This window comes from Herpailurus yagouaroundi, unplaced genomic scaffold (assembly GCF_014898765.1).
Source record: "Herpailurus yagouaroundi ecotype Mexico unplaced genomic scaffold, PumYag 250, whole genome shotgun sequence".
Taxonomy (NCBI): Eukaryota; Metazoa; Chordata; class Mammalia; order Carnivora; family Felidae; genus Herpailurus; species Herpailurus yagouaroundi.
The window spans coordinates 18523481-18595156 of NW_024412467.1; the positions used below are offsets into that span (position 1 = coordinate 18523481).

General features: G+C 41.7%; 3 protein-coding genes, 1 non-coding gene and 1 pseudogene across 8 annotated transcripts in view; all 5 read right to left on the reverse strand.

The window, feature by feature from the left end:
• Positions 1–11956: 11956 nt before the first annotated feature.
• On the reverse strand, positions 11957–24417 carry LOC121020451 (uncharacterized). The gene is made up of 7 exons (XM_040460499.1): positions 24123–24417; positions 20198–20256; positions 18026–18338; positions 17676–17869; positions 16469–17026; positions 15062–15262; positions 11957–13555 (listed from the first exon to the last, which is right to left on the reverse strand). The coding sequence occupies exons 1-7, from the start codon at positions 24415–24417 to the stop codon at positions 13421–13423; spliced, it is 1755 nt and encodes a 584-aa protein (XP_040316433.1). The 3' UTR covers positions 11957–13420.
• SNRNP48 (small nuclear ribonucleoprotein U11/U12 subunit 48) lies at positions 23918–57087 on the reverse strand. Of its 4 annotated transcripts, none has more exons than XM_040460650.1 (10): positions 56612–57081; positions 52939–53052; positions 52627–52687; positions 51268–51342; positions 46003–46191; positions 45437–45558; positions 41896–41984; positions 40892–41056; positions 38360–38413; positions 23918–24299 (listed from the first exon to the last, which is right to left on the reverse strand). In XM_040460650.1, the coding sequence occupies exons 1-9, from the start codon at positions 56846–56848 to the stop codon at positions 38365–38367; spliced, it is 1101 nt and encodes a 366-aa protein (XP_040316584.1). In that variant the 5' UTR covers positions 56849–57081; the 3' UTR covers positions 23918–24299; positions 38360–38364. The 4 variants fall into 4 exon arrangements, with proteins under 4 accessions (XP_040316584.1, XP_040316583.1, XP_040316585.1 ...); XM_040460649.1 differs by having other exon boundaries at positions 23918–24579; XM_040460651.1 differs by lacking the exon at positions 23918–24299 and adding an exon at positions 35881–37047.
• LOC121020652 (uncharacterized) lies at positions 36391–36514 on the reverse strand (annotated as a pseudogene).
• A 4157-nt stretch (positions 57088–61244) lies between the features above and the next one.
• DSP (desmoplakin) overlaps positions 61245–71676 on the reverse strand; it is a 48666-nt gene continuing 38234 nt past the window's right edge. The window contains exons 20-24 of one of the 2 annotated variants that reach the window (XM_040460648.1): positions 71317–71400; positions 70655–70762; positions 69754–69852; positions 67973–68470; positions 61245–65179 (exon numbers count right to left, since the gene is read on the reverse strand). In XM_040460648.1, the coding sequence (XP_040316582.1) occupies positions 61931–65179; positions 67973–68470; positions 69754–69852; positions 70655–70762; positions 71317–71400 (4038 nt within the window). In that variant the 3' untranslated portion in view covers positions 61245–61930. Of the gene's footprint in view, positions 65180–66175; positions 68471–69753; positions 69853–70654; positions 70763–71316; positions 71401–71676 lie in introns of both variants that reach the window. The other variant, XM_040460647.1, reaches the window with a different exon arrangement.
• LOC121020647 (U6 spliceosomal RNA) lies at positions 71160–71266 on the reverse strand. The gene has a single exon (XR_005786247.1). It is a non-coding gene; the product is annotated as a U6 spliceosomal RNA (small nuclear RNA).

Below are 71676 nucleotides of genomic sequence, written 5' to 3' on the forward strand. Positions count from 1 at the left end.
CCACGGATGGGTACAAGAACTGTCCGCAGGCAACCCCAGGGATAGGCCATGGAAATGTAGGTCAGCCACCAACGGTGTCTGCTACAGGCACACCGCGTTCCAATAGCTCAAAATTCATGTTGCAGGACAAGCAGCTCTGTTGTTTCCTCACACAAGGGCAGCATAATGCTTTGGTGTCGATTCTTTAAAAATGCCTCTATTTGCCACTTCATTCGCAGTTAACAAATGACATCGTTATGTTTGGGAAAGGTTTCATTTTCATCCCCTAATTTCAAACTGCACCCTCTGAAAACATTTCCTTTTATAGATAAACATTTCCAAGCGGAGAATATTCAGTCTGAGGGTATTCCAAGTAATGTTGGAAGGATTGAAGAATACTCCTCTAAGCCAAACAAATTTGTTTCACTCTTATTAAGTTTGGTGATGTTTCAATTTGAAGGCTTCAGACAGAAAATGCCAGGAACTCCTTTGGAGAAAGAAGTGTGCATTTTTTTTTTATTGTGGCTAAATATACATAACTTAAAATTAAGCATTTTAACCATTTTTACGGGCAGTTCAATGGCATAAAGTACATTCACACTGTTACACAACCATCACTGCGACTGCGACCAGGACTTTCTCATCTGTCCAAACTGACACTCTGCATCCATTCAACGCTGACTCTCCATCCCCCACCCCATCCCCGCCCCCAGCCCAGGCAACTGCCCTTCTACTTTCTGTCTCTGTGAATTTGACTCCTTGGGGACCTCATGTAAGTGGAGTCCTACAGTGTTCGTCCTTTTGTGGCTGGCTTATTTCACTGAACAAAATGTCCTCAAGTTTCATGCATGTTGTAACATGTGTCAGAACCTTAAAGCTGAATAATATTGCGTTGTACGTAAGGCCACATTTTCTGTATCCATTTATCTGTCAGCAGGAGCTTGAGTTGCTTTCATGTTCTGGCTGTCGTGCTTTTTTAAAAAAGAAACGAAATTTTGTTTGGATCGACTGATAAGATAAATACCTCACATAGACTTACTGTTCTGTGCTTTCTTGCTCTCATCAATAAAATAAGAATGAGAATAGGGGTGCCTGGGTGGCTCAGTCAGTTAAGGGTCTCTTCATTTTTGCTCAGGTAGATCTCACCATTGTGGGATTGAGCCCCGCATGGGGCTCTGCACCAAGTGGGGAATCTGCTTGGGATTCTCTCTACCCCTCCCTCACTCTCTTTCTCAAAATAAATAAACACTAAAAAAAAAAAAAAAAAGAATGGGGGGCCCCTGGGTGGCTCAGTCGGTAAGCATCTGACTTCAGCTCAGGTCACACACTCACTTTCATGAGTTCAAGCCCTGCATCAGGCTCTGTGCTGACAGCTCAAAGTCTGGAGCCTGCTCTGAATTCTGGGTCTCCCTCTCTCTCTCTGCCCCTCCCCTGCTCGCATTCTGTCTGTCTGTCTCTCCCTCTCAAAAATAAGTAAAGATTAAAAAAAATTTTTTTAAAAGAATGAGAATAAGAGTGCCTTCCTCCTAGAGATTAGGACTGAAGAGGACTGGCTGAGTTAATACATGTAAAGCACTGGAACAGAACAAGGCACATAGTAATCACTTAGTAAATGGTAACTATTATTACCATTATGATGACTGTGATTGAGAATCTACTTTAAATCTACTTGTTCTTTTCCCAGTCTACTAGTCTCATGGGACCTTGAGAGTCCAATGCACACCTTCTCTTTGTCATCACAAATCCGTTCATGAGGCTGTGGCGTATCATGGTTACATATCAACATAATGACTAGCCATTTATAATGGTGCCTTGAAGAACATCAAATGACAAAGAAATGTGTTCATAATATGAATAGGAAGCTTAGTGGTGGATTAAAAGTTATACAAACAGCATAAGGTCATTCAAAAATACATTAAGTCTATACAAAGATGTTTTATAAAAGTATGTCCATTTTTGGGGCGCCTGGGTGGCTCAGTCAGTTAAGAGTCCGACTTCAGGTCAGGTCATGATCTCACAGTTGGTGGGTTCGAGCCCCATGTCAGGCTCTGTACTGACAGCTCAGAGCCTGGAGCCTGCTTTGGTTTCTGCGTCTCCCTCTCTCTCTTCCCCTCTCCCACTAGTTCTCTCTCTCTCAAAACTAAACATTAAAAAGTTTTTTTCAATAAAAATAAAAATAAATAAATGAATAAAAGTATGTCCATTTTTTCTTTCAAATACCAGAAGAACAGTGGTCCTTGCTTTCTCACCTGGGCTAATGCAATCCTCTCCTGATTTTCTCTGACCCCTCTCTGCCCTCCATTCATTCTCCATTCAGAGACCAGAATGTTTCAAATATCTAAATCCAGTCCCAACTCAGGGCCATAGCCTGTAAGGTCACGGTCTGCCTTTCAAGGTCTGGCCCCTCAGGACTGCTCAGCCTTCACCACTGGCTCCTTTTCCCCTCGCTCAGCAAACTCCTGCTGCATCAGCCTGGTCCCTGCCTTGGCGGGTCTCTGCCTGGAATGCGTCATCCGCACCTCATCTGCCCACAGCTAGCAGCCCCTTGTCAGTCAGGCCATGGCTCAAATGTCCCCTTCCTGGGGGAGGCCTTCCTCACTTCCCGACCACAGCCGTCACCCAGTCTGTCACTATCACGGCCCACCGATTGTCTGCACAGGATTGTGCATCTCTGAAAGTTTTCTTCTTTGTCCAGTCTGTGGACTGTGAGTTCCACGACAGCAGGGACCTTCTCTGGTTCACTGCGGTGTCCCCGGAATGGTGTGTGGAACAAGGCACAGACACAGTGGGTGCTCGCTGTGTGTGCTGGAGGAGGGAGAGGGGGAGCGACAAAGACCACACCACACACAGCAGTAGAATCTCTGAGACGCAGAGTTAGGCTACACGTGATTTCGGGGGGCCTTGCTTGTATTTCTCACCTTTCCTACAATATGTGGAAAAGGTGTTTGTGTAACATAAAACTCTTTTTGTATCAGGCAATCAGAAGGAGGTAGTTTGCACGAATAAGGGCTTCTGTGGCGTAATGAAACCAGCGCAAGAATAAAATTTGGAGGAAATCATGCAAAGAGGGTTCACCCACATGTCTGGTTCCCTTGCTTGGTATCTGTGTCTCCTCTCACATCCTCAGCCTCCTTGAGGCACAAACGGGGACTTCTCCCTCATTCCAGGGCTTGGAACATTGGCAGGTGCCATGTCAACAGTTACTCGTTCTTGCAGAAATCTGAACCGAGCATCATCAAGGAACAAGACACAGAGCCAGGCACTGACTCTGTCCGGGGGGACGACATCCCTGCCGTCATTCGACAAAGAGGCATCGACCGTGAGGATGAAGACTCATTCGGGGCATTTTGATTTCTGGCGAGTATAATACAAAGCAACACCGCCAGGAAATGGCTCTGGCCAAAAAGGTCGGGAGTCATTTGAGAAGACCCTTATGGGATGAGTTAAATTTCAATACTGGAGATGTTCCCTGATAGACAATTTTATCTAGCCAGATTCAGAGGGAGATCGGAGAATCATTTTCTTCTGGTCGTACTCAGCACATTCTGAATACAGAGAATGGTGGGTATGAAGGTGTTTTAGGGAAAGGACTAGAGGCAGAAGGAGAGAAGTGACACATTCAGTTGTCAGAGGAAGAACAGAAGTGTCTGTTCCCTCATCATGATGGCCCCGGTGCCTTACAGGAATCCAATCTGAACTCCCATCTGTAAGATTTTAATAAATCTGCCACAGCAGTGTATATGAGTGTGCATATGTGTGTATACATTCACACACACACACACACACACACACACACATTGACATGGTGCCCTTGTACTAAGTAGGAAGATGAACTCGGAAAGTAAGGGTGAAACATTTAATATTTAATACACACATTCATCTTGAGTAATTAACACACACATTAAGCGTATTGAGTCATAATACACACATTAATCTTGAGTAATGTGTGTATTAAATATTAAACGACACCAAGCAATTACAGAGGTGGAACCTATTCTGATTTTTAGGATAGTAACTCAGTAACCGTAAGACGTAAAGGCAGAGGACAAACCACAGCCCTGAGCCAGGAGGCAACTTGCAGTGTAAGTGAGGCTGCCTCAAGACCTGCATAATAACTCCAGGAAAGCAGGAAGAAGATGGCTTGTACACAGAAAAAGTTAAATTGTCAAAGTTACCACCACCTCTTGCATTTTTAAATTTGCGTGAAGAGTCAGAGTCTCTTTGGCTCGTGTTGTAGGATTGGCAATTCCAGAATTCACGGTGAGAAGATGTGGGGGTGCGTGAGTGTGGAGGTAACGGGAGTGGGAGTGTGGAGATAATAGAGGTGAGCGTGGGCGAAGTGGATGTGGAGACAACAGGGGTGAGTGTGGAGATAATAAGGGCGGTGTAAGACACAGACCAGACTTCCTCTCTTGTGCCTCACTTCTATGGCCAGCACCATGACTCCATCCCCCAAGAGACAAAGAATCTTTGGGATTATTGCCTCAGGAGAGAAAATCAATGCCTTTTTCATTAATCTCCCTCGCTCTTCTTTATCAAAGCAGTCCTTCTGGAGGAACCTAAGTGCCTTGCTACCAGGACAAGATTGACCTGGGTAACAACTATGTGCAAATAGATAAATACGTGTACAGAAAATCAACCCTGACAAGCTGTGTTAGGCATGACAGTGTCTGCTTTTAGTTCTGGATTTTCGTGCAGCCATCTGAGATCAGCACATGACAGTATTTTCCTAGCACGGGTCAGATACTTACTCAGGAACAAGATAAAGCTGGGATGAGGACCCAAGCACTCAGAGGCCCGCTGGGAGCGAGCGTTCACAGGACAGAGGGTGGAAAGCCCCTGCCCCGCTCACGGGCAGTATCATCTCTGAGAATAGAGAGGCCTTGGAAGAGCATCCACGTCTGAATGGAATTCAAACCACTGGCTGAAGGTGTTGTGAGGGGAAAGACATGCCTGTACCCTTTGCCCACGGCAAGAAAGGAAAGGGGTCCTGGCCACAGACTGACCTGTAGCTTTAGCTTTAGGAATGTGGATTTCACACACCTCAGAGGAGCAAATGTTACTGCAACATGGAATTGAGAGAGTTTTTAAATGACTACAAATCAAGACACAAAGGAAGTTCTAAAAGTGAAGTTGTCATAGCCCCTGCTGCTGGGATGTGGCTCTTGTGAAGGCTCCATGGGAAATTCTTCTGTCCCCTTCTGCCCCTTTCACTCCTCCTGGGGACACAACGGGCTGATGGGCGAGCTTGGGAGGAGGACCTGGGGATTCCCCGCCTGCACAAGGCCGGTGTCTGCTGCACAGGAACAGGGCCTGACGGAGGGGTGTGCATTTGCCCAGCTGTGCGGACAGCTGGGGGTGGGATGCCATCGGGGTCCCCCATACTTCAGCTGTGTTTTCTTAGAGTATCAGCATTAACAAAGCCAACATGACTGTTCCATCTGGCCCCTCTGTCCATCCTGTTCTGAATTTGGGTGGGGAGCAGCGGGATCCTAAAACAAACCAATTATGAAACAATGGATGGCCAGTGTTTCTATGGAAACAGAAAGCAAGTTAGTGGATGCCAGGGGTCGGGGGCAGGGAGAAAGGAATGCGGAGTACTACGTGGACTGAACAGTGTTCCCCCAAAATTCGTAGATGGAAGCTAACTCCCGGTGTGACTATATTTGAAGATTAGGACTGGGATGTGGGTAACTAAGATTAAATGGGGCCATGGGAGCGGGGCCCTGATACAATAGGATTAGGGCTCTCCTATGAAGAGATACCAGGGAGCTTGCTCTCTTTCTCTCTGAGCGTGCACAAACAGGTCACATGAGCACACAGGGAGAAAAAAGTATGCACAAACAGGTCACATGAGCACACAGGCAGTGCCTACAAGCCCAGAGAAGAAACCTCAGAATGAAATCTACTTTGCCAGCACCTTGATCTTGGGACTTCTCAGGCTCCAGAACTGTGAGAAATAAATTAATATTTTTTAAAATTTTTTTAATGTTTTTTATTTATTTTGAGACAGAGAGAGACAGAGCATGAGCAGGGGAGGGGCAGAGAGAAGGAGACACAGAATCCCAAGCAGGCTCCAGGCTCTGAGCTGTCAGCACAGAGTCCAACTGGGGGCTCGAACCCACGGACCATGAGATCATGACCTGAGCCAAAGTCAGACATTCAACCAACTGAGCCACCCAGGCGCCCCCCATAAATTTCTATTTTTAAGCCACTCAGTCTGTGGTATTTTTTTAGGACAGCCCAAGCTGTGAGTGACCACCAATGGGTACAGGGGTTTCTTTTCAGGGTAATAAAAATGTTCAAAAACTGATTGTGGTGACGGACGCACAGCTCTGTGAATATACCAAAAGCCATCAAACTCTAAATGGGAGAATTATATATGGTATGTAAATTGTAGCAATAAAGCTGTTTTTTTAAGCAGTGATAACATTAAAAAATTTTTTAATGTTTATATTTGAGAGAGAGAGAGAGAGAGAGCATGAGCAGGGGAGGGACAGAGAGAGGTGGAGACAGAATCTGAAGCAGGCTCAGGCTCTGAGCTATCAGCACAGAGCCCGACACGAGGCTCGAACCCACAAGCTGTGAGATCATGACTTGAGCTGAAGTCGGATGTTTAACGAACTGAGCCGCCCGAGAGCAGTGATAACATTTTATATACAGATTTCTTCTAGAACTTACAAATAGTGAAACAGAGTTAAAGTCCACACATAGCAGAATTCCACCTGTAAAATGTCAGGTGATGGGAGTAGGCACACCAGAGAGTAGGCTTGGGGATGCAAGTGACAATGACTTAAAAACAATGACACCACATCTCGATTACTGAGAAGTCCAGATGCGGGGCTCTTCCAGGACTGGTTCATTCTGAGTCTCAACACTGTCACCAAGAACCAAAGCTCTCACCACACTGCAGCCTTCAGTATGTGGGTTCATCTTCTTATGTCCCAAGCATCATGCTTCACACAGCCATGTGCTGAGGTACAAAAGTGAATGCTTTTTCTAACATATCACTTTTTAAGAGCAAGAAAAGCCTTCCCCAGGAGGCCCCCAGGAAACGGCCTCTTATGTGACACTGGCCAGAACAGAGTCACATGGCCACTCCTAAATCAATGGGGGAGGGTGTTAGGTCACATGACTAGCTTAGACCAAGGAGCCAGGGAGTCCCTTCCCTGAGCACATGGGCTCTGTAAGCAGGAAAGCAAGGGTGAGGAATGGACTTAGGGATGCAACCAGTGATGTCTGCTAGTGAGCTGAATGATCCCTAAGGGTCTTTGCAGCTCAAATATCTGGTCACTATGTGAAACACCAACATGTAACCCCGGCTAAATAGTGCCCCTTGTTTCTAACATGCACACGTCATAACATTTGCCTCTTTGTTCTTTTACATCAGCTCAGATCTTCCACCAAGAATCTCACGATTCATTCAAGAGCCCAACCCAGGACAGGTATTCAGAGCCATGCTAAAAAAGTACGTACCCAAAGCCACTACATTAGTTAGGATAACCTAGGGTGTGCTATGGTAACAAATTAATCCTGAACTATTAGTAGCTTCACATAACAAGGATTTATTTCTTCCTCATTTGCACATCCCACGTGTTGTAGTCACTCAGCAATCTGGGCTGCCAGACAATCTGCGTCTCATGATGCCACCATAGTAACATTGCTTCAGAGTCTGACGTGACATGGAGCATTCACACCTGCTCATTAAGTGCCTTCTGGTTCAAAGAGACACTTGTTCCTTCTGCTCATAACCCATTGGCCAAAACTACTCATATGGTCCTAACATCACCATTAAACATATGGGAAATCTTCTCACATGCCCAGGAAGTAGAGAAAAATCGAGTTTGATGAACACATCTAGTCTCTATCACAGACACTTTCCTTCTCAAATCATCAGAACCTGGACTCTTTCTCCAAACACTTCTATCTTCTAGTTCTACACTGACATCTACCATCTGAATTATCAATTAATAATTTTGCATTTATACCTGAGGACTTATGCATTATTTTTTAAGCCAAAAAAAATTTTTTAAAGCTCTCCCTCAGTTTTATTTGTTTATTCCTTTCTAAGTCATGAACATACTATGTAAGAAGATGACCAAAATAAATGAACATAAACTAAAGGCTGGGTATCCATGAACAGAGTCTAAGACTGTAATCAAATAATTTTATATTAAATATATAAATTATCATATGCAGTTACAAATACAGTCATTATTTGGCTCTACTGAAATAAAGCACAAAGGTGGAAAGTCCATATAAAATATTATAATTCATGTTAATTCTAGGCAAACTGACACCAACTGTCCAACACCAAGTGGGTGCCTTGCAACACAATTTTGATACTAACTACCTGCAGTTAATATCACACTAACACAGGTTTAAAGGCTCCATGCTCCACAAGACTGCCCTCACTTCAGATGCCAGCCACAAGGTGGGTTCGCAGGCCACATGCATTTCTGATTACAGTTTAGCATATAGGTTGCAACTCAAAAACAGCCAAATGAAGGGACGCATAGGGCAAGGTCTGGGGGCAGGAAGACAGAGAAGACAGGACAGGGCACAGAACTTCCATGCCTTCTCCTCATGGAATGTAGCCACGCCACTTTCCCAGGACACCAACATGTTCACCAACTGGGAAGCTCTACTGAATCTCAATGTCCAGAGTTTTTATAGGGGGCTTCATTATTATACGTGATTGATTAAATCATTGGCCACATGACTAAGCTCAATCTTCAGTTCCCTTCCTGTCCAGTGGAGGACAGGCTGGCCCAAAGTTCCAACTCTTAAGTGGTGGGTTTTTCGGGTGACCAGATCCTGTCCTGAAGCTACCTTGGGACCCACCAGGAACTGTCTCCTTAGCATAACAAAGACACTCCTGTCACTCTGGAAGTTCCCAGGGGTTTGAAGCTCTATGCCACGAAGTGGGGACAAAAACCAGATGTATTCTTTATTATACCTTGCAAACAAATCATGTTTTCAGTATTTCTTTTCATGCTCTGTTAATCCTACAGTATTTCTGATCAGTGATGATAATGGCCGTTTTCCTAATAGGATAATAGACCTAAACTAATATCATCAGGAAGGATCTTAGAGATTCCCCCCCTTTTTTTTTATTTTTTTTTAATTTTTTTTTCAATGTTTTTTTTTTTTAATTTATTTTTGGGACAGAGAGAAACAGAGCATGAACGGGGGAGGGGCAGAGAGAGAGGGAGACACAGCATCGGAAACAGGCTCCAGGCTCCGAGCCATCAGCCCAGAGCCTGACGCAGGGCTCGAACTCACGGACCGCAAGATGGTGACCTGGCTGAAGTCGGACGCTTAACCGACTGCGCCACCCAGGCGCCCCGAGATTCCCCTTTTAACAGATAAGGAAAGTAAGACTCATAGAAGTCATACTGCTAGCCTAAAGCCAAGCTAGTTGGTAAAAGAATTGGAATTAAATCCTAATCTGTTTGGCCTTCATACTTTATAGAAAACCACAGTATCTCTCTTTCTCTCTCTTTTTTTAATGTTTATTTTTGAGAGAGAGAGTGTGAGCAGGGGAGGGGCAGAGAGAGAGGGAGACACAGAATCCAAAGCGGGCTCCAGGCTCTGAGCTGTCAGCACAGAGCCAGACACGGGGCTTGAACCCACGAACTGTGAGATCATGACCTGAGCCAAAAGTCGTACGCTTAACTGACTGAGCCACTCAGGTGCCCCCAAAACTACAGTGTCTCTTAATGCCATGTGGCTAATACATATTTTTGGAGAGGCCCAACGCCTCCAATCCAGAGTTCCCTACGAACCTACCCCACAGCCAAAGGTAAATTGCTCTTGGTCACAGCTGGTACCAGCCTTAACTGGCTTCTACTTCCTGATGCTCCAGCAGCCAAGTCCGTCCCCTACTTCTACCCTGGTCCTTTCACAGAAGCAGAGAGATGACAGACAGAAGAAACCAGTTCCCCCTACATACCTCAGAATGACCAGAGCAGGCTTAGAGCCAGCCTAAGCAAGGGTAGTATGATTACTATACTATCAGAACCCACTCCAATACCATCATCTGCATTCTGAAACCTAAGACCTTTAAGGTAGGCAAATCCTTTCATTTTATGATGAGGGATATGTTCCAAAATTTCAAAACCCAGCAGAGAGAATACATTTATGCAAACTCTCTCTAGAGTGTGATTGGCTGCTATCTGATTATGAGTTTTGCTTTGCATTTCATTTTAAAGCCAGAGAGCATTAACAACCACAAAGACACTGGTTATATTAAGTGCATCCTGAAATTATACCCTAAGCTGAGCATAGCAACACTGAATGTGCTTGTATTTCATTTCTAATCCCTTGCCACTGCTTATGATGGAGATGTTGATGGGGGTGAAGTACGCTATGGGAGTAGAAGCAGGAAATGTATATCAACTACAAATTGACTAGTAAAATCTTGAACTGTCTAATAATGAAAAAGCATTGCCCAATTGCCCCGTAATCAAGAATCATTGCCCAATTGCTTAATAATCAAGAATAATCAAGAATCCTCATGAATTGTTGCCTTCTTCCCTGGAAGACCAATGAATAGAGAAAGATATGAGCTTCTAACATGAAAGTAAAACTCAAAATTATTAAAGAAAACTTTTTAAATGTTTATTTATTTTTGAGAGGCAGAGCACAAGTGGGAGAGGGGCAGAGAGAGGAGACACAAAATCCAAAGCAGCTCCGGGCTCTGAGCTGTCAGCACAAGAGCCCGATGTAGGGCTCAAACTCACAGACTGTGAGATCATGACCTGAGCCAAAGTCAGAGGCTTAACCAACTGAGCCACCCAGGCACACCAAAACTCAAAATTATTTAAAAATTCACTCATCTAAACATATGTTTGTTAAAAGCATAAACATACCATGTTTATTCATCTGGGTCCTTTATGAAGAGAAATCATCTCTACTTGTTATACATCCCTTCCCCTCTAAGGAATAATTGAAACAAGCTGTTTTTTTCTAGATAATTCTTTCTCCCTCTTCCCCCAACCTCTAATCAAACAATTGCCTCAAAGATCATAATTTTTTTTAAGATTTTATTTATTTTTTCAAATTATCTTTAAACGTTTACTCATTTTTGAGAGACAGAGACAGAGCACAAGCAGGGAAGAGCAGACAGAATGGGAGACACAGAATCTGAAACAGGCTCCACACTCTGAGCTATCAGCACAGAGCCCAGCGCGGGGCTCAAACTCACAAACTGTGAGATCATGACCTGAGCCGAAGTCGGACGCTTAACCAACTGAGCCACCCAGGCGCCCCTAAAGATTTTATTTTTTTAAGTAATCTCCACAGGCTATGTGGGGCTCAAACTCACAACCCTGAGATCAAGGGTTGCATGTTCCACTACCTGAGCCAGACAGGTGCCCCTCAAAGATCACAATTTTTAAGACCCCTGAAGAAGGATGAATTGTATTAAAACATGATCCCTTTAAGCCAATGGATCGATGAATCAGGCAGTGGTTCTCCAAGGCTGGCCAGTGAACAACTATCAGACCTTTTCATCAGAATTGCCTGGGAAGCTGTGTGACAATGAGATTCTGAGAGCTTATTATATGAATGTATAAATGTGCTATGCTCCTGCTGTAGGCACTTAGTTTGATCTCTAATATATCAAAGTTGTTATTAAAAAACAGTTGTCCTTCAAGTTATGCATAGTTCATTTCATCAAAAGTAACTTGTTTTTTAAAACTTCTGCATTCTTTTCTCAAAACAGTAAAGTCGTGTATCACTTGATCATTATTAAATGGAAAGACCATAAAAAGAAACATTTATTAATTATCTGTAATATGGCTAAACTCTGCACCAAGAGGAAAATTCATAACTTTTGATGATGTTAGTCTTTAATTCCCAAACGAATGCCTTGATTCATTGCCAAATAAATATTAAAGAATGTTAGTAAATCAAAAGAGTGATTATTTTAAAATGCTAATACTGGGAGTGGAAATAAAAGAGCAAAGACAAGTGTAATTTATCTCCCTTTTTATGTGCTATAACATTCTCTAATTTGGACAAATAGCTCTTTATATTCAATAAAACCACTAGGCTATGAGTCATAAGAACAGAGCAGCTACATAATTTTCAGGGCCATGGGAAAAATAAAAATGCAGAGCCCTTGTGCAAAAAGCAGGCAAACCAAAAAGATTTTTCCTGTCTTTCATGATCTCTTTCTTGACCCGTCATAATGGGTTTTATTTGTTTTCAGTCATGAGGATGGTCACTGGTCAACTGTTGACTCCCATAGGAACACTGGGGTGAAGGTGCCCAAGCTCTCATGGGGCCAGGATTGGGAATGAGGGGCTGTCTCAGTGAGGTGGGAGGTGAGAGTGAACCAGGGCTCTAAGCCCCAGTGCCCCATAGGACTACTCTAACAAGACACAAATTCAATGATAAAAGCTATTAAGAATTTCAGAACGACAATGGCAGAGCATTGAACCCCAAGCACAGATTGTCTTCCTGAGCACGGGGCTCAATGTAACATCTACGAGGTTAGGCCCACAAAAGCGTTGGGGTTATAGGGATATGCTACATGGACATCCAGAAAGGACACCCAGAAAATTGTCAGAATAAAAGCTGGAAGACGCTGTTACTTATTTTAAAACACACACACACACACACACACAAACACACACACAATTAGTCATTCTTTTAGAAACAAAACCCAACCTTTTTGATCAGAGGTGGGCAAACCTTCTCCAAAAAGGGGCAGATGATAAGTATTTTAGGCTTTGGAGGGCACACTATCTTGGTTGCAAGTACTCATCTCTGCTTTTACAGCTCCCATATGGCCATAGACAATATATAAACAGTTAGGTACAATGGTGTTCCAAGAAATAGTCATTATGGACACTGAAATTTGAATTTTATAGGATTTTCATGTCATGAAATATTATTTTTCTTTTGACTTTTTCCCCAACCATTTAAAAATGTAAAAACCATTATTAGCTCACAAACAGCAGGTGTCTAGTTGGATTTGGACTGTGGGGAGTGGCTTGCCAACCCCTGCTTTGCAACAAAGTAGATTCAGTATGGATGATTAAAGAAGCCTATACTAACTCCCCCAAATCTATAAGAGTGCCATTTCGATAGTGTGATCAAGAGAAGTAGTATTTATGAGTATTCAGAAGAGAGTGAGACTTCAAGTTAGGAAACTTGGATTGTAGGCCTGGTCCTGTTCCATACCAGCTGGATGCTAGGGACTGAATAATGTCTTCCAAAATCTAAATGTTGATGCCCTGACCCTCAATGTGACTACATGTGGAGTTAGGGCCTGTGAGGAGGTAATTACGGTTCAATGAGGTCATAAGAGTGGGGCCCTGATCTGATAGGATTCGTACACTTGTAGGAAGAGACACCAGAGTTCACTCCCTCTGACTTGTGAGGCCACAGTGAGAAGGCGCCTGTCAACAAGCCAGGAAGAGGGTTCCCATCAGGAACCGCATAGCCAAACCTTGATCTTGGACTCCCTGGCCTCCGGAACTGTGCAAACATAAATTTCTGTCGTTGAAGTCTGTGTGTCGGCATTAGGAGAGACTAATATGTGAGGCAACCTCAGTTTCCTCACCTATAAAATGAGGGGGAGAAATGATCAGATAAACTCCAAAGGCTTTTCTAGCCCTAAACATTCTAAGATATGAAAAAGTCTTTTAAAAAGTCTTTTAAGGGACGCCTGGGTGGCTCGGTCGGTTGGGCGTCTGACCTCGGCTCAGGTCATGATCTCGCAGTCTGTGAGTTCGAGCCCCGTGTGAGGCTTGGTGCTGACAGCTCAGAGCCTGGAGCCTGGTTCAGATTCTGTGTCTCCTTCTCTGTCTGTCTCTCCCCTGCTCACTCTCTCTCTCTCAAAAATAAATAAAGATTAAAAAAAAATTAAGTCTTTTAAAACTTTTTTCTTTTTAAGTACTCATTTCATCCATCCTTTCCAAGAAAAATACCTGAGGGTTAAGCCCAGGGCAAGGTTCTACGTTTCCACCTGCAAAAAGCAAACCCAAGACCTCTTCTTGTTCATCAGAAAGTTTTCCCTCCTTAAATTGTATTCATTTGGTACACATTCTATGTGAAGGGGGTAGGGAGGTGTGTGAACCACAGCTTTAGTAGGCAGTGCTTTTTTTTTTTTTTAATTTTTTTTCAACTTTTATTTATTTTTGGGACAGAGAGAGACAGAGCATGAACGGGGGAGGGGCAGAGAGAGAGGGAGACACAGAATCGGAAACAGGCTCCAGGCTCTGAGCCATCAGCCCAGAGCCTGACGCGGGGCTCGAACTCACAGACCGCGAGATCGTGACCTGGCTGAAGTCGGACGCTTAACCGACTGCACCACCCAGGCGCCCCTAGTAGGCAGTGCTTTTGAAAGATGGAGTCTATCTAAGAATTTGCATTCAGTCCCTTCAGAGTCACTGAACTTTAATTAAACAACACCAACAAAAGCACACAAGCAGTGTGGCTGACACCATAAAATTCTGCTTCTCTTTTTCCTTTGTCGGCAAACCTCTAACATAGAGTCAAGAAAAATCGTCATAATCTACAGACGCCCTCCTACCAATCTTTAATTAGCCACTTTTGTTCTCTGTGCTTTCTCAATCCAGTTAGTTGATAAGTTTAACTGACATCAGAAGTATCTGGGAAATTTGCTTAAGATATAGATTCCAAGGTCCTATCCCAGACTTTATGTAAATTGTGATCTTCAGAGATGGAGCCCCCAAATCTGTATTTTTTATTAGCCCCCATTATGATCTTGATATAGCCAGCCCAGTTCAGGTTCCCCGGCCAACGTTTGGAAAGTGGCACCAAATCACACAGGTCCAGTGTTCAGTGACCAGGACCCTAAGGCCACACGGCTTTCTTGTACACTGAAATCCTGGGTCACAAAAACATAATGACCAAAGGTCGTTCACCCAGTATTTACTAATGACCCACAGTAGGATCAGAACTATGATAGCCAGGCACTTCCAGCCCCTTGTAGGGAATTCTGGTTCTACCCAGAGATCTCAGACATGATGAGACATAGGCAGAATTGTGGCTCTTCACCTTGATTTTCTCATCAATGAAGTAGAGATTATAAATAGATGTGTACCCCATTCCTGCATGCATCCCCCGAGGGGCGAGGCCTGCCACCCCACCACCTTGCAGGTGATGGCCCTGCTCTGAAGAGGTTGTTGCCAGGGGTCGAGGAGAAAGGCTGTGTGGTGGGCAGGTCACAGAGGGCAGTGGCAGATGAGCACAGCCAGTCAGTGGATTGAGGTCCCAGAGGAAAATGAGTTAACTCTAACAGGCCCTGTGGGGAAATGAAAGCCAGATGCAGAATTGTCTCAATAGTCCTGAGCAACAGATGGATGTCCCTGCATCACACAGCCCCCAGCTGTGCAATGGACATGCTCAGCACCTCCCCGGGAACCCGCAGAGGCAGCCAGGCAGGGAAGACAGATGTATTCACGCATGCACCAACGTTTGACTGTGTTCAGACCAACAGGAGAGAAATGACTTTTGGGTGCGATAAATGGTGGCAGGGGCATCACATGACCAGCCCCACTGCCCACTACCTGACATCATGCTGCTGGCCCAACGAAGGAGCAGACGATAGGCCACAGGGCAGGGGCTCCACAACGACCTTAGCACTAACCAGCCTCCTTTCTTTGAGGTTTCTCAAGATCTCCATCCACAATCATGAGACAGCAGCTACACCTGAAGTCTGTCACTGGCTGTACCTTACCTGCAATAGTGTCCCTGCTTCAGACACCAGGGAAGACCTCACGGTCTATGGGGAAAGGTCATGCCAGGTCAAGGTCAGGTCTCACCTGGGACCACAGGGGAGGTGCATCAGGGCCAGGCCAGCCCAGCTGAGGACACAGTAGGCACGCCTGTTGGGGCAAAGAGTAAGCCGAGCTCAGCTGTAAGTCTGCAGGTGCAGGAGGATGGGAATGCGGCCAACAGCTGACGCTGTGAAGCCCCTGAGCCCTCTTGGGCCCACCAGGAAAAAGTATCGCATTTGAAAGGGCTCAGGGCCTAGAGTCACCCCTGGGGGACATGCCACACTGGAGAGTCCTAGGGGTTCTCCAGAGCATGACACGAAGCTGCATTTCCCAACGTTGTAATCCCCTCCACAACACCCTGGTCATCCGTGCACTTCTGGAACACTTCCTGCCCCGACGCATACGGTCTCAGCGGTTGTGAGACATTTTAACCAGGAGAAAGTCCTTGGTTTGTCTGAGCTGCAGTCTGTCTCCCCATGACTGCCCTACACTGCACACCAGCACAACGTGTGTGGGGGGGGGGGGGCACCTGTAACGTGTGCATGAGCACGCCCCCTGACCAGCAGTCTCACTTGTAGGAATCAGTTCTACAGACACGAGCACAATGTGCAAAACAGAACAGTGAACGATTTTCATGGGGAACTTTCACGCTCTCCTGCCGTCCAAGATTGCCCCTCGGGCCTGCCGCAGAAGGGAGCCCTCCCCAAACTCCCCAGGACAACGGACTCGACAGCCTCGAAGGGTCTTCCCTTATATGCTCTCCATCTGAGATGCTCTGGCCTCATTGTCTTCTCGACCTCATCTCTTTCTCCTCCTCTCAGGATAAGCCGAGGGCTCCATGGAGAGGAGACAGAGGTAAAGTTGAATTCCACATGCTCCCTGAGCTGTCCGAGGCCACCTCTTCTGGCTAGGTTGGAAGGGGACAGTTGGGAGAAGGGAGGGAATCCACGTGTCCCCACACAGACTCTGCTCATGGGACGCCCAGCGCGACCACCCCTTCCGCAGTCACCAAGTGCACAGCTGTGGCGGAGGGTCCGCTGTGAGGAGCAGCAGGAGCAGCCACAGGCCCCACAGCTAGGCCGTGAGCACAGAGGCCCCGCATCTGCAGGCCCAGGACGGAGCAGCCGCCCAGGCCCGGGAAGGGGGGAGGCAGAACGGCCGCGGGAGCAGCGGCACAGGCCCCTGGGGGTCCTAAAGGGCTGCAGGGGCGGCGCGACCCTCCACAGGGGCTGCACGATGGGCCTGCAAGAGGGGCAGAGACGCCAGCAGGTGGATGGCCAGATGGGAGCCTCATGTCACCCTCACAGAGGGAGGCGACAGGAGCAGCTGAGGGGGAAGCCAGGTCTCAGCGTGGAGTCCAGGCCAAGGAGGGAAGATGGGGGAGAAGGGGATCCCAGGAGTGGGAGCTCCCCTCACCCACGTGACCATCCTCCGGCTGCCCCACCAGCCACGACAAAGGGAGAGGCTGGAGCAGCCCAGGGGCAGCCCCCAGGGCTCTTCTGCTCACAGCGACCCCCCCCCCCCAGTCTGGCCCTTCCCTAGCTGGAGGGTGGGGGGTTGGGGGGGGGGGCCCTGACATCACCCATCCCGGCCCTCCTGGTGACAGGCCAGCGACACAGACTCCTCTTCCAGGAAGGTCAAAGCCAGCCGTGGGCAAAGGGGTCACGGGACAACCGTGGGCTTGAGGGCTGGGCGAGTGTCTAAGGCCGCGGGGGAGCACACAGGCCAGGGAGGTGACTGCAGAGGGTGGCCGGGGCTGACATCTGGGGACAGACATCCGACGACCTTGGACCCTGCAGCAGGAGCCAGAGCAGCACGCAGTAGCAGCCAGGCTTTGGACAACGCCCCCAGAGCCACACGGTTTTGCTTATTGCGTGCGGGTCCATGAAGGAACCAAGGCCAAAGGGCCTCTGAATGTAACATCCTCTAGTGTCCCACAGCCCAGCAGTGACCACGCAGTGGATTCTGTGATGTTGCCACGCTGCAGCCTGAGGCCCCGGTCTCCAGGTCCCCGGAGAGCAGGTGCCAGGGCACCGCCCTGCTAGGCTGTCCCTGCTTTGCCTCCCTGGGCTGCCGGCAGGAAGTACCGTCCACACCTCCTCTCCTCCTCCTCTCCTCCTCCCCCAGGGCACCTGACCACAGACATTCAGGTCACAAGCAAGGCCTCCTGTCCCCTCAGGATGGTCAGGGAGGGGGTGCAGATGCATCTGAATTGCCAGCAAACAGAACTGGGAAGAATCACGCAGACCCAGCGGTTCCAGAGGTCTGTGCTCCGGAGAAGTGCTCACCTGTGTTCCAGGAGATGAGCAGGGAATACTCGCAGGAAAGTGTTTGCAGCAGCAAGCACCAGGAGTGCCAAACGTCCCCAAACAGGAGGAAGTGTGGACGCACACACAGCGGGACACAGACCAGAGTGACGGTGAGCACACTCCGCACAGGAGCGAGGCTGCACCCCACATACCGTTGAGCGAAGAAGTAAGTGGTGGAAGAAGACACACAGAACAGCTCAAAGCCAAGACTGAAAATGTCTGAGGGCACACGTTTGGAACAACAGTAGAGAAACGAGGGCATGGAAACCACAGAAGGCAGGAGCGTGGATGTCTGCAGGGTGGGAGGAGGGAGACGTGATCAGGGAGGCTTCCGTAGGGTTGACACATGACAAAAACCCACTCACCCCTTCCAGTAAGACTCAAAATTCCAAGTGACAAGGTCACAAGACGACGTCCACTGTGCAGTGCTATGAGGAGGAGGAGAGGTCATGCCCATCAAGTGCTTGGCACAAATAGGTGCCCTACAGTGATGCTAATATTATTACTGTCATATTAGTGCAATTGTTCCTGTTTTCAAAGGGTTTATGATCTAGGAGAGAACCCTGAAAGTATACACTAAATGATTAATGAGATGATAGAGGTGCTGTTTTCATGTTTCAGTGAAGAGAGAGGGAAGCCTTCTGGGTGGGACTCAGGGAATGAGCCCGATTCTGTTAAAAGGAAAGACAAGAAAAGTAATTGCAGTCAGGAGGAAATGAGTATTATACATTTGTGGAGAAGCTTATAGCAGAAAACTAAGAAATTTCATTTCAAAGATACCTTTCGAATAACAACACAAAATGAAGTACTCTGCAGGGGGCGCCTGGGTGGCTCATTTGGTTAAGGGTCCGACTTCGGCTCAGGTCATGATCTCGTGGTCCGTGAGTTTGAGCCCTGCGTCTGGCTCTGTGCTGACAGCTCAGAGCCTGGAGCCTGCTTGGGATTCTGGGTCTCCCTCTCTCTCTGACCCTCCCCCATTCATGCTCTATCTCTCTCTGTCTCAAAAATAAACATTAAAAAAAAATTTTTTTTTTTAATGAAGTACTTTGGAAGATGAGTTTGCTGTCATTTTTCTCTCGCAAATACGTTATACCAGAAACAGAATAAGCAAATACCAGGTGACCACGTAGTCCGTGCAAGGCAGGATGGGGTGACACAGTAAGGAGGGAATGTACCCGGGCTTGCAACCGGCATTCCCACTGACAAGTCATTCCAGCCATGTGGGTTCTGTTTCTTCAGCTGTGAAACTGGGAGCAGCCAGTACCTGTCTCCTGGGGTAGTTATAAAGGTCAAATACAACCGTGCCTCAGCTGCTGTTCGGCACCCCACAGAAGAAACTCTGCTCCTAGGGAACCTAACCCAACACATCTATGCAAAGTGCCTCATTAGTAGAAAGCACTCAAGAAAGAGAAGCTACCATATTTCAAGTCTAAGAGGCATCAATTATAAGATGCATGCTAAAGACAACATTTGTGTCTGCCACAAAATGTGTATGTTGAAACCTTATCCCCAGTTTGTGGTAATTGCATTGGGGTCTTTGGGAGGTGATCAGGTCACAAGGGTGGAGCCCTCATGAACGGGGTTAGTGCCCTTATAAAAAAGACCCCAGAGAGTCCTTGCCCCTCCTACCATGTGAGGACACAGCGAGCCAGGTCTCACCAGACACTAAATGTGCTGACACTGTGATCTTGTTCCTCCCAGCCTCCAGAACTGTGAGAACTAAATGTTATTTCAGTCAGCCAGTCTATGGCATTCTGTTACAGCAACCTGAATGGCCTAAGACAGTGCATGCTATTAATTAAGGGGTTAGGTGCTTACAAAACTACTAAAAAAGGCTGGAGGAACAGGCCCCAGGCTGGCTTTTCAGGAATAAATCCCAGAACAACACCTGAGAACTGGCCCGCCAAGAGAATTGCCACCTCGGCCACAACCAGGAGCTGGGGAATCAGGAAGCTGCTGAGTGACAAAGATCCAGGATCACACAGCTTAGCAGAGATTCAATGATAAGGAAGCCACTGCTACTGTGGCTTTCTCCAGAGAGAAATGCCCTTGGTTCAAAAAACACCAGGAAATCTCCCCAAGAACCAAACCTGCAGAACACAGGCCCTGCTTCCTGCCTGGGATGCCAGCTTATGCTGCCTTCACTCCTACCTGCAGATGGCCCACAGGCCCATCTGACTGGAAGCCCGAAATCTCATCGTTAACCCTTGCTGCAAACCAGAGGCATGGCTTTTAGCCTCTACAGTGCAGGAAGACAAATGAGAAGGAGGGTAGAATGAGCCCCAATCCCCCACACCCAACCCAGGGAGCTTAGGTAAAGAACCCATCACTGGCCTGTAACCAGCTAGAGCAAACAATGAAAACTGATACCTGTTTTCCCTCTTGGCATAGGGAAGAATCAAATAAAAGGGAACAGCTAAACTGTTTCTTTTCTTCTAGGTGAATTTTGTCCCCAAACAGGAATGTCTCCCACTGTTATCTACCCAGCAATAACACAGATGGCTTTTTGAAGTAGCTGGTTTGCAAAGCAGCTGAGGAAGTGAAATTCCTACATAAAGTAAAAGAACGCTCCTTTCAACTAAAAGAGTTGTCTTTTATGGCTCTCACATCGGATTCATTGAAATTTTTTCCTCCCTGCAAATACACTGCTCCTTCTTAATGATTAAGCAAGCCAACAGAGCCCTAGAAATTTCAGAAATTCTCTGAAATGCTTTACTTCTTGCTTCCCATGGACAATTTCAAGACTGGTGACATTGGTTTCTCCAAGTGGGTGAGGAGACAAAAGTTTCATCTAACCATCATCTGCCCTGCTCACCTCAAAGGTGAAGGGGACAACATCTCACCCTCCCATTAAGAAGCCTCCACTGGTGGGGGTGCCTGGCTGGCTCAGTGGGTGGAGCATGACCTCAGGGTTGTAAATTCAAGTCCCACATTGGGTATAGAGATTACTTAAAAAAATCTTTCTTGGGTACCTGGGTGGTTCAGTCAGTTGAGCATCCAACTCTTGATTTCAGCTCAGGTCATGATCCCAGGGTGGTGGGATCAAGCCCTGTGTTGGGGTCTGCGCTGAGTGTGGGGCCTGCTTAGTGATTCAGTCTATCTCTCTGCCCCTCTCCCCTGCTCGCTCTTTCTCAAAAAAAATAAATATATAGAAAAAAATAGAATATTTGGGGGAAAAAAAAGAAGCCTCCACTGGGATACACATGGGGAGCACAGGGACAAGGTGACACATCTGTGCCCTTGTCATCAAGTCACCCCTTTGAATGATTCTGGGCAAACTACCATCTTCCCTGGCCTTAATGATTTCACTTCTAAAGTGTGGACTAAGCTACTTTCTCTAGCACCTTCCATGAATATGAGGGCAGGAGATAAAACATCGCCATAGACTGGGGCACCTGGGTGGCTCAGTAGGTTAAGCGTCCGACTTCGGCTCAGGTCATGATCTCGCAGTTTGTGAGTTCGAGCCCCTCTGAGCTGACAGCTCAGAGCCTGGAGCCTGCTTCGGATTCTGCGTCTCCCTCTCTCTCTGCCCCTCCCCCACTTGTGCTCTGTCTGTATCAGAAATAAATAAATGTAAAAAAAATTTAAAAAACATAGGCATAGACTGCATGGAGTGTAGAGCAATAAGCTAGTCTGGCTGCCCACCCACCCCCGCCCCCATTCATCACCATAGTGAGTCCCTGCTACCTCCTGTGCACTTCTGTGTAAAACCTAGCCTTACTGTTTTTTTCATTCCAACAGAGAAATTCTTACTATGGCCAGACATGCACATTTCCCTCCTTCTTTTCTACCAATGAATGTACTATGAGATGCCAAGAGTGCAGCCCTCAAGTTTCATGGTCAAGAGCTGAGTCTTAATGTCAGAACCGGATATGAATCTTCTGCAACTTACATTAGCTGCTCAATCTCTCCAAGCCTCAGTGTCCTCATCTGCATACTGGATATTGACGATGACAGTAATTCCCATAGGGTGAAGAGTGAATGAGATGATATATGTGCTGCTGGCTGTGGTGTGCCACCCAGATCTCCCCTATGAATGGAGGCAGTTTTCCCCAGCCACCAGATGATAGCCACTATCTGACATACTCCCCCAAATTGCCTTTGGTCCAAGGGAGACCGCGTCCAAAGTTACAGACCATCCAGGGTGTTGGGTAGAAGGTGGAGCTTGCACCCAGTGAATGGTGGATGTGGGAGTATAAAGGTCTGCTTGCTGCTTGCCCCAGCTAGAGACAGCTCTGAAGGATCACCCCAGTCTCAGAATCCCTACTCCCTCTAGGATCAGGTAAGGCCTTTGTCCTGACTGCATTGGAGTTAAATTTCCCCTTCTGGCCAGTCAGGCTTCCTTCCCCATCCCACAGGTGCAGATCCTGAGAGCACGCTCAGTATCAAATCTCAGTCTCAGACACTGTTCCCAAGGAACCTAAGACATGTATGCAAAGTGTCTCATGAATAGGAACAATTCAGTAAAGGGAAGCTCCATATGTCATCAAGTCTAAGAGTCATCAATCACAAGAGGCCCATTATTTTATGTACCGTAAGAAAGAAAAGTATCCCAAATGGCAAGTCTAATAATAGGTGACACCCACGTAGATAGAACTCAAACACCAACCAAAGAGTGTTCCTCCCGCAGAATAGGACAGCAAGGCTCAGCCACAGTACTGGATGAAGGAAGGGGGAAAAATCACCCTGACAGTCTGCATTGAGCTCTCTTCAAGCAAAGAATTGAATCTGAAGGACCTCAGGGTGATAGCACCTCTAGGGCACTGGCAGAAGCAGACACATACCCTCTCTAGAAAAACTCAATGTCTTTTCGTGACAAGTGATCGCAAACCTGTTCAGGCTTCAGAGATGTTAAACAAATTTTTTTTTAACGTTTGTTTATTTTTGAGAGAGATACAGAGACAGAGTGCAAGCAGGGGAGGGGTAGAGAGAGAGGGGGACACAGAATCCGAAGCAGGCTCCAGGCTCTGAGCTGTCAGCACAGAGCTCAACGTGGGGCACGAAGTCAGAAGCCACGAGATCATGACCTGAGCTGAAGTCAGACACTTAACTGACTGAGCCACCCAGACGCTCCAGGTTTCAGAGATGTTAAAATAAGCAAGAGAGGTATTTATATTAGAATCAATGAAGTACAGCACTATTCTGTTCAGAAAGACGTGAGCATGCCCAGCTGTCACTATGCCATGGTGGTCACTCTGAACATTGCCCATGTAGCTCACCACAATCAAAACTGGCCACAGGAAATGACCATGTTTCCTCTGAACCCTGGAGCCAGTAGACCCAAAGCAGAAATCACAGAAATAAAAGCATAACCCACTATGGGCAGAAATAACATATTCCAATGAGACTGATAATGATAGGAAAGAACTCAGAATAGGAAATGGGAAGCCAGGGCCCCAGTCTATTTCTCCTAATTAGCTATTGGAACCAAGATAATTCACTTAACTTTCCTAAGGCTCAATTTCCTCACACCTTCTCAACAATGCGAGGGGAACAAAAAAATTAAAAAAGAAAAAAAGAAACTATCCTTCCTACTCAAGTATTATAGTAGATGAACGAGTACTTTGAAGAGTTAGTAATTATTATTAAACGTATATGTATTGAACACTTCCTACATGTTTTAGATCCTGGAGATACAACTTTTTACAAATAAAATCCCTGCTCACATAGAGCTTGCATTCTAGCAGACTCTAGCATCATTACTGTAAATCGTTCTTCCTTCTGTAGCAGGATTTGCCGCACTCACAGATCACCAGAGAAGGCTCAGTTCCACACGGGCAAGGCTTTGAACAGGGTACAAGAAGCACAGTATGGTCATTGCCTACTTCCACACATACTATTTAAAAACGTGTAAATCAACTGCACTCTGAGTTCTGATAATGAGACATTAGACATTTATTTGCTTGCAGGTCATGCTGGGAAGATGGGAATTTGGGCGAGGCAGACACATCTGGAGATAAGAGAATACCTCTGATTTGTCACATCCAGCCCACATCCATGGTCAAGGGCATTGAATCCTTCCACACTCCTGAGCCCCTCTCTCTGGTCCAGTCCCCTTGGATCAGGCACGATCTACCTTGACTCCGGACCAAAGCAAAGCAAGCGATCACTTTCAGATGACTGCAACAGTAAGTACGGCGGTTAGGGGCAGATGTTCCAAAGGTAAACACTTCTGAGTTGGGGTAACTTCTCTGATTTGTGGTGGCTGCGCAGTCTTGGACATGTCCCTGGAGCTCTAAGTCTGGGTCCTTATCTGTTAAGTGGGAATGATAGCAGTTCCTATCTCGTATGGTGTTGTGGGGATTAAGTGAAGTAATGCATGTTAGGTGCACGGTACTCGGACGGAACAAGTACCCAAAGACAGCCGTCATCATTGCTGTTGTTGCTACTGCTGTTATTACCAGCCTCCACTTCCGGTCTAGATGTGTGTCTCAGTGATGTTCCTGACAGTTTCTGGAATGTTCCCATAGCTAGAGAATTTTCAGGGAACTGAAGAGGAGGCCAGAAGTCCCGACACTTTTCATTGCAGCTTCCTGGTAAAAGAACAATGGTTAACACTTCCATGACCCTCTAAGAGATGCCAAATCCAGAGGCCTGCCTGTCCCGCCTGAGCTCTGAGAGGCAGTTAGCTGATGTCTGCTCACCTGTGCCCCACTCCCTCCATCAATTCCCTCAGGCACCCGGATGATACCCAGTGCTGCTCAACCCCTCTCCTTACACAGACAGTACAGGGGCTGGGCCACAGGCCCTACACTGACGAGTGAGACAGGTAAGGAAGGGTGAGATGGCGGGAGAGCCTCCTGGGAGCAGCTATTCCCTTCATCAGAGACCAGCTCACCAGCTTTTCCTAACTCAGAAAGCCCAATGCTCTGAAATCAAGACTTGCTCTTTCATTTTGACTTTTAATGCGCTTCAATTAAAAGAAGTGGGTCTGGAGCCAGAAAAACATGGCACACTGTTCCTTTTCTGTTTATATATTACTCAGAAAACTGACCTCCAAGAAGTTTTTGAAAATTTCCAAACTCAATTCTTACCCTGTCAAACAAAGCCACATTTACAAATAATTGTTTTTAAAAATAGATTTTATTTTTTAGAACACTTTGGGTTCACAACAAAATTGAGCGAAGGTATAGAGCTCCCATACATCCTGACCCCCACATGCACAGCATCCCTCACTGTCAACATCCTCCCTAATCATTGTCTTTGATGATCACCTCTAATAAAACAATCTAAAGCTGCAGACCTTTTTTCATGAATCTCCTGGAATAACTTGCTTTGTATATACTAGTCACACTCTAACCTGGCAAAAAATAATGGGAAATGTATCTATTCTTGATAAAACCATGATTCAACAAAGCTATCAGTTTTGCCTCCTTGGCTCCAAATTCTACTTTTTCTCTGAAGAAATCAAACTCTTTACACCTGTAATATTTTTTAGGAGATGGGGCTATTTTCTCAAGTGGGTTGTCCACATATATCTCCTGTAACAGGGAGAAAATTCTTTCTTTTCCTTCCACCTCTTTAAGTCTCAGCATCCATCTCAAATTAGATCCCTTTCTCTTTGCGGCCTCAGAGTTAGTTTCTTTCTGCTTCAGGGTTATTACTAGAACCACTAAGTTTGGTACTTCATCTCCAGTAGACTGCTACTCGAAACCCATGACCCACAGGCATATGCCCACAAATACTCTTCATGTAGAATAACACCATTTTCCACATGTAGTCTGTGTCTTCACCTATACTGTTAACTTCCCAGTACTTCTCAACTGTTGGTTTCTATTCTCCCAGTGATTGTCCTAAAGTGTGTTTCTTTCAAATTCCCAGCACCAGGCTGGATACACTGTACATATTCCAGTTGAAGTACAGTTGCTTCAAGGTGCCTTACCCAGGGAAGAGTCCAGAGTCCTTCCAGATTGATAAAAGTAAGACAGGCTGACTTGTTAAGAAGAAAGTCTCTTAAATTCCTTCCTCGAAGGAAGCTGGACTTGCTTCCCTCATGGCATAACCGAGCATTACTGATAACCATCCCAGGGCATGGGGTTACAGCTACCAGTCCTAGGCGTGATAGAACATGTTTAACTGAACTATACCTGACTCCTAATCATTCGTTGTCTTAAGTTTCTTCCAGACTATCTTGACTCCCTACATAGACTGGGAGCTCCTGGAGGGGGGTATGCTATCATATTCTTTCTTTCCTTTTTTTCTTCTCTTCCCATTGCTGAGGCATAGCTTCAATAAAATAAAATTCACCAATTTTAAGTGTGTGATTTGGAAAGTTTTAACAAATGTATTCAGTCTTATAACCAACACAATAGTGACACAGAATATTTACATCATCCTAAAAGCTTCTTTGTGCTATTTTATAGTCTCCTCCTCCCGCCAACCCCTAGCAACCACTGATTTATCACTGTTTTACCTTTTCTAGAACTGTATATAAGGGGAATCATATAGTATATATACTCTTACGTGTGGCTTCTTTCACTTAACATGCTTCTGAGATTCATCCATTGCTGTATCAGTAGTTCACTCCTTTTTATGGCTGAGTAGTATTCTATTGAATGGACAGATAATTTGCCTATCCATTTGCCAGTGGATGGACATTTCAGTTGTTTCCACTTTGGAGCTACTGTGAATAAAGATGCTATGAATATCTGTGAACAAGTCTGAGTGTGGTATGTTTCATCCTTGGTAACACAGAAACACTCTAGGAGTAGTCTAGGAAAAAGACTGCCGGACTGTATGGTAAATGTACATTTAACTTTTAAAAAGAAGAAAAAAACACTCTAAGTTTTCTAAAATGACTGTACAATTATACAGTCCTGCCAGCATTAAACGAGAATTGTAGTTGTTCCACATTCTCAGCAACACTTGATATTATCAGTCTTTTAATTTCAGCCATTCTTGGGTGTGTAGTGTTATTTTATTGTGGTTTTAGTTTGCATTTCCCTTAGTAATGACGTTCAGCATCTTTTCATGTGCTTATTTTTCATGTATCTTCCTTTGTCAAGGGTCTACTCAAATCTTTTGTCCATTTTTGGGAGGTTGTTTCAAAAGAGTTCTTTACATAATTCTAGCTATGTCCTTTGTCTGCTACATGTTTTGTGAATGCTTAGTCCCATTCTATAGTTTGCCTTTTCAAGTGCAAATGTTTAATTTGATGAAATCCAACTTAATGGCTTTCTCTATCTTCTTTTATGTGTCCTATTTAAGAAATCTTTGCCTAACCCAAGGTCACAAATAACTTCTGCTATGTTTCCTTTTAGTTTTATATTTCAGCTCTTATATGTAAGTTTATGATAAACTTCAGGTTGATGTGGTATGAGATAAAAATTGAGGTTCATTACATTTCATATGGATATCATGTTGTTCCAGCATATTTTGGTGAAAGTATTATCCTTTCCTCACTGAATCTCAGTAGGTTATGAAAAATCAACTGGTCACATCTCTGTGCATCTAATTCTGGATTTGTTCTTCTGTTCTACTCATGTCTATCCTTATGCCAATACCACTCTGTCTTAGTTACTGTAACTTCATAATAAATCTTGAAACTGGGTAGTATAAGTCTTCCAACTTTATCCTTTTTCCTTCTAAAATGTTCTGATTCTTTTAGGTCCACTGCATTTCCATACACACACACACACACACACATTTGTTTTTTTTTTTTTTTAAGAGAGAGTGAACAGGGGGAGAGTCAGAGAGAGAGGGAGAGAGAATCCCAAGGAGGCTCCATGCTATCAGCACAGAGCCCAATGCAGGGCTCGATCTCACAAACTGTGAGATCATGACCTGGGCTGAAATCAAGAGCTGAATGCTTAATCGACTGAGTCACCCATGAACCCCTTCCATATAATTTTGAAATCAGTCTTTCAATGAAAGAATGGAAAGAACCCCTTCCATGTAATTTTTAAATCAGTCTTTCAATGAAAGAATGGAAAGAAAGAATGGAAAGAAAGAATGGAGGGAAAGGAAGAAAGGAAGAATGAGAAAAGGAAAGGAACAAAGAAACAAAGCAGGCCAGCCAGTCTGCTAGCATGCTACAACACAGATGAACATTCAGGGCATTATGCTAAGTGCAATAAGCCAAACACAAAAGGACAAATATTCCATGATTCTACATAAATGAGATTCCTAGAGTAGCAAAGTCAGAGATGTAAAGTGAAATGGTGGTTGCCAGAGGCTGGGGGAGGGGAATTAGGGAGCTATTTAATGGTACAAGAATTTTGGTGTGGGAAAATGAAAAAGTTCTGGAGACGTTTGGCGGTAATGGTGGCACAGCAATGTAAATGTACTTAATGCCACTGAACTGTATATTTAAAAGTGGTTTGGGGTGACTGGGTGGCTCAGTTGGTTATGTGTCTGACTCATGATTTCGGCTCAGGTCATGATCTCACAGGTTCCTGAGATGGAACCCCACTTTGGGCTTGGCGCTCACAGGGCGGAGCCTACTTGAGGTTCTCTCTCTCTCTCTGCCCCTCTCCTGCTTGCATGTGCATGTGCTCTCTCTCAAATAAACATATAAAAATGGCTAGAATGGTAAATGTTATGTATACTTTATAATAAAAAATACATTATGCTTTTTCTAAAAAGGGCCTGCTGGGAATTCATTGCACTTGCATTGAATCTATTGTTCAATCTAATGAGAATTGGTATGTAACATTTAGAGTGTTCTGATTTATGAGCATGGCATCTCTCTTCATTTATTTAAATTTTCTTTAATTTCTCTAAGCAAGATTTATAGTTTTCAGTGTACAGGTCTTACACACATTTTACCTCTCTACATATATTTTATGTTTTTTTATGCTATTTCTAATTTTCATTACTAGCATACAAAAATTATAAGATTTTTGTATATTGACTATATAGCCTTGCTAAATAAGATCTAGATTTTTTTTAATAAATTCCTTACCGGACTCTACATAGAGGATTATGTCACCTGTGAATAAATACAACATTACTTCATCTTTTCTAATCTATACACTTTCTTTTTACTGCATTATTGCACCAATTAGGACCTTGGTACAACATTGAGCAGAAAGGGCAGAGCAGATGCCTTTATCTCGCTCCCAATCTTAAGAGATTATTCATTCTTTAACCATTAATTATGATGTTAAATCCAGGGTTTTTGTAGATGTCCCTTATCAGGTTGAGGAGGTTCTCCTCTATTTCTAGTTTGCTGACAATGTTTTGTTTTTTAAAACCATGAATAGGTACTGAATTTTATCATCTGCTTTTCCTGCATCTAGAGAGGATAATAGGATTTTCCTTTTTTAGTCTGTCAATATAGTGAATTACCTTTATGTTCAATGATGTTCAATATACCATCCTTAAATTCCTGGAATAAAACTCACTTGATCATACACTGTTGTTGCTTTTATTTATTTATTTTTTTAATGTGTTGCTGCATTCATTTGTTTGCAAAACTTTGCCAACTTTTTGTTAAGGTGTCTAAGCTCATGAGATCTGTTGGTCGACAGTTTACCTGTAAGATTTTGTCTGATTTTGCTATCAGGGGGACAGCTGGGAGTTTCCTTCTTCAATTATCTGGGTTTGTGAAGAACTGATATTATTCCTCCTCAGATATTTGGTAGGATTTACCAGTGAAGCCACCTGGGACTGAAGTTTTCTTTGTTGGAAAGTTGGGACTAAAGTTTTCTTTGTTGGAAAGTTTTTAACTGAATTCAATGTAGTTACTGAATAGATATAAGATGATTTCAAATGATGTTTCTTCTCAAGTGGGCCTAAGTGATTTGTATATTTCAAGGAATTTATCCATTTCATCTAAGGTATTGAATTTATTAGCATATTATTCATAATACTTTTTTTTATCATTTTTTAAGTGTTTATTTTCAGAGAGAGTTCAAGTGGGGGAGAAGTAGAGAGAGAGGGAAGGAGAAAATCCCAAGCAGGCTCTGTGCTGTCAGAGCAAAGCACAACACAAGGCTTGATCTCATAAACCAAACTGTGAGATCATGACCTGAGCGAAGATCAAGAGTCGGACACTTAACCAACTGAGCCACCCAGGTACCCCTTCCTTTTTATCATTTTAAAGTCTATAGAATCTATAGCAACATTTCCATGTTCACTCTTGGTATCAGTAATTTGTGTCTTTTTTATTTTTATTTTTCCTCTTGGCTACAATCTGGTTAGATACATCTGTCTAGAGGCTTGTCAATTTTTTTCAACATTTTCTTGAAATCTGCTTTTGGTTTCATTTACTTTCCTTACTGCTTTTCAGTTTTCTAGTTCATTGACATCTGTTCTTTATTGTCTCCTTCCTTCTGTTTAATTTGATCTTTTTCTACTGTTTCCGGGTGGAAGTTTAGATCATTAATGTGAGATTTCATCTTTTCTTAGTTAAGCATTTAATGCCATAAATGTCCTTCCCACAAACTTCGATGTTGTTTTTATTCTGATTCAGTTTAAAATATATTCTGATTTGCCTTATAATTTTTGACCCATTAGTTACTTAGAAGTAGGCTGTTTCGTTTCTAGATATTTGAGGATTCTTCAGATATCTGTTATGGATTTCTAGTTTAATTCTGTTGTGGTCATATGTGAGCACATATTTTGTATGATTTCAATCCTTTCAAATGTACTGAGAGTTGTTTTATGGCCCAGAATGTGATCTTGGTCACTATCACAAGTGTGTCTGAAAAGAATATTCTGCTGGTTGTCCAGATGGAGTGTTCTACAAATGTCAGGTCAGGATGGTTGACAGTGTCGTGCAACTCTTCTCTTCTGCTCTTCACTCATGTGCTGTCTGCCCGTGCTAGGAATTACTGAGGGAGGAGAGTCGAAATCTCCACTGTAATTGTGAATTTGCCTGGTTCTCCCTCAGTCCTGCCAATCTTTGTTGCACGTATTTTGAAACTCTCTTATGAGGTGCACATATATTTAGGATTGTGACATACTCTTGATGAGATGAATTCTTTGACATTTTGAAATGTTCCTATTCATCTCTGGTAGCATTCATTATTCTGAGTCTACTTTGATTGTAATATACTTTCTTTTGATTAGTGTTAGCAGGACACATTTTCCCTATCTTTTTATTTTTAACCTACTTGTATCCTTATATTTAAAATGGGTTTCTTATAGACAACATATAGCTAGGTCTTGCCTTTTTATCTAATTTGACAATCTCTGTCTTTTGAGTATTTAGAATATTTACACTTAATGTTTAATAAGGTCAGTATGAGTGGGTTTAAATCTACCCTCTTGCTATTTGTTTTCTATTTGTCTTATTTGTTCTTTTCTTCTTCCTCCTTGTATCTTCTTTTAGATTGTTTTTAATTATTCTGTTTCCTCCCTACTATGGCTTATTAGCTATTCCTCTGTGTTTTATTTATTTAGCAGCTTCTCTGGGGTTTATTATATATATTTACTTACCACAGTCTGTATTCAAATACTATTACACATGTACAGTGTGAAACCCTTACAACAATATACTTCCAATTCCCCCTTCCACACTTGTGCTACTGTTGTCTACAGACAGCTGTGGCTGATTTAAGTATGTGTAACCATGTCCATGATCGGTATTCCCACAATACCACAACCTACATACAGAGCATACTATATAGGGAAAAGTGAGAAATGGAATAATGCATTCCATGCTAACAATGGTATCTCTATTTGGGGGAGAGGCTGACTGAATAGTCACCAATTAATCAGAACAGCCACCAACCAGCTTTAGCTCTGGAGCAGGGTACGCTGAAGCCGACAGCTGTGCTAGACATCAGCCCTTATTTGTTGGATCATGGCGGTGCCTAGGAGAGAGTCAGGAAACTCTATGGCAAGAGGGGGAAATGGGAGACAGCAGTTATTTACTAGGCAGTTTAGAAGCATTTCAGTATTTTTACACTGGTCAGCCATTCAGGTGCGTACCAGCTGTATATATACCCTGGAGGTAGGTAATGTGAAGCACCTCCCTATATACACTTCTTTACAGAGTCTTCAATGATGTATTGGCTTTATGTGCCAATATTATAGTCAGACAGAATTCTGAAGGCCTAAGAGAGGTTGGTCTCTAAGCCAAGCAAGACATATGAGGCAGAGCAGAAAGAAAATATTCACAAGTATGCTACAAATAATAATGGCAATAATAATGGCAGGTACTTAGTACTTAACATCTATCAGATACCAGGTGAAGCAAATCATATTCATTATCTTGAAACCTCTGAGCTACCCTTGAGAGCATACTGTTACTCTCAATCTACAGATGAGGAATAGGAGGCATGGAAAGATTAATTCACCCACGGTCACAGTGAAGAAAGAGGCAGACCTATACTGTATCCATCTGACTCGTCACAGTGGTCCCTTTGATAGGGTATTCCTTCCATTATGTGAAGAATTTGTTATTTAAAAGTGTTTCATTTATATTAGTGTCAGCAACAGCAAATAAAGCCCATCTCTCTGTATTCCCTAAATCTCCCCTTAATTAGCTTTCTCATTCTAAAAGAGGAATCATGACTTCGAACTGGAAGAACAACTTGGGTTACCAAAGCGCCATGATTATGGGAAACGAGCCTCATAAACAGTACTCAAGTTGGGGCGCCTGGGTGGCGCAGTCGGTTAAGCGTCCGACTTCAGCCAGGTCACGATCTCGCAGTCCGTGAGTTCGAGCCCCGCGTCAGGCTCTGGGCTGATGGCTCAGAGCCTGGAGCTTGTTTCCGATTCTGTGTCTCCCTCTCTCTCTGCCCCTCCCCCGTTCATGCTCTGTCTCTCTCTGTCCCAAAAATAAATAAACGTTGAAAAAAAAAATTAAAAAAAAAAAAAAACACAGTACTCAAGCAACCCAACCCCAAATCCCTTAATTGGTGCCACAAGGTACGATCCTCAGAAGGCAGGACTCTCTGGAGCCTGCAGCCTTCCTTAATTTAATAGTGTCCAGATGTTATGTGCAGCAACTTTTTAAAGTGGAAGTGCCTCCTGCCTTTTATTACTAAACCAAAGAACTAAAAATAAGCTTAGAAGTTTACATTCTATTTTATGGCAGCATCCTTTCTCTTAGGTGGCCATACTGGTTTTTTGAATGGGAAACTGACTCAACTTACTCAGTAAAGATGAATCTAGCATGCAGCCCCTTACATCCGACAAATCTTACTTTTTTCTTTCCTGAAAGACAGAAATACAAATCCTGGTCCCAATCTAAATATCCAAAAGCTGTGAAGACTTTCCATTACACCAAATTCCCAAATTTGTGACCAGAGTAGGAAGTACAATCATTAATGTAACAAATAAGTGAGGTTTAGTTTAGTAATTAACACACCTGCTGGCTCAATTATAACAACTCAAAAGCAAGCTACATAAAAAGAAATTAGCCTTATAAATATACTCAAACAACTACAAGTAGATTTTGTTTTTTTATACTCAACGCAACAAAGCTTTACATCAGACCTCTTGGACCTTTATGAACTCACTAAACATTAAAAGAAAGCATCCTCAAAGACATGGGTAAAAACCCTACACACACTTTTATAGTATTAATATTTCTGTGATAGAATATATAGGTGATTAGAAAATATTTTTCAAAGCCAATTTAAAACATCTTATGTAAAATTTACCATTTGACAACTAATTTTCACTAAAAGGCCTGAGATTATCCAATCAGCCTTACTCAAAAGTGGCCAATACCTGGAGATCATTGATCTAATTAAATTCTGAGTGATGAGTTAAGTTTCCTATTGAATGTAATCAGTGTCCTGGGCTCTGCACAGCAGCCACCTTGACAACAAATACATTGAAGCAACCAAGACTAAATATTTGAGAAGCTTCCTTAATTTCTTTCTGCTCAGATCCCTTCTCTCTTGAGTTTCAGCATTAGCACTATTATCCTATGATAGATTGAAAAACCATACCCACATCCTCCTCCTCAAGATAAGCAGGAAATGGGAAGCAGCAGACAGGGGATTAAGCAGGTCTGAGTTTTTCCTCAGTTGTTTCCAATTTCCTTATGTTGGCTAAGATTTCTCTAAGAATCTATCATTTAACTATCAAGCAGTCTTAATTTGGGGAGGTGTTGTGAGATTTTGATTTTTATGAGTTCATGTGAAATGTAAAGCTGATTGATGCAATGAACTTTGGTGCACAATTAAAGGGTATCAAGATACAAAGCAAGTTCATTTATGGATCAGCTTGAATTTAACAAAATGGCAGGCGGCAAAATGTTTTTTTTTTTGGATTTTATAAAGGAGTTCAGAGAACTTAGTGGATATACAGAGACTGCTATGAAATGGCAGACATTAACATAATGGGAATCCATTAAAAAGCATCCACAGTTAATAAAAGTTTGTATAGGGGTGCCTGGCTGGCTCGGTTGATGGAACATGCAACTCTTGATCTTGGGGTTGTGAGTTTGGGCCCCATGTTGAGTGTAGAGATTACTTAAAAAATAAAAATCAAAAAAATAAATAAATAAAAGTTTGTATAGTGGTTAAGAGCAGGGGCTCTAGTTCCAGTCTTTGTTGTGTTGTTTGTATGATGTTGGGAAAATAATTAAGCATCTCTATGCCTAAATTTTCTCATCCACAAACATTTATTACCTACATTATTCAAGGAATCATACGAAGCACTTTGGGGATTCAAAGATAAGCATTATGTATTTTACTTTCAAAAAATTTTAAAACCTAGTCGGAGATGGAAGCAGTGCATGAGTAATTATGAGAGAGAAACACTGAAAGAGCACGGACCCTGGGGCAAGACTGCCTAGACTAGAACTCCAGCTCCACCACTGTCTTTGAGAATGAGAGAAAGTTACTGAGTTCCTTCAGCTTCAGTTTCCTCATTTCTAAAATGGTGATAATTTCAGTATTTAGTGGTGTGTCAGAGTGTCTTCTGAGAACTAAATATGTTTAATATAAAGAGCTCATCAAAACCACAATGAAATACCACTTCACACCCACTGGAATGGCTATTACCAAAAAACAAAAAACCACCAGAAAATACCAAGTGTTGCCAAAGATGTGGAGAAACTGGATCTCTGGGGCATTGCTGGTCAGAATGTAAAATGCACAGACCCTGTGGAAAACAGTGTAGTGGTTTCTCAAAAAATTAAACACATTACCTTATGACCCAGCAATTCTAATTCTAGGTACACATTTACAAGAAGTGAAAGCAGGGAGTCAAACAGATCTTTGTACAGCCATGTTCACAGCAGCATTATTCACAGTACCCAAAAGTTGGAAATAACCCAAACATCCACCAACAGATGCATGACGAACAAATATGGAATATACACGCAATGGAATATTAGTTAGCCTTGAAAGAAATGAAATGCTGATACATGCTACAACATGGACGAACCCTGAAAACACTAAGTAAAATAAGCCAGACACCAAAAAAACAAATATTCTATTATTCCACTTACATGACTTCCCTAGAATAGTCAAATTCCTAGAGACAGAAAGTGGTGTGGTGGTTACCAAGGGCTGGGAGAAGGGGTAAACGGAGAGTTGCTGTTTAATGAGTAGAGATTTTCAGTTTGGGATGATGAAAACATTCTGGAAACGTATGGCAGTGACAGTTGTACAACAACATGAATGTTAATGCCACTGAACTATACACTTGAAAATGGCTAAAATGGTAGAGGAGACTGGGTGGCTTAGTTGGTTAAGCGTCAGACCTTTGATTTTGCCTCAAGTCATGGTCTCACAGTTCGTGGGGTCCATTCGCACAGACTGTCAGAGACTGCTTGGGATTCTCCCTCTGCCTCTCCTCCACTCACTCTCACACACACACACACACACACACACACACACACACACACACACACACTCTCTCTTTCCACTCATACACACACACACACTCTCTCTCTCTCTCTCTCAAAATAAACAAACAAAAAATTGGCTAAAATGGTCAATTTTATGTTACGTACACCGTGTGTGTGTGTGTGTTTGTGTATGTGCAAAACAGAGTCTGCTACATAGTGAGTGCTCAATAAATGTTAGCTATCCTTAGTGCTTTTAAAAGACTTCAGGAGAGAATATTGTTATAGCCAGTAGATCATAAATGTAGGCAAGAAGGTACCATCAGAAATAGGATTAAACAGGTAAAATGGGTAACAGTTATAGTAATTATTAATATCAGTACTTTATGAATCAAAAATTAGATATTAAATGACAGGGGCTTGCAAATGCTTTTGTCAAAATTTAAGATAATAAATTGACAACCACTGTAGGGGGTTATATTGATAAAAATGTAAAACCTGCTCTCAAGGAGCCATAATCCAGTGAAGGAGTCTGAAACACAAAGAGGCAAGCATGGAAAATTAAAACATGCAAGGATCAAACAAAGCCTCTTATCATCTACATCTATATTTTAATGGATAGTTCGCAGTAGTTGATATTATACTTAAAAATCTGTAAAGAACCCTGGTTACATTTTACGTGTCATTCTTGCCCAGAAACCATACTAATCTTCTCTGTATTATTCTCTGTATTATTTCAATTTTAGCATATGTGCTGCTAAAACGGGCACTCTGGTTACATTTTTCCATACTATCCTACTTTTCCCCAATCCCACCACCCCACTTCTCCTTTCCACTTATTTCTCTCTTCTACCAGAAACCCAAGTATGCCTTTCTATCTTACTCTTCGGTTTCTTCCACTCAGCAAAATCAATGAAATCATATTGAAAAACAAAATGATAAATTAAGTTACAATATATAAAATTGCTGGTAATTCAAATGGTTTTGACCCACAAAAGCAGCAATTTTACATGGTTCAACATTATAATGCCAAAATCCTTAAGATTTTTAAATCTGAATTTTATATATTTAGAAACGAAGTACAACAGCAGTAGTAAGACTTCAAATTGGCAAGTGAACAGTTGATTTCCAACTTATAAATCTGAGAGTTGTTTCTCATACCTGAAGCCTAACAGCCAATCTGATCTAAATCCAGTCAACCTTTGTGTCATTATCAGTCACTTATTGAAATAATTAAAGTTTCATTTCTATTTGGAACCCACCTTGGAGTCCTTATCCTGGGTATCCAAGAATCACGATGTTGCTATTAGACATGAGATGATTAACATTTAATGCTTAAGTCTCACCTGGGTGATCCATCATAACAACAGAATATACTAAGAAAAAGGGACGACTGATGCATACAACATGGATTGATCTAAAAACACGTGGAGTAGAAGAAGGTACGTATTGTAGGATTCTGTTTATATGAATTCTAAAAAAAATACGTCTAATCAACAGCAACAAGAACCAGTCTGTGGTTGCCTAGAGGGGGGGCAGAGAAACTGCCTGGTAAAAGGGGCATATGGTAACTTTTGGGGATGATGGAAATGTTCTCTATCTTGATTAAGGTGATTTTGTTGGCAGGGGTAAAAGTTTGTCAAAAGTCAATGAAACTTACACTTAAAACGGATGTATTTTATTTTATAGAAGCAGTAAACCTCAATAAAAATGATTTACATGAAAGAAAATACAGTGTATTTTTAATTTTAATTAAAATCTAATTTTAATTAACAAGTGAAACATAAGCATCTGATTCTTGAAAATTAATGTATTATGGATAAAGCTAAAATCTTCTTCGACCACTTTCTCAATCCTGGTTTTCACTCCTAACCTCTCCCATCTATAACTCCTCCCCCAAATAATCACTATTATGAATTTGGTATGGGTTCTTCTAAACCCTTTAAGATGTATTTACATACATATATGGTCACAGAAAATGTATAGTATTATATTGTACATAAATATAACTTGTATCTATCTTTCTTCAGCTTGTTATTTTCACTCAGCATTATATTTCTGAGATCTATCCACATTAATCTAGATAAAGTTTATTTCTTTTAGGTCCAATATAGTAATCCCACGACTATTCCATATTTTATTTAACCAGGCTATTTCCCTTCTGACAGATATGTAAGTCGTCTTTCCCTATTACAATTTACCAGTATAGTGGTAAATAGTAGTTCCTGGGGTGGCCACAGGGATTATAGGTGGTGTTCCAAGGGGACATTAACCTAACTGAAAGGTTTAATTTTTTTTTAATGCAAATGCGTTTGTGTATTATTTATATAGCTTAAGTACTGACTTTAATTAAAGAATTTTCTGATACATAAACTATAACAAAGAATGAAACAAAATCAGTAATAGGAAGCAATCATCTATTAAAATGTAAGTGAAACAAAATTATAGGGCATGATAGTGTACTCATGGTTAGAAACATAAGTACTTACTGAAAATCAATAATCTGAGCACTAAACAAGTCATAGAAACACATTCTTTTACTCAAAGCAATTGTAATTAAAATATTGGCATATTGGTTATCATGGCATAAGCATAATTAATACATGCACAAATACCTCATTTATATTTTTTGCTTTCTTCTTTTATGACTATGGTGTCTTTCCCCATCCCTGAAATGACAGGAGTGGAAAAAAAAATATTACAAATGATGGACATTTTAATATCAATGTTAAAACGATAACTCACTAGTATACTTCAGAACAAGTTATAACATGCATTCAGAACTAAACAGTCACTGTTTTTATTAAGTAAGCTGTACACTCAACATAACTTGAACTCACGATCCTGAGATCTAGACTCACATGTTTTACCAACTGAGCCAGCAAGATGCCCCTAAACAGTTGTTTAAGAGTAAATGTAGGGGCGCCTGGGTGGCGCAGTCGGTTAAGCGTCCGACTTCAGCCAGGTCACGGTCTCGCGGTCCGTGAGTTCGAGGCCCACGTCGGGCTCTGGGCTGATGGCTCAGAGCCTGGAGCCTGTTTCTGATTCTGTGTCTCCCTCTCTCTCTGCCCCTCCCCCGTTCATGCTCTGTCTCTCTCTGTCCCAAAAAATAAATAAACGTTAAAAAAAAAAAAAAAGAGTAAATGTAGAAAATTAAACGTTAAAACCAAGGGACAAAATTGACATGGGGACAAGCAAAATGAGATTTTTTTAAGTTGCATTTTGGAGTTCCACTTTAAAGGTGATTTTGAATATACACTCATGAGAAGGGGAGAATTCATTTCAAATAAAATATTGAAGTCAGAAATGGTCTGATATCTTTATGCTGGCTCCTATCTCAGCCCCCTACAATTCATTCCACCTCAAGTGTGGATATCAAAGATAAGTCCTACACTACTGAGAAGGATGTATTTCCTACTGATACTCAGTTTATATTTAAACTCTAAATATATCCTCTCTAAAGGAAAATTATTTCATGTTTATATTTGAGGCTAATGTATTTAAGTCAATAAAAACTGACCAGAAATGCTAAGAATTACTCAAATGGAAGAAGCATGAACAAACCATAAGGAAGTAAAAGAATAACTCTGATAACTAAGAGTCAATTTGTGTATAATTATTATAAAATACCATTCATTATGTGAATCAAAAGGGATTACTAAGCAAATACTTCTTATTTATAAGAATAGGATAAAATCACAGCTAGCTTGAAACCTATGAAATGAATGACAGTGAGATGAGCAAAATTATTGAACCAATAAGCATTACTAATTCCTGATCACTATTGGCCCTGAAGAGAGAAAAGATATCATTTGAGAGGCCATTATTAGACAAACACTGGGCATATGTTACTAAGTAAGACATCGACCCGCCTTCAAGGAGCTCAGTCTAGTAGGGAGAGTAATAACATAAGTTCAATAAAAAGAACATGCTAAGCAGAGTGCTGACACTATGGGAGAGATCAGCTCTGCCTCAGTGAGAATAGGTTTCATGGAAATGACTAAGCTGGGTCTTAAAGGACAAGGAAGGGCTCACCAAGCAGGCTTTAAAAATAAAAATTAGGCAGCAGAACCTGACAGAGAAAGGCACAAATGTGGCACAGTATAGATGAGGAACTCTAAGTAATTCAGGCTGGCTACAGCATAATTTTGGCATTTCATGGGGTTTTGGCAAAATACAAGGATGGGTAGGCGGAGCCCTTATCCTGGAGGGTTTAAGAGCCATTCTAAACAATGTGAATTTTGACACTGAAAAGTTTTAAGAGTGAAAGTTCACTCTGGCAGTAGAGTAGGGATGTCTCCATATGAGACAAGCTTACAAGCAGATAGAACAATTAGGAAAAACTATCATTTTCCAGATGGACAGCAGTAAGGACAGAGACAAGGAGGTGCATGTAAAGCATCTTCAGGTAAAACTGACAGCAATTAGGAACTAAATGGTAGGAATAAAATAGAAGCCACTAAAATAAATCCTTGACTTCTGCTTAGGTGAATAGATGATGGTCATCCCATTAATCAGAATATGGAATGCTGGGAAAAGAGGGGCAGAATGAGAAAAAGTATGTTCAATTAGAGACCTGATGAAAGTGAGATCCAGGCAGATGCCCAGAGGCAGCTGGACTACAGGAATAGACCACAAATGACTTACATTTATTATTTTAGTATTAGTTCATATTTTTCTAGCCATCAAATTCTATGAGAGTTATTAACAAGGGCAAAATTGACTTGACATTAAAGTTTGGATCTTCTCTCTGACCCTATATAACCTTTAACTCAAGAATTAGCAGGAGAAAGAAATAATAAGAAAAAGGAGGGAGGATGGAGCAGAAAAAAAGAGATCTAGGCAAACACCTTGTTGACAGTTAACCTCCTACCTAGACATTACTTCCATATGTCATGACTAGGAAACTGACTAGGAGTAAAAGAGGGAAACCCACATCCAATCAGTCATATAGAGAACTATGCCACCAGAGCTGTGGTTATTTGAACTAACGTAAGACAAATGATATGAATTCTCATCAATTACTTACTCTCTGTACTGTAATTTACTCTTATAATCCATTTTCTCAACATACTCTACAACAGACAGATCTATTTACTTTTCAAAAGTAAACAGTTCAACATCAGATGATGCAGTGTTAGACTCACCTCTCTTTCCTTCTTCTTGAGTCCCAGTTTTTATCCTTATCTTTATTTCTTTTTCTTTTATGTGGACTCCTACTCCGATCCCTTCTATGTCGTGAACACTCAGCATCCAAATAGCTTCCACCAGACTGCCGTGAATCTACTGAAGCCGATCGCCTTTCTTCATTCCTGAAAAACAGAAAGAATAGTTCAGTTTTATTCTTTAATTTTTTTTAATGTTTATTTTTGAGAGAGACAGAGACAGAGCATGAGTATGGGGGGTACAAAAGAGAGGGAGATAGAATCTGAAGCAGGCTCCAGGCTCTGACAGAGCCTGACACGGGGCTCAAACTCATGACCCTTGGGATCATGATATAAGCCAAAGTTGGATGCTTAACCAACTGAGCCACCCAGGTGCCCCAGAACAGTTAAACACTGGTCTCCACCAAACACACACAGACACACCAGCTTAAAGTTGAATATTCTATATCAGAACAACGATAGAATCGATATAAATAGGTATAAGCTGGGGCACCTGGATGGCTCAGTGGGTTAAGCATCCAACTTTGGCTCAGGTCATGACCTCACGGTTTGTGAGTCTGAGCCCCACATTGGGCTCTATGCTGACAGCTCAGAGCCTGGAGCCTGCTTCAGATTCTCCTTTGATCTCTGCCCCTCCCCTGCTCGTTCTCACTCTCTCTTTCTCTCAAATAATAAACAAACATTAAAAAAAAATAGGTATAACCTTATATTCCATATGAGAAGACAGTTAAAGAAATATAGCTCTTAAATATTTTACTGTTTTAATATTTCATCAATATATTTGTTTCTCCAAAACTGTCAAAGGGCAATGTCACAGAGAAACCCTGGTATAATAATCTTGAGGAAGGACAACATGGAACAACTTAAGCATATTAGTTAACTACAGTGTGTTATTAATGGTCTTGGAAATGCTAAAATTTAGTCAAATGATTGTAAAGTAACAGATTAAAAAGAGAATATTTTCACCAGTAAACACCATGACATACTTTTCAGCATCATCCTCTGGTCTTTCCTGTTCTTCCTGCCAATGACTACTGAGTTCTTCCATGTGCACATTTATGACATCCCGAATCACCTTAGGAGAGATAAGCACCCAGTCTCAGATAAAGTTTTTTCAGAAAGTTAAGCTAGAAAAATCACTGCTAACAATCATCCAAGTATTTACTAAGAGTTATGACAGAATGAACTGTGGGATATGAGTTTAGAGAATATTAAAAATTCTGTGGCCAAATTACAACACGAATGGTAAATGAAAATACTATAGGGGCACCTGGGTGGCTCAGTCGGTTAAGCGGCTGGCTTTGGCTCAGGTCATGATCTCACTGTTCGTGAGTTCAAGCCCCATATCGGGCTCTGTACTGATAGCTCAGAGCCTAGAGCCTGATTCAGATTCTGTGTCTCCCTGTCTCTTTGCCCTTCCCCCACTCTCTCTCTCAAAAATAAATGTTAAAAAAGAAAAAGGAAAGTACTATAACCGTTGCTAAACTTGCTAGTTGATTGCTATTTTATGATTAAGAAAAATATCCCTATTTTTAAGAAATACATACTAAGTATTTAGTGACAAAAAAATCATGGGTTATGAAACTTAAATAGTTTAGAAAAAAAATAACGCATAGACAGAGATCAAAAGAGAGAAAAATATACAAATTAAGAGAGAGTGCAAATGACAAGCAAATGGGACAAAATGTTAACAGGTGATCAGGGTAAAGGATATTTAGGAGTTCTTTGTACTATTTTTGGTTTTGCAACTTATTTGTATGTTTGAGATTATTTACAAATAAAGCTTTTTAAAAATCTTGTAATTAAGATGAGAGACAAAATACGAAACATTATAGTCACTTCACAGATACTTTCCTATAAGATTAATATAAACCCGTTACCTGTAAGAACCATTTGGAAGTTTCTTTCTTTCCTATTTATCCATGCCATCAAGCACAGGGCTAGTGAACTGAGAAGCACAAATGAAACTAAAATAGAAGGTTACATTTCCCTCATGCCTAATTAGCAAATGTTTTAAGAAGGTACAGGGGACAAGGGGCAATCTCAAAGACAAACACTAAAAAGTTCAGTTCTGACTGAGTTTCTCCCTACTTCAAGGAAACTTTCAATGGCTCCCAAAGTAAAATGGAACAGTGTCCAAATTCCTTAATAGAGCCTTTGAAGCCTTTCATGATTTTACTACATTACATAGCAGAAACCAGCCTTATCTCCTACTGGAGGTTCAGAAACCCTAAATGCTAGCCATCTTGGACTACTAATGGGTATCTCAAAAACTATACCTCTATTTATTTTTAGGAACACTAACCCTTCCACCTGGAATATCCTCATCCACCACTTCCCCTCCTCCACCATATTCTCCTGAGAAAATCTTAGATGTGTCCAAGTACAATCCAGAGAGTGACATGAGTCACAGACACCTGAATTCCAATTCTAGCTCCAGCACTTCCCGAGTAGCCCTCCATGACTCCCTGACTAGCTCTACATGAACTCTGTGAAGCCCAAGTATTACTGGACACAGTTTCCACAGACCTAACCTTGCATAGATTCGCCATAGGAAAGAGCTGATGAACAGACATTCTTTATCCTTCCTGATTCTCCCTTTCCTTCAAATGCTATCTTATCTATGAAGCCCATACCAATCTTATCTTTTAAAAATAATCGCTCTTTTCTCCCATATACTTTGATCTCACTTTTAGTACTGAATGCAAGCTGTATTTTGAAAGCTCTGTTCCACTTGTATAAACTATTCTAAGCTCCTTAAGGGTGGTGTCTGTGTGCCATTTATCTTTACCTACCCAACAGCAGTGTGTTATGCACAGTAACTACAGTAGGTAACTTTTTTCTGAAATTTGACAAAGTTCAGGTTTAGTCCAAACAAAAATTATAGAGGACATGAATGAAGCTAGAAATAGATAAAATGTTGGAAAAGTCATGACCAGGAATATGATAAATCACTGAAAGATTTGTAAACACTGAAGTTTTTACAGATGAAAGGTATTTAGGATCTGCTTCCAAAATTACCAATGTGGAGGAAGGAGGTAGCAAGTGAGGATATAAAGAAAATGACAAGGCCATAATGTTGATAATTGTTGAAGCTGAGTGACAGGGACAAAAGAGTTCATTAGACTATTCCACCCACTTTAGCATATGCTTGAATATTTCCATAATAAAAAGTTAACCACAGGGGCGCCTATCTAGCTTAGTCCCAAAAGTGTGTGGCTGGCTCTTGGTCTCTGGGTCGTAAGTTTGAGGGCCATGTTGGGTACAGAGATTACTTATATAAATAAACTTTAAACAAAACAAAACAAAAAGGTTAACCATAAAATTGTGAAGAACACTAGCAGCAACACTTACACTTGGTTACAAGGTACTGAGACCAGAGAAGAAACAACTGACGAACCACCAAGTATTTGAGGGACTGTACGAATACTTAGGTAATATGATGAGGTCCCAGACCTCTACTGGAAGAGATAAGACTGAAACATATACTTTAATTATACAAAGAACAGCATAAGATTAAATGCTAAGCTATGTGGTACAGAGAGCATTAAAACAATAAATCAACAAATGACTGAGTCAACTAGCACCTCATGGAAACAACAGGCCTTAAAATTTATATCAAGATTTAAAATAACAACAAAGAGCATTTCAGGTGAGAAAACATGTTATTTGGACATGTAGATAAGAATAAATGTGTGTAATCAGATACAGTTTAAGAGACATGCTTGACTAAAGCAAAAGAAAATGCTTCGTAAAATAAGGTCAGATTATGGAAGGTCTTAGAAATCATAGAGAGAAGTAAGAAATAATGTGGGAAGAAGTTAGAGATTCAATAAGGAGATTATTTGTAGAGTCTGGGCAAGGTAATTCATGTACCAAAAAATTCATCAACTCTGACCATCCACTAAAGGACATCTGAAAATAACTTTGGATATACATCAAGAGATTAATACATAAATAATTTATACCAGACATTTCTTAAGCCCAAACATTTAGAAGAGTACATAAAAGCATGCTAAAATTTCTGTAAGGAAAAGACAACGGCTGTTTGTTGGCCAACTTCTGTGTCTACATGCATTATCTCAATCAATTCTTATAACACCCCCACAAAATCTACATAAAATATATAAAATGAAAAAAGTTGCAACTTAAAAAGCTCAAAGAATTTGTGCAAGTCAAATAGCGAATGATAAAGAGTACAATCAACACTCAAACCCAGGTCTAAGGCCAAAATCTATGCACTTATCATGATACAATGCTTTCTCAAAAGTAGGTATTTTTTAAGACTGTACAACCTCTTTACATAAGATTTTTGTACCTTGAAAAGGCCTTATTTGCCTGGTACAGTGGATCTGAAAGTAATGGAGCAAATACAAATCAGGTATTTGTATTTCAAGGTGGCCACCTTGAAGCTATTTTCTTTCAAAAAACCTCTATGAACTGTGGAAATCCATAGAACAGACTTAGAAAACTATCAAAGGGACATTCTATTCTCAACAAAGCTCTAAGAGATTATGTAAAGCTTACCTCAGTATATGATTTCTTGGTTATGTGAACATTCTTAGCTCTATAGGACTGGCGTCTTCTTTTATAATCTCTCACTTCTGCTAGGATTTCAAGGTAAGACTTTGGACTTTTTCGACTATTATCTAATAAAAGAATAAAACAAAATTATTATATCCTTGGAAGCTTTTAGATTCTTACTAATTAGCAGGAAGAAAGACCGCAATCATCCAATATTTCAACATGTTTCCATGCATACAAAAACATCCTAAAAACTCCATATTATACAAATAGACTAAGTTTTATATCATTCCTTTTCTCCATTAGTTGAACCTAAGATTGTTAAGGTATAAAGATTAAAAGACCAGCACAGCTATAAGTGACATTCTTATAGAAGGAAAATATGCTTAATACAAAGGACAGAGAGCAAAATTTCATGCCCTGAGTAAATATCTTAACATATATGTGAATATCGGATAATGCAAAATCATCCTCTTTCAACTCAAAGTGGCCTAACAACTAAATCTTTGTAACACTCAAAGAGCGAAATGACAATTAAGAAATATAAAACTATTATATTCATCTCAAACCTTGATTGACTTTGGCAGCCAAGTCTACAAAGAGATCACTGTCATTTTCAATAATTTGAGAATCCGAGCGCTTTTTCTTCGTCTCCTCCATTACAAAATCATAGAGGGCAAGACGATCAGCTTGTGTTAGATCACAAACAAACCGTTTGTGATTCAGAGGAACTTCAACAGGTAATGAAGAATAAATCCCTAGTAAAAATAAAACCACAAGAATAAACAATACATGAAGCATTGTGGACTTAAAATTTACTCTTTATCTTTAAACATGCGCTGTAATAATGCAACGTTAACACAACTGTTTTCACAGTAATCCCTAAAATATAAAAAATATCCGTCTGTGTGATAAATAATAAACAGTGACTTTATCCTCAAAGCCATACCCACAGAAAGCATGTACTGTGGATGTTTGCTATTCTCTCCAACAATGAATGTTAAGACACATCCCATGAAGGCAAGCAATAATAACCATGAGATAATTTGCTCATAAGGAAACCTTCTGGGTAACAATTTTTAAAAGGCTACCCATATGATAAAAATAGTAACTTTCTTTCTGTTTATATGCTTTTCCCATAAGAGCTTGGGAAAAAATGCTTTTAATAGGTAATACACGTTGTAGTCCCTCTGAAAATATATTATAGAAATATGAAAAATGTGTAAAAAATGTCTTTTTTTATATGAGACATCAAGTTAGATGCTCCGTATTCAAAATATACCCCACTTTTGCAATGACTTAGAGCCAGGGACCAAAACACAATTAATTAGGTAGCAGAAACCCCAAACTTCCTCAGACCAGAGAAAGACAGGTAAAACTGAGACTAAATTTGTTTTAATTTTCGGAAGAGGAAGCATATTGACACAACCAGATTAATTTAAAAGAGTTAAGAGCACTGCCCCCCCCAACAGTCACAGAACTTTCTAAAATCTGCTTATTAATGAAAGAAAGTAAATACAATACCTTGATATGATGTATTAAACATTGAAGAAAATTTTTGTTTTGAGATTCAAATTTTCTCAAAGAAATAAAAATTTATGGTAACTGTAAATAAAGCAATTGTTTTAACACAATTCTTTCTAGCCTTCATTATTTACTGATGCAAACAATAAATAGGAGCTACTACCCTAAAGTAATATCTTTGGTTCACAGAACAAGTAAGATCAGTAGCTCTTCCCAGATACTTTTATTTGATAAAGTCTAGCCTTAACTTCCCAGGTAAAGAGGCAAAAGAAAAATTCAAGTAAGAGCAAACTACCAACTAAGTACTACAACACAAAAAAAGAGATGACTTTACATTTGTCTACATTAGGAGGAGGGCTACACTGAATATGAGTCCATGAATAGATGCGGATAACAATACAGGGTCATTTGTATTAGTCGAAGGGTTTTGAATTAGTAGAGAAGGGTTTCCTTTCAAGTCAATCAATTTTACTATAATTGTGGTAGACACTATGAAAAGCTTTTTTATGAAGGCAGATGTGAAAACATTTAATTTTGTACCATAAAAATGAATTAGCTTTGATAAGCCCAATTCCTTTGAATATAGGCTTTTATAAAAATCTGGGAGAAAAACACAAAGATTATAAAACACTGATATATTACAAACAAGATCCACATAAACCTTTGCCTATTATTTTTAGACAAAGAAATATAATTTCCTCCTTAAATTATTCTGAGTTGTCTTCATTCATCTTAAATTTCTGTATGGTGATGATGGATACTTAAATTCCTTGAAATTCAACAAAAATTCCAAAGATTCTAATACTGTGACAGTGGTTAAGATCAAGTTTAGAAATTTGAGTGATACTTTTAAAAGGATATCATTTGCAAAAAGGATACTGCATATCTTTAAATAAGGAGTACATTCAGGTTCCTAATTCCTCTTTATACTCACCCCAATTACTGAAAAAGAAAAAGTACAGGAAAAGTTAAACAACAAACTGCATTCAAATAATTCAGAACATAGATATTTCTGACAAAAAAAAAAAAAAGGATAAACACAAATAAGCTTACATTTCCATAAAATGTAACTTTTCAAACACAAGCTTCTACACGATTTAGAAATACACCTAGACGTGCTGTAATCATATTAAATTCCATGATCCTCTACTTTTTTTTGTAGTAGCCTTTTAAAAGCTGTAGCAATATATATATAACATAGAATTTACCATCTAACCATTTTTAAGCATACAGCTTAGAGGCATTAAGTATATTACATTGTTTTGCAACCATAACTTCTGTCCGTCTCCAGAAGTTTTTCTTCACCCAAACTGAAACTCTAATCTACCTTTTTAGTAACTCTAATTCTTTCTTTTTAGTCACTTTTGCCATCACAGAGCATCTTAAACGTATGACATATATAATATTAAACACTAATAGAAGGTACTGGCTCAAAGATACAAATTCAGAATTTTAGGAAGAATACATACAGAGTCAATTTCCAACATCAGAGATAAAGAAATTAAGGCCCATAGAGGTAAAATGACTTGCCCAAGTCACACAAGTGGTAAGAACAGATTAGGCCTAGAACCAATCTACTAGGGTCTCTCAAGGGTTTAGTATAATACACTGATCTTCAAATCATGGCCATAATTCAAATATAGTCATGAAATTGAAATACAGCAAATAATACTGAAAGAAAAAGATACGCCACTAAATGTAAAATGATTGTTTATGATTAAAATTAGCATCTTGGTTATAAAATTAACATCTCATGGTTGATAATAGGTAAGTACATCTCATGGTTGCATCAAGCTTTCACAAGTTCATGAATTGAGAATTCTGTACACTGAGTGGAGACCTGGTATGACTGACAAAATGGAAACATAAATATAACTTATCAAAAACTTACAACTTAGTACAAGACACACAAAATATTAATTAAATGGGAAAATGTAAATTTGCTTATGTTAGTCATTCTTCCTTCAAAGTAAATAAATCAGTAACATATTAAAAAAGATTCTTGTTCTAGGCTGTAAGATTTAAAAATTTCTAAGACATAAGTGGGTCACAAAAATAATGTCTATTGAGAAACTGCAGAGCTCTACACAAGATGAAAAAAAGTTTTAAAAAGAGGGTTACAGATCATTTAAGAAAAAATTCTTAACAGTTTAATTTAATAGAGTGTGAAAACAAAATAAAAGTTCCTCTTAACTTTTCTACTGAAAGAACTATTCAAAGTAATTCTTTGCTTCTGAAAAGAACTAAATTCAATGTCTAATCCACCTTATTACTTAGTTAATATAAATTAAAAAACTTGAGAACATTAAATTACCCACATATATAATATTCTCACCCATTTTATTATCTTAATATGGCTTTCTATACATTAATGTGCTTAGAAATTAAATTGCTTAGACAATAGAAATTACCATATATTAGAGCTAGTGCTAGTTTAGCATTCATTATCTCCATTGCTTTAAACAACATTGTAAGATAGTTTTATACTACAGAAAAGGAAACAAAACCTCAGGAAAACTGTCATTTGTACCAGGCCAAGCAACTAGTTTCTTTCCTTAAAATAGGCTTACAAACTAGAACAAACAATGAACATTACTAATAGTAGTGAGTAGGTACAGATTTGAAGTCTGTGATTACCTTGTACTTATTTATAATAGACATAATAAATAATGAATATATGAGCAACAGCTAGAATCTTAGTCCATAAATTTCACTAAATTAAATTTTCTAACAGAAAACAGAATAACTCAGTTCAGAGTGTGTACCAAAATTCAGAACTTGGCCCTCAATCCAGCTTTGCTATTACCAAGACTTGCTATTATCTAACGAAGGAGTGTTAACCCATTTCTGTGTGTCTCTAATTTCTTCACCTGATATGGAGGGGAAAATATTTGTCCAGATTATCTCAAGTTAGTTATGAAAGAGAAACAAAATATATAAAACAGCTTTAAAAAAGAATCCCTTTAAAAAAAAATAAAATATTGAGAGCCTTCAGAACAAACACACCAGAACCTTATCATTTCTCTCAGATAGGGTTTGTTTCCTTATCTGTAAATCAGATGCCAGATTAGATGATTTTCCAGTTCTCTTTCAACTCTAAAATAAATTCACTAAATCTATCTGACTAAAGTCAAAAAGGCCTTTAACTATTAACCCCTCCAAAAAGACAATAGCAAAATCCTCTACATTTTTATTGGTTTGTTAACTAAACTGGGGGTAAGAGACAGAATCAATAATAAGGGCCAAAAAAAGGCTTGATTGATCAGAGCTCAGTAATCTCTTCAAGTAAGAGTCAAATGTCTCCCTCAAAGAAAAAAAACTCTAGAATTTGGCAAAAAGTACATAAAAATGGGAGCTTTAAAACAGGAAATACAAGAAATGTGCTTCTGGCTGTTGCATGGAACCAATGTAATATACACCACCGGTAAGAGAGTTCCTCCTCCTGAAGCCACAGTGCAGCTTAAGAAAAACTCAAGTCCAGATATTGGCTTAGAACAAAGGGTAAAGACTGAACTTCAGCAAGGGAGAAACAAATCCTAACTACGGGCTAATGAATATAATTGAGCTAGAAAAAAAAATGAGGGGAGGGAAAAAAAAAGGTAAGATGCCCAGAGAAATCTATCTTTAGAAGGTTCAAAGACAACTCAGAAACCCTTATAAGAAGGAGACAGTAATGCTTTGGCTACATGTTATATCTAGGTTCAGAAATCTATTAACTCTATCTACTCATTTACTTCTATGTTTTGGATGGATTTCGTTTTCTTTTCATTTCCTAAAAGCTCATACTTAAAAATTCTAAACTAGTCTCTGCTAAAGTAAGTCCCTGGAAGAAGGGACTGGGCATGAAGGGGTCCACAAACTTTCTGAACCTGTATGGAAAACCTTGTGTTTGGGCTTTATTCTCAAATTCTCTTTCAGCCTAAGCCTTTCCTTTTACATTGTGTTTCAATATCCTTACATTTAACAATGGGCTAATTCTCAAGAAAGGAAAGAAATCTCAGGGTTAGACAATCTCAATGGGATTTAGTTACCAAATAACTAGAATAAAAATGATCTACAAGATAATCTCACCTATTAGGTGATTCCAAGCCATGAAACCCTAGCTAAGACAGCAGCCCAGTGAGATTCTGCTATATTTGAGCAGAAAATATCTAACAAATGAAGCTGACACCAAACACATTGGCCTAACGTTAAATGTAAAACTTAATTTTTCCCATGTAACTGTTTGCACAAGATTTTTCTTAAAAATTAGTAACATGTACTTAAAAAAGTTTGAATTATTAATTAGCTCAAATTATGATGCTACTTACTTTGATTATAACAATCACCCTCTTTTCCAACTGCAGTTCTAGCTTGTTTAATTATCTGGAATTGTGAGTCCTTATCTGTCAAAAAAGCACCCATAAACACAGAATGAATCATCAGTGTCCACAACTAAATTAACTAATTGGTTTCTAATCCAAGCTCTTTGGGCACATTGACAAATCTTCCAGAATCTTTTTTTTTTTTTTTTTAACATTTATTTATTTTTGAGACAGAGAGAGAGACAGAGCATGAACGGGGGAGGGTCAGAGAGAGGGAGACACAGAATCTGAAACAGGCTCCAGGCTCTGAGCTGTCAGCACAGAGCCCGACGCGGGGCTCGAACCCACAGACCGTGAGATCATGACCTGAGCCGAAGTCGGCTGCCCAACCGACTGAGCCACCCAGGCGCCCCCAGAATCTTAAGAACAAAACACCCACATCACTCCCCATGTAATCTGAACGCAGAATTCTTTCAGATCTAGCTAGAACCCAGTAAGTAACAAGACTTCAAGAGGTTCAGAAAACATTACCATCAGGCATACTGCAGTAGTTGTTGCAAATTTTAGCAACCAATAATAGCTACCATTTCTTGACTCTAGCTAAGCGTCAAGCACTCTTCTAAGCATTTTACATATATATCATTTAATCCTCACAAAGGTGCTATTATCATCATCCCCCATTTTATGAAGAAATTTAGGCAACAAAAATGTTAAATTACCTTTCTGAAAGTCACAAATCTATTAGTGACAAAACCAGGAGTTGAATCAGGGCATTCTGATTCTACAGCCTGAAATTTTAACCTCTGTCTATGCTGTTAACACCTGGAACACACTTCCATACTCACTCTGCAAACTGTGTTGTGGCCAGATTTTTGTTATAACCAAGAAAGAAAGTATCTGTCTTACTGTACAAAGCTTTCCATGACCTATTAATAAAAGCCTCATCTCTAAATTTCAGATTAAGCAAACTACTTTCACAGTACATTAATTAATCCTACATTCTCTCAAGGTACAAAATGTCCTTCTTAATCACAAGCATACTAAAAAGTCGATCCTTTTGATAATTCAAAAATGAAATATCAATGCCTATAGTAAGATATTTTTAAATTATAATTAAATTTGGGGCGCCTGGGTGGCTCAGTCGGTAAAGCGTCCGACTTCAGCTCAGGTCACGATCTCGCTGTCCGCGAGTTCGAGCCCCACGTCAGGCTCTGGGCTGATGGCTCAGAGCCTGGAGCCTGCTTCCAATTCTGTGTCTCCCTCTCTCTCTGCCCCTCCCCCGTTCATGCTGTGTCTCTCTCTGTCTCAAAAATAAATAAACGTTAAAAAAAAAAATTTTTTAATTATAATTAAATTAATACTTACTCAAAGTAATTGAAGGTATCTTCACATTCTCATAGAAAAAATCAGAATTATACATTTTATCCTAAATGGTAAAAACAAAAAAAAAGTTAGTATTCTTGAGTAACAGATAATTGACTATTTTAAGATTTGACATGAACAAAAGATTATATCATTTAAATATCTCTTAATAAAGTTTGCGAAATTAGGCAAGTACCATTCCACCCCACAAATAACTATTATTTTGACAGAAAACCTCACACTATATCTTCCGAATACTGTAAATTTATTAATGTAGGAATTACATGACATATATACATAATAAATACAGGGTACCTCTTCTTCTTTGGTATAGCCCAGTTTCCTCAATCTACAAGATACCATGTGCTTTCCTAAAGATGATTTAGGCATGTGATGATTGGAATCATAGGGACATATCACAACGTCATCCTATAAAAAAGAAATAGAAGCAAAAAAAAAAAGGGGGTACATAATATTTAAATAAATGATTATACCATTAAAAGTTTACTACTCGATTAAGTGGTACTATCCATTCATCTCTTCTGGAGGCCTCTTTCCCAACCCCCTGTGTGATGTATGTGCCCATTAAAAACAAAAACAAAAACCTCCCTCCTTCAATCTCTCTCTCCTTTATAGCCCCCTCTCCACTCCTTCAAAGCCCAACCCTTTGAAAGATTTGTTTACAGACAAACTACCAGTCAGGAGGTTACTAACAATCATCTTACTACTATAGCCAAAGCACATGTCAGACTCTTTAAAATATGTGAACTCTTAGAAGGTGACAATCCAACTGTTCATTTCTGTCATCCTCATACAGTCTTCATGTCCTACCTCTCTGGTTCCTTCTACTTGGTCTCCTCTAAAGACGTCTTCCTTGGGGCACCTGGGTGGCTCCAGTCGGTTAAACATCCGACTTCGGCTCAGGTCAGGATCTCATAGTTCTTGGGTTTGAGCCCTGCATTGGGCTCTGTGCTGACAGCTCAGAGCCTGGAGCCTGCTTCAGATTCTATGTCTCCCTCCCTCCCTCCCTCTCTCTCTCTCAAAACTAAATAAACATTAAAATATTAAAAAAAAAAAAAAAGATGCCTTCCTTGTTCTACCTGTACCCCTATAAATGCTGACGTTTTATGTAAGTTAAACCAGTGACTTTGTGCCATTTGATATACACTTACTAGAAGATCTCATGGCTTCAATTTCTACTATATAGTAAGGACTCCCAAAATCTAAATCTTTAGACCTGGATTCTCTCCTGAGTACCTTATACCAAAAACACTAACAATCCACTATAACAAAAATAAATTCATTGTATTCATGGTCTCCTCACCCCCAAACCTATTCCTCTTGGGTCTCCCAGTTTCAGTGAAAGGTCCCACTTTCTCACGTAGAAAACCGTCTCTTCTCCCTCATCACTCACATCTAATCAATCACCTAGTCCTTTTCACTAAATAACTCTGAAATCCTACCACATAATCCATCCTCTCTGCCACTTCCCCACTTCAGGACATCATCATCTCTCTTCTGGATTACAACAGCCATTGCCTAACTGCTCTGCTTCCAGATCTGTTGTCCCTTCCACTCTCCACAATGCAGCTACTTTGAATTCCAGGTCTGCTACTTACTGATTACATGAACTTGGTTCAGGTACTTAACCTTTCTTTGCCTAAGTTTCCTCATCTAAAAAATGGGTAAAACGGGACTTCTGTCACAGATCTATTGTGAAGATTAAATAAGTTATACACGAGTTTATACACATAAAACAATTCAAACAGAGCCTGGAACATAGCAAGTGTCAATAAATGTAAGCAATTATTATTTTATTAAATGGCAAATATGATGATATAGTATGGCTTAAAATACTTCCATAGCTCATAAAAAAAAAAAAAAATCCAGATTCTTTACTATGGCTGACACAAGGACCTTTAAGATCTGGACCCTTCCCACCATCATCCCCCTCTTTCTCTATAGCCTATGCTTACCTATCCTTAACCACCTTAGGTTTCCTGATCTGGTCACATCCTTTTCCCCTGCTGTTGATGCTTCCCCTGTGCTTCACCCAGCTAATTTAGCATACTTTTATCAGCTGAGAATTCACCTTATCCAGGAAACCTCCACAGTCCTACGAAAGCCTCCAATAACCTGTACTACAGGTAGTCACAGACTGAGTCACATTATAATGTAGGCTGATTTCTCTGCACTCCCCGTCACCACACCCAGACAGTAAGCTCTGCAACAGGACCTGTGACTACTGTTCACTGTACTTCAGCATTAAAACACTCCTGCAGAAAAGTGAGGCTTCATTAACTATCTGGACTGCACCTATTCCAGGAATGATGACTATCACATACCAGGATTTTTATTTTTTTTTAACGTTTATTTATTTTTGAGACAGAGAGAGACAGAGCATGAACGGGGGAGGAGCAGAGAGAGAGGGAGACACAGAATCGGAAGCAGGCTCCAGGCTCTGGGCCATCAGCCCCGAGCCCGACACGGGGCTCGAACTCACGGACCGTGAGATCGTGACCTGAGCTGAAGTCGGACACTCAACCGACTGAGCCACCCAGGCGCCCTGTACCAGGATTTTTAAACCAGTCACTGTCTTGAATAGCAGACCTTGGCTCGGTAAAATTTAGATGTACACTCACAGCTAATTGTCATAATGTTGGAATTTTACAAAGAAGTTTTAGAGAGGCAGCATGGCAATTAAACACACAGACTCTCGGGAGCCAGAATGCCTGGGTTCAAAATCCCAATCGCCCTTTACTAGCAGTGTGTCCTAGGCAACAAATTACCACCTCTCTCGCTTTGTTTTCTCATCTATAACATGTGGCTAATAGTACCTACCTCATAGGGTAATTAGAAGCATTAAACGAGGTAACTAACCTATATAATAAATAGCATAAGCAAAGTGCTATTTAAGTGTTATTAGAAATTTCAGTGGTAAGGAAAGGCATGGTAGGATCCACTCAATGGAATTCACAGCTTCAAACACCCCTCTAAACAAACAACAAAGATCTTTTTAGGGGCACCTGGGTGGCTCAGACAGTTAAGCATCCAACTGGTTTCCGCTCAGGTCATGATCTCACAGTTTGGTGAGTTCTAACCCCACTTAGGGCTCTGCACTGGCAGAAGGGAGCTTGCTTGGGATTCTCTTTCTCCCTCTCTGCCCCTCCCCCACTCGCGCTGTCTCTGTCTCTCTCAATTATATAAACTTTTAAAAAAAATCTTTTAAAAATTTCCACCAGGACTTTAAGAAACGTGAAGTGTTTGTGTGTAAACTAAATATACTCTAACTGCCTTTGGGGAGTCAGTCATGTAATTTAAACCTGGGAGAAATTATTAGAGCTCGGTAAACCCAGAAAGAGTATTAGAGATCATGAATTATCCGAGTGAAGCGCTTCGGTTCCTCCCATCCCATGAAAAATAACCAAAAATCAGGACTGTTCACTCTCATACACGTGCCTACATTTTTAAAAGCAATTTTAACGTTCAAAAGAGTTGCTAGTCACCATCTCTTAGTGACATCCTCTAATAATCCTAGAATCGGTGCTGTCCCAGGCGGAAGCGTACAACTTTAAGGCAGAGACAGCTGAACTCCCAAGCTCTCTCCCGACGCCGAATCTGGTGCAACTGCGGCATCCATGTGACAGATGACAAAGCAAACGGCCAACACGTCTGCTAGCAGCACTCCGACTCCCCTATTTTCTAGGTAAACCCCACACCTGCCACCCCTCCCCACACACCGCATTTTCACCTTCTCAAACCCAAGCTCCGCGCTAGGAGCGCCGCACAGGTGGCGGGTGCGCGTCGTTCCGGCGGCTCCCGCGCGCCCCACCCGAGGCCCGCCGGCGACGAGGCGCACCAGGCCGGGTCCCGGGCGCCCATCACGGCGCTGCAGACGGGCGAGGGCTCCCACGAGGAGTCCTCCCCCGCCAGAAAAGACCGCAGGCGGAGAGCCCCCAAAAGGACCCTGCGCGCAAGCCGCCCTCACCTCTGCCGCCCCCTCCTCCCCGGGGTCCAGCCGATCCAGGCTCCAGCCCAGGGACGCCGTCACCTCCTCCAGCGTCCGGCAGCAGCTCTCCACGAACTCGCTAAGCTCCTGCTGCAGCCGCCGCCGCTCCTCAACAGGAGGCGGCTCGCCCTCCATGGCCGCACCCGGCCCACCAGAAAGAAGCGGCAGAACAGCCGGCCTCGCGCGCGGGCCTCTGGGAGGTGTGGGCGGGGCCATGCCGCCACGTGACTGGAACCGCCTATAGGAAAAGACCCCGGAAGGAGCAGAGCTGTCATTTAGAGAGGTGTTCCCCGGTCTCTTCCCGGTGTTGCAACTTGGTAATTGCTCCCGGATGCGTTTGCGACGGGGCTTCTCTGAACTGCATTCCAACCTGACCACACAATTGTAAAAAAAAAAAAAAAAAATTTTATGTCGCCCTTTGCTCAGTTGCCTCTAAGATGCTCCGTCCTTCCGACGAAGCCAGGCCATGTTGGGATGAGGCCTTCACTTAATCTGGCGACTAGTACAGGCCCCTGGCAGCTCCCACTGGACACTTGCCCGAAGCTTGGCCTCTGTCTCGGAACTCGCCTGCGTCTACTCAGCCCTCATCCTGCACGACGATGAGATGGCAGTCTCGGAGGATAGGATTGATGCCCTCATTAAATGTTGAACCTTTCTGGCCAGTGTCACCATCAGGAACCTCATCTCAATGTAGGGGCTGGTGTACCTGCCCCAGCGGCTGGCGCTGCACCAGCAAAAGTGCTGCCCCGTCCACCACTCTATCCCTCTAAGAAGAAGAAAGTGGGAGCAAATAAAAGAATCAGAGGAGTCTGATGATGGCATGCATGAGCTTTGGGTCTTTTTGACTAAACCTCTTTCAACATGTTCAATAAAAAACTGAACTTTTTTTTTTAATGGCTTATAACTACAGAAAATTTAAAGAGTAGTACAAGGAGAATTTGCAAAGCCGTCCTCCAGCTGGTTAACATTTGCCCACGTTTGCTTTCTCTCGCTCTCTCCAGACACACACAACCTCACATACTTATTTTGCAGAATTATTTAAGGGTCAGGTGCAGCTGTTTCAACCCCCAAATAGGTCTGTATGCATCTCCTAAGAATAAGGATATTGCCCTGCATAACCACCATACATGATTAAACCTCAGATAAATAATAATTTCGTAAAACCATCTAATGTTCAGTTTATATTCAAATTTCCCCAATTGTCTCCAAAATTCCTTTCACAGCCATTTGATTAGTTTTTTCAACCCATGAACTGTAATCGGCTCTTGTCTCTTTTAACCTGGAATGTCTCCCCACCCTCCTTTTTAAAAATTTTTTAACATATATTTATTTTTGAGAGTGAGAGGAGGGGAGAGGGGGAGAATCTGAAGCAGGCTCCAGGCTCTAAGCTGTCAGCACAGAGCCTGAGGTGGGGCTTGAAATCACAAACCACGAGGTCATGACCTGAGCCAAAGTCAGATGCTTAACTGACTGAGCCACACAGGCACACCCCACACCCTCCTTTTTAAATTAAGTCATTGAATTTTGTCAGGAGCCTCAGCCAGCCTCTCCAGCCTCAGAACATCATAGAATGTTCCTCCTTCTGGATTTATCAGGTTTTTCCCCTATGATTAGATTTTTTAAATAATTTTTGCAAAGAGATGTGTATGCCTCTTTATTACATCTCATAGAGGACACCCATCTTAAATTCTCCTTCTGTTAGTAATGCTAAATTTGATCACTTGGTAAAGGTAGAAAGCTTTATCACTCCGCTGTAGGACATTTTCCTCTGTGGGATGATACTCTGAAGCCATATGAGTCTTCTTCCCCAACAAACTGATACAATACTTCAGTGACTCTGTCATTATGTTAGGAGTTATAAATGATGATTCTCTAGTATTGTCATGGCTTCTGTATTTGTTAGCTGGCATTCTTACCATACTTTCTTTTTGTTCACTATGAAATCAAGGGATTTTTAAAATTTTTTAAAAATTTTTATTTTTGAGAGAGAGCACGAGCAAGGGAGGGGCAGAGAGAGGAGACACAGAATCCCAAGCAGACTCCAGGCTCTGAGCTGTCAGCATGGAAACCAATACAAGGCTCCAACCATGAGATCACGACCTGAGCCCAACCAACTGAGCCACCCAGGCGCCCTGAATCAAGGGAATTTTAAAATCATTATTGATTTGAGGTTTCTTAATTCATTATTACATACTCTGTTACCATCACAATTCTTAACTGATTCTCAAATTGTCCCAACCTTGACCAGTGGAAGGTTGGTTTGATTGCTTTTCCTTGCTTTGATTAACCCAAGCTTACTTTGTACATTTCCTATCCAAGACCTGGAATCAACCCTTTTAATTTCCCCAAATGGTTTTAACTCCCAGAACCTAATCCCTCTTATATTATTTTATACTATTTTCAAGCTTAATGTCAAATCTTTGCTTCCCTTTGCACTTACTTCTATCAGATGGAGAAACTGTGGACAGAATAGCTATTTCAGATAGTACAATTCTCTCACCAAAAAAAAAAAAAAAAAAGTTTTGAGTATAAATAAGCAGTACCCAAAAATACGGAAATAGGCCAAGAGCTGCAAGCAGATATGAAGGGATGAATTCCAGTTTATTCATACTTTGTCCACAGCATACCTACCTTTATCAGCATATGTTTAGCTCAACTAGCCTAGAAAACATGAGACTATTTTTGAATGTGAAATGATGACTGTCATTGAAAAGTTGTATATATACTCCCTTTTTCTGTGGAGGCTCACTATAAATGAGCCAAATCAAAACTTATCCAAGGCCAAGCAAGTCCTGTCTCTAGGACACAGCCTATCTCGTCTCAGAGCTTAATAACAACTTTCACCAACAGCTTAGAGGTATGCTCTTTCAACCCTAAGATCTGCTTTACATGGATACTTATTCATCTGTTTAATCACCATTTTTTCTAGAGAAATCTCCTGTCCCATTCTAGATTAGGCCTCTATGATAGGCTGAATTGTGTGTTGTCCTCACCACCACCATCACCCCCATTCATATCCTGGAGCCCTAACCTCCAATGTGACTTATTTGGAGTTATGGACTGTAAGAAGGTAATGAAGGTTAAATGAAGTCATAAAGAAGAGACTCTAATGTGATAAAACTCAAGTCCTTCTAAGACAAGCAAGACACAACAGGGCTTCCCCCGCCCCACTCCTTACTGCCTACCATTCAGAAAGAGAGCTCCCACCAGAAACCAATCTAAGTACACCTTGATCTTGGACTTCTAGCCTCTAGAACTGAGAAAATTAATTTAAGTCACATAGTCTATGGCATTTTGTTACGGCAGCCCAAGCTGACTGATACAGTCTCCTAGCTCTGGCATGAAGATCCTTCTTCATTTCACCCAACACAGCATTTACCACTTATTTTTCTCTTCCTTTTATATTACAATGTGTTAATACCAGGGGATCCATGGCTTTGGGCACAATGTGTAGCATACAGAAGTCAATTATTAGTGAATGAAATTAATTTCAGGGCGCCTGGGTGGCTCAGTCGGTTAAGCACCCAACTTCAGCTCAGGTCATGATCTTGTGGTTTGTGGGTTCAAGCCCTGCATCGGACTCTGTGCTGACATGTCACAGCCTGGAGCCTGCTTTGGATTCTGTGTCTCCCCCTCTCTCTGCCCCTCCCCTACTCATGTTCTGTCTCTGTCTCTCAATAATAAATAAATATTTTTTTAAATTAAAAAAAATTAATTTCAAGTCTTCCAGATTGGGAGGGGAGCAAGGAGAAGGAGGTGAGACAAGGAAGGAAGGAATGCTGTTTTCATCCGAAGTATCAAAAGCCCCAATAATTTAAGTATTATCTTAAATATGATCTTTTTTGCTCTTCACAATTAACATTTCATTTGTTTTCCTATTTTCTAGTCTGTACTGTACTTGATTATATTACTACATATTGCTGATATATGAAAGTTCTTCCACTGATTGCTTTATAGGTGTCTTCTGTCCCCATCCAGACTGCAAATGTCTTGAAGTCGTATGTACTGAATATCAATGTATTGAACCCTCATAGTATCTAACCTAATACTAGACATAATAGGTATTCAGTAAGGTCATATTGATTTAATAACAAGTGTTTGAATTTCAAAAGCTTCTTTTGATACAAAGAATAGGTTTTATCTCATTGTCCTTCAACAGAGAGCCAAAAACCCTTCAGGACTCATTTTTATAGATTCAAGGACAATTCATACGTCTGAGGGGACAAAATGAAACACCATATATTTTGAGAATACCCAAAATAGAATCTTAGGCACTTCATTTTTTTTCTAATGGTATTATGGTGACTTTTGCCCATGCTACTTAGAATTCACTGTCCAGGATAAACAAGAACTGGGTATTGACATGTGGCCTGGCCTCTTTACATGGGCTTCTTTCCAAGAGCTCTGCCTGGTACATAACAGGCACTTGAGAATGTTGAAAAAAACTACAAAAGACCAACTTCTAACAAGAATTCAGAACTAATATAGTTTTTTTTTTTTTAATGGTCATCCTTAACAGGCACTTAGTAAACAGAAGATTTTAGACATATTAACAGAAAGATGCTGACAAATGCCTCGTATGTATAAACATATAAAATCAAAACACAGAAACTTCAAAAGTCTAAAAGTTTATTGCCAGAATCGCAAACTTCATAAAGACACCTTTTTAAAGTACATAGTAAATGACAAGCAAAATAAACAGAAAAGTTTGACCAAAGAAAAGCAAAGATTGCTGCTATCACGCACATATAGTCAAATTAATGCCGAACCAAACAGGTGCATTGAAGAGTATATAGGTTACACAATCCACAATCTAAACCTAAAGGAGACTCATTCCAAAATGTTTGGGTTTGGGGTGGAGTATTCTGGGGAGAATGGGATGGGTAATTTTCTCCTAATACAGAAAATGGAAATATTTAGATGAAAAACAGAATGATGTCTAGAATATCAATGATCAACTTAATTTCATCTCCAAGAACAGAAATCTGTATTATAGGCCAAAAGAAGTACAAGAACCGATCAAAAAAACTAAACACAGAAGGAACGAACTCTAGGTTCAATTTGTGCTATCCTTACAACTGATTACCATTTCAGACACACTACATCCAGTGTATTAGATATGTTAGATGAGCTGAGAAGATAAAAAGCCAGAACAGTATTTGATTTCAACCAAGGTTATATCTTCTTAATCATTGAAACTCTATCACTATACTGCAAGCACTAGGTTTTCTTTTGTTAGTATTTAGTAAAGTGAAAATTCACATAAGTGAAGCCAAGGAAGTAGCAACTAACTGACTACTAGTGCCCAATAGAGCTACTGCTAAAGGAGTAGGAGTAAGAGTAGGAAGAATTCCCTGTTGCATCAAAGCTTCCTCTCCGGGACCCACTTCGGGAACCAGAGCGAGAGCCAGAGCGGGAGCCGGAGCGGGAGCCAGAGCGGGAGCCCGATCGGGAGCCTGGGGCAGAAGACATGTTGTAAGGGCTAGGCAAGCCCTTGGAAGAAACAGAGGCGGCCTCCAGAAGGCGTAGGCCAGTGATATCTTCCACCATGGAGCGATTCATGGCATCCTTATAGGATATTTTTAATTTGGTTTTGGGGCAGGTCAGGATTTTGGCATAGCTGCTGGTGTCTTGCAGCCTCTGAGCTGCTCGGCCGTCGATGAATCCTTTCCTGATGGCTTCTTCCGTGCTTATCCTCCCATGCACTTCTGGGTCAACAAGGCCTCCAGTGAGGTATTGGAACTCCAGAAAGCGCTGACCTGCCTCATAGGGGAGCCATTTTTCTTTTACCGCCTCTGCTGCTGACATCTTCTTCTTTCCCTTCACACCTTCAAAGCCAATGAAGGCTTTCTGAGCGGGCTTCAGCCTGGTGGCCATATCTTGGTCAATCAGGCCCTGGGAGACTGCATCCTGAAGTGAGAGCTTCTGACCACTCGTTGGGTGGATGATGCCACCTGTGCAAGCCTGAGCTTCCAGAAGCCTCTGACCAGTGATGCTATCGACAATGCCCCGCTCTATTCCCTCTGTAATGGAGATCTTCTCTAGGTTTTCTGTGTCAAAGATGGCTGCAATGGGGCTTGATTCTTCCAGGGGGTCAGACAGAGAGCTGCTCCTGATGGTTATGTTCCTGACACTGGATATGGTAGAAATCTTACTTACTGACTCATGTCGGCTGTTGCTGAAAACGTCGTCACTGATGCCACCACCTATGCCGCTGCTGTTGCCCACGCCATTTTTCAGGGAGATCATATCAGCAAACTGAGTGAGGCTGAGGCTGCCAGATCGGTACTGATCAAAGAACTTCCTGTCAATGAGGCCCTTGTCAATAGCCTCTTGAATATCATACTGACTGCCTGTCTTCCTGTCTACCAGGACCACCCTGGTGGAGCCGTCAGATCCAGTGATGGTTATTTCTTCCCACTCGCACTCCTGCTCACACAGTTCTCTGAAGGTTTCATAATCTATAAGGCCCTTCTTGTAGGCCTCCTGAACAGACATCTCCTTGTTGGTCTCTGGGTCAACGATGACCACTCTGCGCTTCCTGAGGGTATTCTTTTGTGATGTCTGCACCTCTTTCTTCTTTTCTTTCAGGGGCAGAAGACAGAGCCCTGTTTCTTCATCCTTGATGCATCTTTCTTTTAGCTGAAGATAGGTAAGATTTTCTTCTGTGTTGGGGTCAAAGAATCCTTTTGTATCGTCACTTGGATCCGAGAGAATCTCACTGAGCTCCTCATTAAAGTAGCCCCTCTTGTACGCCATGTCAACTGGCAGGCGATGGCTCTCCTTCGGGTCGATGATCCCCCCGGTTGCAATCTGTGCTTCCAATAAACGAATGCCATGGCCCTTTTCAATGAGTTCCTTGTTCATGGCTTGGAACAAAGAGATGATGTTTCCCGTTTCAGGATCATTATATCCGGTGACAGCTCGTTCTGCAGACAGGAGCTTCTCTTTGAACTCAATACCCACCAGGCCTCTTTTGTAGGCTTCTTCCACTGGTAGCCTCAAGTTGCTAACAGGATCCACTATAAAGCCAGTAGCTGCTTGGGCTTCCAGCAATTCCAGGGCAGTACCAGGTCGGACCAAGCCAATTTTCATGGCCTCATAAATGCCAAGCTTCTGTTTCGTGGTCTCATTGTATATGCCCGCTATGCAACTTGAACCCTGAAGGAAGTCTTTAATTCTCTCGCCAACCTCATCATAAGAAATCTGACCTGATTCCAGTTCATTTACAGTGGATGGTCTCAATATACCGGAATCCACCAGCTCAGAGACGGTCACCTGTTGTCTGATTCCTTGGAAGGACATACTTCTCTTCTGCACTGACAACAGGAGCAGACCAGTGTGTGGTTCGATTCTGCACCGTTCTCTCAGCTGCATGTAACTGACCTTCTTTTTGGTGACTGGATCCACAAAGTTCTTCTGACTATCTCGGGGATCATTCAAGGACCGATACAAATCCCTGTCAATCAGCCCACGGGCCAAGGCTACGTCTTTCGGCAAAAAGACACTATTCACGGGGTCCACCACACCCCCTGAAGCAATCTGGGCTTCCAGCAGGCGCATTCCGGTTTCTCTATCAATCAGATTTTTCTTGATGGCTTCTGAAACAGATACGGTCTTGCCTGAAAACGGATCGTCGAAACCAGTGATAGCTTTCTCTGCTGTGTATATCTGTTGACGGTCATCGAAGTCGATGAGGTCCCGAGCGATCGCGTTGTCAACGGTCAGCTTCTCATTCCTATGGGGATCAATTATACCGCCTGTAGCTGCCTGGGCTTCCAGGAGCATGACTGTGGATTCCGGGGTGATTAATTTCTTCCTTTTGGCCTCTACCAGAGAGTACTTTTCCTTAGGGGAAGCAGATGCTCCAGCGATAGCCCCTGCACCCCGAAGGAAAGGCTGGATTTCAGAAGCAACTTCTTCCACGGACTTTTTCCCCTTCAGCAGTTTGTCCAAGGTTGTTTTGTCAATTAGCTGGCACTCATAGAGCTGCATGGCCGTTACCTTCTTCCTCAGTCCATCGAACACCAGCTTTGAGGAGTCAACCGTCCACTCATATTCTGTCTGGGTCTCCCGATGGGACCCATAGGGGCGCTGCTTGAGTTTGTCGATTTCCCTCTGAAGTCGGGAGCGCTCTGTTTCCAGCTGTGACTGCGTCTCCCTGGTGGAGTCCTCCAACTTGCGCCTGTACCGCTCCTCAATCCTCTTGATCTCTGCCTGGAGTCTTTCGATCTCACTCCTAAGGCTGTTCTTCTCTCTCTCACTCTTTTCTCTTTCCGACTCGATCTTCCTAATTGTCTCTTCCTTGCGGGAGTACTGGGTTTTCCACTGATTGAGGTCATTCTGGATTTGCTGTTTCTCACACTCGAGGCGTTGTTTCACCCTGCTTTCCGCATCCAGCGTTGCTTTCGCGCGAGTGAGTTCATCCTCCAGCCTCTGCAGCCTGCTCTTGTCTTGCTCCAGAACTTTGATTTTCACTAGAAGGCTCTCTCTTTCCTGCACCACCTGAGTGCACTGGTTCTTTGATTCCTGAATCCGATTAGATGCCTAGAATTTAAAAAGAAAGAAATGGGAAGAAATAACGTTTTGATCGTATCATAGGGTTATAATTCCTCTTTTCCTACACTTAAAAAATAAAACTTAGTTTGAACTTCCTCTATTTTCCCTGGATATACTGCTATTTTGTTATCTTATAAATTATGAAAAAAAAATTCTGTAGAGGTATGTTGCCACTTTGATAAATGGCATCATACTTACTCTTTTTTTTTTAGAAGGAACTAGGAGAAGTTATAGACCTGTCTTACTCTTAACAGAAATAATGGTTTGAAAAAATATGGGGAATTTTGTCCCAGGTTATCACACCTGCTATACCTACATCTCCCCTCTTACAGCTATACTAACATGTTTAATAAAACAAAATAAATCTATGGGCATATACACACCCTACACCCAGCCCCACACAAATATTGTCTATAGAAGTCAAACGTATTAGAACTTAAAGAAGGTATTTTTAAACTAGGGGTTAAAAGAAAAACCTAGCAAAAACAAACACATCAGGGTCATGATCAAAAGAGAACATGTCATGCATGCAGAAACGCCATGTAAGCAAGCAAGCAAGAAAAAGTGATTTCAAAATTGCATAGACAATACCTTTACCATGGCTTTTATTTAGGAAAATTTTAATGAAAAAATGCAGGTCATAGCTCACTAAGTAAGAGCTATCTTCTAGAAAACAGACTGGAATAGTCAGAGGACAAGCTCTCAGGTGTTAAATCTGATGGTGTGCTAAAGTTTGAAAAGCACGGCCAAACAGAGGTGACACACAGACTGGTATTGATGCGGGAACAGAACAGAAGGGCAAAGAGGGCAAATTGCTTTCAAGCAGTGGCCTGGGTTATGACAGCTAGTAGTACAGCAATAAGGAGAAAAACTAGACTTTCCGTAAGTGGCCATCCCAGTTAGCAGGAGCACAGCTGAGATGAGATGAAAATGGAGGGAATTATTTGAAGGACAGGGAAGCTGTGATCAAATATTTGTGAATACCTCTAAAGCCTGCTTTTGGAATTTCTCAATTTCCTGTCTCAAATTTTCCCTCTCTCTCTGTAAATCATTAATCAGCCCCTGCAGTTCCAGGGTCCGGTTGTTGCTGATCTGCAGCTGGCTCCTGAGTTCAGAGATGGTTGCATTTCTATCGCTATCCGCCTCGCTCCGGCTCCTCCTGAGGTCGTCGTATTCCAGCCTGAGGTTCCGAAGCTCCTCCTCCAACATCAAGTGCTCCTTGGTCAGGTTCTCCGTGAGACACTGCAGCCTCTCGATTTCTATCTTGCTTTCATTTAAGCTCCTGCTTTTATCCTCTATCGCCTTCTGGAAATGCTCGTTCCTCAGGTGAGCCTGTTTGACATTCTCTTGTTCCTGCAGCAGCTGGCGTCTCAGGGCCTCGACCTCCGCGGAGAGCCTTCTCAGCTCTTCCTGGGTCCTCTGCTTGTCCCTCAGGTGGCCGTCCAACACGTCCCTCTGCTGCCGGAGGTCGTCCTCGCTCCGTTTCTTAATGATGGATGCTTGCTCCAGCTGCTGGGTCAGGCTGGTGATTTTTATCGCCTGCTCCTTCAGAGACCTCCTCATGCCTTCCAGCTCCTCCTCCAGCTTCTTCCTCTTCAAAGAGTCTTCCGAGGCGGTCCTCCTCAGCCGATTCAGCTCCTCCTCCACTTTCTGCTTCTGCAGCTGCAGGTCCTTCAGAGAACTCTGAAATCTCGTGATGTCCTGGTCCTTCACAGCCCTCTCCTGGGACACCCGCTCGTAGTCGATCCTCAGGCGCGTGAGCTCTTGCTCCTGAACCTTCAGCTTGCTTATCGTCTCCGTCGCGCTATTATTTGCTTTCTGCAGATCATACTGGGCCCTCTGTAATTTAGCGTTCTCCTCTTCCAGGCGTTTCCGTTCACTGGTTTCCGTTTCTATCAGTTGTTTTAACCTCTCGATCTCCTTGTTTTTATCCTGGATGGTCTTGGCGGCATCATCGAGCGACTGCTTGTATCTCAGGCTCTCTTCCGTCCGCATCTGAGTGACCTGCCTCAGCTCAATCTCCAGCTGCTGTTTCCTCTGCGACACCTCCGAGCCCGTGGCCTTTTGCTGTTGGACGTCTTCTTCGACCCTCCTGAGGTTCTCGGTGGTCTGGGCTAACGTGTTCTTCAGTCGCTTTACTTCCTCGGATAGGCTGCGGTTTTCTCTGGTGAGGCTGTCGATCTGGGCTCGGTAGCCACTGGTGTCCTCTTCCTTCTGCATGGTGAGCTGGTGGATGGTGGTCTTGGTGATGTTGATCTCAGTCTCGAACTGGTTTTTTAAGCTGATGATTTCCTCGTCGTAATTGTTCCTTACCTTAGCCAGTTCATTTTCATATTCCCAGCGGCGCTTGGCCTCCTCCTGAAACTCAGCTTTGAGTCTCTCAATCTCCTTGTTTTTGTCCTGAATGGTCTTTGCAGCCTCTTCCAGGGATTGTTTGTGCCGAGCATTGTCCTCGGAGCGCTGCTGGATGACCTGCTTAAGCTCCATCTCCAGATGCTGCTTCTTCTGCATCATCTCAGAGCCACAGGCTTTTTGCTGCAGGGCATCTTCTTCGGCCCGCCTTCGCTGCTCGGTGGTCTGCAGAATGCTGTCGTTGAGCCTGACAATCTCGTCCTTCAGATCTCGATTTTCCCTCGAGAGCCTATCAAGCTGGTTTCGGAGATTTTTGGAATCGTCCTCTTTTTGCATGGATATCTCCTTGATGGTGGTCTTGGTGATGTTAATCTCTGTTTCATACTTGTTCCTTAAATTACTCATCTCCTCATTATAGTGGTTTCTTACCTTTGCCAGCTCACTTTCATATTCTCTCTTCCGGGCGCCCTCCTCCTGCAGCAGAACCCTCAACCTTTCTATCTCGTACTCCTTCTCTTTGATGGCTTTCTCAGACTCCATTTTCTGCCAGCCAAGGCTCTCCTTTTCACACTGCCTTGCCTTCTGCAGCTGGTCATAGTCATTCTTCTGTTGGTCAAACCTGTCTTCCACGGCCTTCCGTCTTCGCTTCTCATCCTCGATCTCGTAGGTCAGCCTGGTGATCTTCTCATTGAGTTCTTTTATTTGGCCGTAGCACTTGTCCAGGTTTTGCTTGGCCGACTTGCCGTCCAGCTCTGCCTGCCTCTTCAGCTCCTCCAGGCTCACAAGCTTGGCTTTGAACTGGGAACATTCCGCCTGGTACTTCTGCAGGTTCTGGTCAAGGAATTTGTTCTTATTGCAGTTTTCAGAGTTGGCATCTCGGGCCAGTCTGAGCTCCTCTTCCAAAACTTCAATCTTGGTGTTTTTCAGCTGCGGAAGTGAAATCAGAAATGAGGATGAAAGGAAAACCTCTCACGTCCTAAAAAAAGAAACAGTCTTTTCCCCCCTCCCAGACCATTGTGTGTTCTCGTGTCTCTTCCCACACCTGCACATGTGCACACGCACACCACACACATAAGCACACATAGAAAGAGTGACACAGGGAGCCTGGGTGGCGCAGTCGGTTAAGCGTCCGACTTCAGCCAGGTCACGATCTCGCGGTCCGTGAGTTCGAGCCCCGCGTCGGGCTCTGGGCTGATGGCTCAGAGCCTGGAGCCTGTTTCCGATTCTGTGTCTCCCTCTCTCTCTGCCCCTCCCCTGTTCATGCTCTGTCTCTCTCTGTCCCAAAAATAAATAAACGTTGAAAAAAAAAAAAAAAAAGAAAGAGTGACACAAAGCAAAAGCTACTGGACAAAACCCCACGAAATCTGTATTCTCATCGTAATTCTTCCATCAACTGCCTGTATGATCTTAGCAAATAATACAGCGTCTTTGAGGTTCCCCTGCCTCATGTGTAAATGAGGTGATTTCTTCCAAGATCAAAAGCTTAAGATTTCATAAGTTACGTTTCCTTTATTTCAAGGTATTAAATTTCCATACAAACTCAATGCATGTATTGGAAATGACGAATAAATTAAACAATCAGATGTTTTCAATGTTGATAAAAACATAAAAATTTGATAAAGCAAATCTGTATGTTGATAAAAAAAAAATCCAAATCCAGCCAGTCTAGGATGTTCTGTTCCTTAATTTAAAAAACACACGGGGCACCTGGGTGGCCCAGTTGGTTAAGCATCCGACTTCGGCTCAGGTCATGATCTCATAGTTAGCACTGGGCTCTGTGCTGACAGCTGGGAGCCTGAAGCCTGTTTCAGATTCTATCTGTCTGTCTGTCTCTCTCTCTCTCTGCCCCTCCCCCATTTATGCTCTGTGTCTCTCTCCCAAATATAAATAAACATAAAAAAAAAAAAAAGAGAGAGAGAGAGAGAAAACACACACAAACAAAAAAAGCAAAATCCTTGACCAAACAGTAAATGAAATTAATGGGGTTTTTTTCGTAAGGTAAAGCAGCTAGAATTTTGTAAATATCACCTAACTCCATTCAGAGCAGTGTCCTGAAGCACAGAACTAACCCCTGACTTTTGAACAAATTCTACAACAGTGAGTATATACCAGGGAGTATGTCCAGATCCATGTTCTAATGAGGCAGTAATAATAAGGTTCTATTCCATTTTCTTTGCCAATACTCCAAGGAAATAAATTAAGTAAATTACCTTCAGATCTTCCAAACTCTTCAGCATCTCACTTAAGAACCTATAATAGTCTCCAGACCTTGTAAGTAGTTCTATGTATCGAGCATGCATATCTGCAGCCTTGCAAAAAAGGGGTGAAAGAAAAAAAGAAAAAAACAATTATTGCATGAAAAAAAATGTCCCATGCAAGCTGACCAATTTTGTTTCCTAAATCAATGAAATAGTGAAATTATAATTTAAGAGTGAATTCCTGGGGTGCCAGGGTGGCTCAGTTGGTTAAGTGTCTGATTCTTGATTTCAGCTCAGGTCACGATCTCATGGTTTGGGAGTTTGAGCCCTGCATTGGGCTCTGCATTGACAGTGTGGAACCTGCTTAGGATTCTCCCTCCCGCTCCCTCTCTGCCCCTCCCCTGCTCACATACTCTCTCTCAAAAACAAATAAACACTTAAAAATTAACACAAATAAAGAGTGAACTCCCTTCCTTCATGTGTGCTAATTCCAAAATCTGGAAGCACCACAAAACAACATTGTATCCTATCCTTATCCCTCTAGAGTGTTTCCCCTAAACCATCTGATGGGTGATGTTCTGTGTCATCTTTGGGAAGAAGTTGTCTTTTAAAAATCAACTAGACATCTTCTACTTGTTAAAAGCTTCCCTCACTAAACCCAGAATTTAAGCCCAGTTTCTACCAAGATCCTACTATATAAACAACAGATCCAGACTTCCACTAACCGCCTCCTAAAATCACTCCAGTATTGATGACTCCTACTAAAGGAGCATAACCTGCTATTAAACCCTTTGGGAGTGGAGACCCTATAACTAGGGGTGAATTCAGGGTCTGCAGGGAAGACAGGAAGAAGGCAGGGACAATGAAGGTGCAGGAAGGGCTGGCTCTAAGAAATACGTAACGATGTACATACCTCTTGCAGAATCACCCCAGAGGGAGACTGAACCATGGTTCTCTTGATAGGTATGTTCAGTAGGGTTTCCAATCCTGAGGTGTACGATGCCAGCTGGAGTTCATAATCCTACAGAATAAAAGGTTTAAGACAAATATACTCAATGAATTTCACAGTCACTGACAGCTACAATTTCATGGTTCTAAATCATCAAGCTGTGTTTCTCATGACCAACCCCAAAGGCTACCATGCATTGATAGTGTCCAAGTCACTAACATTACATTATTAAACCAAGGAGTACATCTTTATATGCTACAGGAAGATTTTTACCCATATTACCAGTGTAAAGAATGAAGACCAGGCACTTCACTGATATTGCCAACGTGCAATGAATTCAAGTAAATGGATAACAAACTTTTCACGGTATGTTCAGGAGAGAACACATAAAAGCCACAACTGCTATCCTCAAGAAGTTTATACTCTTTCGAGTAAATCAGAAAATAATGCAGTTAAAAATATATACTTTTAAAATATGGAACACTTCACAAATGTGCATGTCATTCTTACACAAGAACCATGCTAATATTCTCTGTATCATTCCAGTTTTAGTAGGTGTGCTGCCAAAGCAAGCACTTACCATTATTCTTGATGAGATGCCAATATTCTTTGTGAAACAAACATACCTTAATCGAATTTGCACAAAGTTCGGCGATTTTCTGTACTTCATCTGATTTGTCTCGCTTGCCACAGATTTCATTGTGCAAGTTCTAGACAAAAAGTAAAATATTTATAAGCGTTGAAGTATATAAATGTTTTTAAATAAATGCTATTTCACTGCTGAACAACTGGTTTTCCACAGTTTATGACTATGTGCAGTGAACTCGTATTCTCACAGGTCAGCCTTAGAAGATGAGCATGTTTTTCCTTCAGAAGAGTAAGCAAGATTTTCGACTTCTTACTCTCTAAGAGGAATCTTTCAAATCTGTACACTTTTCTGATCCTATCACCTCAATTTATAAAGATACTTTACTACAATGTTACAT

Excerpts from the sequence above, each read along its gene's own strand:
- LOC121020451 (XM_040460499.1), bottom strand. The coding sequence starts at position 24,417 with ATGACGGCTGTCTTTGGGTACTTGTTCCGTCCGAGTACCGTGCACCTA. Across the intron at positions 18,339-20,197 it reads GGCCTGTGGGCCATCTGCAG|ACATCCACGCTCCTGCCTTC; the intron begins GTAGGAGTGAAG and ends CCCACCCTGCAG. Across the intron at positions 15,263-16,468 it reads AGGGAAGACCCTTCGAGGCT|GGCCTGTTAGAGTTAACTCA; the intron begins GTCGAGTCCGTT and ends ATTTCCCCACAG.
- SNRNP48 (XM_040460650.1), bottom strand. The coding sequence starts at position 56,848 with ATGGCCCCGCCCACACCTCCCAGAGGCCCGCGCGCGAGGCCGGCTGTT. Across the intron at positions 52,688-52,938 it reads GCTATACCAAAGAAGAAGAG|GATAAAATGTATAATTCTGA; the intron begins GTACCCTGTATT and ends TTTACCATTTAG. Across the intron at positions 41,985-45,436 it reads CCAAGAAATCATATACTGAG|GTGATTCGGGATGTCATAAA; the intron begins GTAAGCTTTACA and ends ATCTCTCCTAAG.